This window comes from Cynocephalus volans, chromosome 10 (genome assembly GCF_027409185.1).
Source record: "Cynocephalus volans isolate mCynVol1 chromosome 10, mCynVol1.pri, whole genome shotgun sequence".
NCBI classification, from domain to species: Eukaryota; Metazoa; Chordata; class Mammalia; order Dermoptera; family Cynocephalidae; genus Cynocephalus; species Cynocephalus volans.
Genome location: NC_084469.1, coordinates 7,963,525 through 8,025,392, shown reverse-complemented (window position 1 = coordinate 8,025,392; position 61,868 = coordinate 7,963,525). Strand labels below are relative to the sequence as shown.

At 53.5% G+C, this 61,868-nt stretch overlaps 1 protein-coding gene across 1 annotated transcript; it reads right to left on the bottom strand.

Annotated features, from left to right (window-relative positions):
* Positions 1-17,418: 17,418 nt before the first annotated feature.
* NGFR (nerve growth factor receptor) lies at positions 17,419-36,093 on the bottom strand. Its single transcript, XM_063112162.1, has 6 exons — positions 36,024-36,093; positions 29,650-29,791; positions 25,756-26,115; positions 21,815-22,067; positions 20,466-20,626; positions 17,419-19,845 (listed from the first exon to the last, which is right to left on the bottom strand). The coding sequence occupies exons 1-6, from the start codon at positions 36,087-36,089 to the stop codon at positions 19,544-19,546; spliced, it is 1,284 nt and encodes a 427-aa protein (XP_062968232.1). The 5' UTR covers positions 36,090-36,093; the 3' UTR covers positions 17,419-19,543.
* Between the last annotated feature and the right edge of the window lie 25,775 nt (positions 36,094-61,868).

Genomic DNA, 61,868 nt, shown 5'->3' with positions numbered 1-61,868 from the left:
ATGTCCCCAAACACACCCTGCCCTGCAGTTCCCCACCTCCATGCACAGACCCTCTACTTGCCTGACCTCTTCTTGCCCTCCTGCACCCTGGAAGTCTAAACTTTAAATGAGGGGACCTGCATGGAGCAGGGAGTCTGGCAAAAGGTCTTAATTAACTGTGAGATTTAAAGCTGGAAGAGAGTTTAAAACCCTTTAGTTGTAGGCTTGTGCCCAGGGTGGAGTAACAGGGATTGTATTTTCCCTCCCCCTCAAAATAACCAGAGAATATATGAAGCAACAGTTTCAAGATACTGGACACCAGACAGTGAAGGGCAGTCATCCCTGGGAGCCAGGAAGCAAATGAGCCCAGCCCTAACATGTCCCCAGCTTTCTGCCTAGAGAGAGTTTTCAGGCTTGGCACAGGGAAGACAACTGAGGCAGAGCTTAGGGGACTCCAGAGAGGAGGAGATGGAGGTGAGAGTCCAGGGTCTAGAGTTAGCAGGACAGAGCACTGGTGGGGAGAGACCCACACAGAGGACACACCCCTGCCCCGCAGAAGGGGCCCTTGAGTATTGGGCAGAAGACTGATCAGCACGTGTGTGTGAGGAAGCTACCCCAGGCTTGGCAAACTGATCCAGAAGGATTAAAGAACAACATCCGATGCTCGAGGGCTGGGAATAGTGCTTGTTCCCACAGCCAGACTGGAAAAACTCATAATTTATGTGGCATTGGGTAGAATGCTCAGGAAGTTTTCACTTACTTCAGTAATGGGGAGTAACTAGCCCTGAGCACGGCTCTGGAGCTGCTTTTGAAAAAGAGCAAAGTTGGAGGGCTAACACCACCTGATTCCAAGATGACAAAGTTATAGTCATTGAGAAAATGGTATTGCTATAAAGATAGACAAATAAGTCAACGGAACAGAATAGAGAATCCAGAAAGAGACCCATAGATACATGGGCAAGTGAGTTTTGAAAGGTGCAGAGGCAATTCAGTGGAGAAAGGATAGTCTTTTCCACAAACAGTGCTGGACCAACTGGAGATCCATATGTAAAAAAATAAACTTTGATCCATATATCTCACCATGTACAAAAATTAACTTAGACTTTGTCACAGACTTAAATGTAACACTTAAAATTATAAAATTTCTAGAGGAAAGCATGAGAAAATATTTGTGACCTTGGACTAAGCAAAGATTTCTTAGATATGACACCAAAACCAGGATTCATAAAGAGAAAGTTGGTAAATTAGACTTCATCAAAATAAAATTCTTTTTTTTAGAAGACACTGTTAAGAAAATAAAAAGACAAGCCACAGACTGGGATAAATATTTGCAGAGCACATTTCTTAAAAAGGACTTTTATCCAAAGTATACAAAGAACTTTTAAAACTCAACAATAAGAAAACAAACACACCAATTTAAAAATGGGCAAAAGATCTGAACAGACACCTCCCCAAAGAAGATACACAGATGGCACATAAGCTAAGAAAAAATGCTCAATATCATATGTCATCAGGGAATTGCAAATTAAAACAACAATGAGTTACCACTACACTTCTATCAGAATGTCTAAAATTTTCAAAACTGACAATATCAGTTGCTGGCAAACATGCAAGCAATAGAAACTCATGCATTGCTAGTGGAAATGCAAAATGTATAGCCACTTTACAAGACAGTTTAATAGTTTCATACAAAGCAAAATATATGATCCAGCAATATTACTCTTAAGTATTTACCCAATAGATTTGAGAACTTATATGTCCACTTACATGCAAATGTTTTTAGCAGCTTTATTTATAATTGCTCAAAACTGGAAGCAACTAAGATGTTTCTATAGGTGAATGAATAAACAAACTGTATAAATCCATCCAGTGGAATATTATTCAGTGAAAAAGAAAAGACATGGATGAATCTTAAATGCATATTTCTAAGTGAAAGAAGCCAGTCTGAAAGGGCTACATATTGTATGATTCCAATTATTTGATTCTGTAAAAGGCGAAACTATTGTGATGGTAAAAAGTTCAATAGTTAAAAGGAGTTTGGTGGGGGAAGGAGGAAGGGTTGAGTAGGTCAAGAACAGGGGATTTTTTTTTTTTTAAGAGGGAGAAGGTATTCTGTATAATACTGTAATGGTGAACATATGACACTATGCATTTGTCAAAAACTGTGGAACTTTACAGCATAAAGAGTGAATCATAATGTATGCAAAATCATTTAGGAGGGAGGGGGATCAGGAAAGAATGCAGAATGTGACAATACAATCTAACTATCTCAGCCTCACTAAAGGGGGTGGGGGGAGGTGCCAATCTAAGTAATTTTGGAAATGAGTAGTGTCTGTAAGACTAAAGTCAGGAGAAATTGTACTTAAGCACTGTACTCTAGTTGATCAAGCTACTTCCCGTGGGAGTACAGGTTAATAATTCTGATACTGCTATATATGTATACTGAAATTAAGCAATTAAGTAAATGGATAGTAGAAAGTAGGAGCCAAGTTTCTCCCTGTGTGGTGGGAGGTTACACGAAGACTGGAGGCAAGAATAATAGAGTGATCGATGGATTAGAATTGGAGACATCAGTATAAACTCATGTTTGGCTTAATATAGATAAAGATGGTTACATCTGGAAATATTTATAGAAATATCTATATACATGGGTTAGTATTCATATGCATATTTCCTTGCTTTATCAGCTGAGAAGGCCTAGAAGCAACCCCACCCCGGTAGAAATAAGCATGTTTTGGTTTCTAATAATCATTCCAACAGAAGAAACCAGGACTCCTTGGAGAAATGGCTGATTTTAGGACTTGAGCAGGAAACACACAAGATGAGCCGGGGGCATCTCACAGTGCCAGAGTAAGTGAGTGCTCAGACAGAACAAACAAGCCCACAGAGATGGGGACATGTCAGAGGAACACAGGAACTAGCCGAAAGAGCTCTCAGCGGCCAGAGCTGGAATAATTTGAGCAAAAACTGAATAAAGCAGTATTGGATTATAAGCTAAAGTATAAAATAAATAGCCATAAGCCCATACTCATATAAATAAAATATTGCATAAATAAATAAATGGGGGAAATGAGACAAATCTCCCATGCAGAAGAATTCCAAGTAATGTATGTATAGACTCCACTCCTGACGGAGCATAACATTCAGCCCGTAAGTGTGGGTTCAGTGGAGACACCTGACAAGTACCTCAGTCAGGTGATCAAGGTTAACGTCAGCCTTGATAAGTAATGTTAATAGTATGGACCCTTGGGCCGGCCCGTGGCTCACTCAGGAGAGTGCGGTGCTGATAACACCAAGGCCCTGGGTTCGGATCCCATATACAGATGGCCGGTTCGCTCACTGGCTGAGCGTGGTGCTGACAACACCAAGTCAAGGGTTAAGATCCCCTTACCGGTCATCTTTAAAAAAAAAAAAAAAAAAAAGGTATGGACCCTTGATACGATGGGATAAAAATTGCACTTCCTTCCCCAAACTCATAAGCCCAGTCTAACCGTGAGAAAAACATCAGATAAATTCAAATGGAGAGACAGTCTACAAAATACCTGATAAGTACTCCTCCAAACTGTCAAGGTCATCAAAAACAAGGAAAGTCTGAGAAATTGTTACAGCCAGGAGGAGCCTAAGGAGACACGATGATTAAATATAATGTGGGATCCTGGATGGTACTGAAAAAGAACATTAAGTAAAAACTAAGGAAACCTGAATAAGGTATGGACTTTAATTAATATTGATCTATTGATACTGGTTCATTAATTGTAACACATGTGTCATATTAATTAAAGACATTGCAGTGGATAGAATTATGTCCCCCCAAAACACATTGAAGTTTGAATTGTGTCCCCTGAGTTTTATGTATTAGAAACTCAGCCCCCACTGTGACTGTTAAGAGGGTGGGAGATCCTATTATGGTAAGGTCATGAAGAGGTTGGGCCTTGAAGAGGTGATTAGATTGTAGGACCCTGCCGTAGTGAATGGATTAAAAATGGTGGTCAGGGGCATGGTTTGTAGGGCTTTAAAAGGAGAGTGCATGAGGAGCATACTTTCTCTCTCTCTGCTTCCGCAATTTTTGCAATGTGATATCCTGCCGTCGTTGTTGCCACCACTAAGACCCTCACCAGACGTGACCCTGCACTTTGGACTTCCCAGCCTTCAGAAACTAAGCAAGGGCCGGCCCGTGGCTCACTTGGGTGAGCGTGGTGCTGACAACACCAAGTCAAGGGTTAAGATCCCCTTGCCGGTCATCTTTAAAAATAAAAATAAAATAAAAAGCTTATTTTTAAAAAAGAGATACTACAGACTGGCAGGAAATATTTAAGAAGCACATATCTCATAAAGGACTTGTATCCAGAAATATATAAAGAGCTCTCAAAACTCAACAATAAGAAAACAAACAACCCAGATGTTAATTAGTTTGATTTAGTTATTTCACAATGTATACATATATAAAAACACATAGTTGTACACTGTAAACATACACAATTTTTCTTTTTCTTTTTTTAGGGTTAGCAGAAAAGAACATGACACCGTTATTATAATTTTATTTCACATGTTTAAAAGGTAAAGGCATGAAAGATATAAAAAAGATTCAAACCAAAATTCTAGAGGTAAAAACTACACTGTCTGACATTAGCCAAAAACAAAACCAAAAACAAAAGCCTGAACTGAATTAAGAGGGGATTAGATATTGAAAAAATTAATTAACATAAAGGTATATCAATGAAACCTATCCAAAATGAAGTACAGGTAATAAAAATAATAAAAATTAAAATGAAAAATAAATAAAAGAATCAGAGAGATGTGGGAGAACCTCAAGTCATCTAATATATATGTAATATACAGACACGTGGCGTCTCTATGAGGATGGAGAAAAAACGTATGAGAAAATATGTTTGAAGAAAATGTTCCCAATTTGATAAAAACTGTAAACCCACAGATTTAACATGATCAAGAAACACAAAGAAAACCACACCTAGGCACATTATAATCAAGTTGCTCAAAGCCTATGATAAAGAAAATCTTTTAAATCAGCAAAGAAAGTTGTATTAGACAAAAAGTACAAGATACAGATACAATTATACCATAATAAAGCTAACCAGAGGGAATAAAATTAAAGTTTAAACACAAAAAAATATTTTTTAAGGAAAACAACCCAATTAAAAGTGGGCCAAAGATTTGAATAGACATTTTATTAAGGAAGATCCATGGATGGCAATAAGTACATGGCAAGATGCTTTACTCTCCTAAGTCATAAACACCTTTAGTCATTAGGGAAATGCAAGTAAAAACTACAATGAAATACCACCACACACCTACTAATACTAAAATAAAAAAAAGAAACTGATCACATTGTTGGCCAGGGTATGGAGGAATCGAGATTCTCATGCACTGTTAGGGGGAATGTACAATGTTACAAGAGTTTGCAAAACAGTTTGACAGTTTCTTAAAAGTTAAACATACACCTACCTTATGATCCAGCCAGTCCACCGCTAAGTGTTTATCCAAGAGAAAAGAAAACGTACACATCCATGCAGTGACTATAGCAAAGTGTCATACAATGCCAAGAGTGAACCCTAATGTAAACTACGGACTTCAGGTGACAGTGATGCATCAATGTAGGTTAATCGATTGTAACAAATGCCCCACCGTGGTACAGGATGTTGACAGTGGGGGAGGTTGGGTGCTGGGGCAGGCAGTACATAGGAACGTGCTGTTCTTTTTTCATTTTTCAGTAAACCTAAAAAAAAAAAGTTTATTAGAAAACAGCAACAACAGAGCACTGAGGGAGGAACATTTGTCATTGATTTGATTTTAGAGTGGTGATGCAAATAAAGAATGAATTAATGCATATTGAGCGTGATGAGTATGAGGTGTTGGTAAAAGACACAAAAGGGGCCGGCCCGTGGCTCACTCGGGAGAGTGCAGTGCTGATAACGCCAAGGCCACGGGTTCGGATCCCATATAGGGATGGCCAGTTCGCTCACTGGGTGAGTGTGGTGCTGACAACACCAAGTCAAGGGTTAAGATCCCCTTACCGGTCATCTTTAAAAAAAAATAAAAAAGACACAAAAGGTAGTATCTAACAGGCAACCAGAAAATCAGGTAGAGGAGAGACGTGGCGCCAAGCGATAGGCTTGGGAGCCATACAGAGTGGATGGTCCTGTTAGCCAGGACGGCAGTATGGGCTACAGGGAGTTAAAGGCCAAGAAGGGACCCAGACGCTCTGGCCTCCGGCACTGGGCAGAGGAGCAGGTGGACAGGCTGTGTCCCGGCTGCTGGAGGATGAGGCCCCGCGCCCAGGCCACCGGAGGCTGGGAAGGCGAGGCTTGGGAGCCACAGTGGGTCCCACAAGGAAAGAGGCAGGCTTGGGGTGGGAGAAGACGGGGTTGGAGGGGAGCGGGGTGGTGTCGGTTGCAGGTGGGAGGGACCAGGGGGTGAACCTCTTTTCCCAGAATCTGGAGTTTGGCAGGGAAGGCCGGAGGACGGAAGTCTGAGAGGGTGGCAGGCTCAGAGAAGGTGTTTATAGGATGAGGGAAGTGGGAGAGTGTTTATAGACTGAGGGGACCGAGTCCTCGGAGAGGATCCGGAGCACAGGTGGAAGGAGTAAGAGACTTTTTCATGGGTTGCTTCGATTTATTGCAGAAAAGGTATAACACTAACTCTTAAAAGAGAAAGAAATTGAAAACACCCATCATTCCATCTCTCAGCCTGCTCAACCGTTCAGTTTTCTTCTGATGTCAGGAAGCTTTTCTGGCAGACGGAGGAAGGGGATCGGGGAGGTCGCGTCCGGAGACCTCGGCCTGCCGGGGCGGCGGGGGCCGGGCTCTGAGCACACGTCTGCGGGGGGGGGGGGGGGGGGGGAGGGGGGAGGGTGGGGGAGGGGGGAGGGTGGGGGTGGGGAGGGGGAGTGGGGAGGGTGGGGGTGGGGGGGGGCTCGCGAGCAAATGGTCAGAAATGAGCAGAAAGAGGCAGGCCCTCGCTCCCCGGCTCTTGGTCCCCTCTCCCCCCCCTCCTCCTCCTCCCTTCTCGGGGAGGGGACACCCCTTCTTAGGGACCCACGCCTGACCCCGCGCGTGGAGGGGGCGGGGAGGGCCGCGGTGCAGGAGGCGGAGGCTGGGCAGTAATTGAATCCAGGGGCCTGGAGACAGGCAGAGGCCGATGGCTTTTCCCGGCCTAATTAGAGGGATTTTTTTAAAACCCAGGAAACAAATCCATATGGTCTGCGATGCTTTTCTCAGGCTCTTTACCCTCCTGAAGTCGTAAATGTCGTGGGCTTTTTAGCACCGGGGGATTGGGAAGGAGGAGGGCCCGCAGGCTAAGGTTTCCCTGCTGGAGCCGAGTCCAGGATCTGGGGCCTGCAGCGCCCGGGTCCTGCCCTGCTCCACCCCCACCCCCAGCCCCCTCGGCTCCCTCTGCTAGTCCTGGCAGGCAGCATCCATCCCCCACCCACGCAAGCCTCCCCTTCTCCCCCAGGCCTCTCCTCGGGCCAAAATCTCTCCCCCCAGGCCCTGCCCTTCTTCCCCCACCCACCCTGTCCATTCGTGTCGTCTTCCCCCTGCACTGCCCACCCCCACCCGGTGCCGGCACTGATGCCCTGTGCCCTTTGTCTCTCTCCAGTCCTCCACTTATGACCTGTTTCCAAAGTCAGATTGGGCAGGTGTGTGGTGTGACCTGTCTCCACCACCAGACTGGGAGCTGACCGGAGACAAACATCATGCCTTTCCCATCAATCCGGGGTTCCCAGCAATTTTTCTCTGCTGTGAATAGCAGACGGCAGTGAGGTTAGACCTAAGATGGGCAGAAGGGAGAGTTCAGAGCTCTGTTATTCCTACGGGAATGGCTCAGAGCCTGGAAAGCCTGGAGCCTGAGAGCCAGAGCCCTGAGCGGCTTCCCGACTTTGTCGCTGGCTGGCTGAAGGCCTCCAGGGCCTCAGTTCCTCCTGTGCAGGAGCAGGGCAGCCAAGGAAAGGTGGGAGAGGTAGGGGTTTGCAGTAAAACTGGGAGAGAGAGGCTTCTCTGGTCAGTATCTGAGTTACCCTATTCAGGGCCTTCTAAGCTAGGAGATCACTCTGGGAGACCTGGCAGTGCATGGGTGGGGAGGAAGCAGCCTGCTTTCTGCTCCTGAATCCTCCAGAACTAGCCCAGCTTTGGGAGTTTGCCCCTGAGACCGCCCCCCCTTAAAAGGATTGTGAGAAGAGCTCAGAGTATCTGGTGGCCCAAGGTCTCAAATGGGTTCTACCTCTGCTGTGCATCCGTTGTATGACCTTGGGAGAGTCACTGTGCCTCTTTGGGCCTTGATTTCCTCATCTGTACAATGGGGTGATTGTACTAATAGTTGTCCTTCAGGCATAGCACTCGGGGTGGAGGATTAATTAGTAAAATCAGTCCTTTGTTCTCAAGGAGTTTGCAGTTCAGGTGAAATGAAGGGACTTTACTAAATATCTAGAAGAGGTTGGAGCGGGGTGGACACGGTCAGCAGGCAGACAGGTATCTGACGCCTCAGTTTCCAGCACACAGTGTCAGCTGCAGCCAAACTCAGCAACCGCTGTCCTCCTCCTCCCCCGCCCCACGGTCTTCCTCCAGCTCCTGCCTGGAGACCCAGGCTATGTCTGTCTCACAAATTGGTGCCTGTGAGTGGCTTCTCCTTCTCCACTGTCAGCCAAGAATGGGGGAAGGAGTGAGCTTCCGGCCTGGCTGGAGCCAGAGTGACAACCATGAATGGCTTTTGCCAAACCATGTCAGGCTGGATTAAGTCACAGAGCTGGCCCTCATTAATACACTTCTCTCTCTGCTCTTCTGCTTTCTTTATCTGCCTATCCCAGTACAGCTGGGGTCCGGGTTCTCCTTGACTGGCCATGCGGTGTCCTTGCTGGCTGGCATGGAAGGGATGTGGACTGAACTCGCTCTCTGTGGGAGACGAAGGCAATCAGCCTTGCTGGGCTTTTGAGCACCTACTGTGCACAGCGGGGAGGCAGTTGGGACGGGAAGGTTGCAGAAGTGAATCAGTTTATCATTTACTAAAAAATACAAAGCAAGGATCCAAAGTGGAGTAGAATCCTTTCTGTGCAAAGTGCTGAGGAGGTTCCGGGATAATGTGAGAGGGAGATCCAGAAAGGCTCCCAGGAGGAGCTGGCAAAGGGATGTGGGGAGAGGCCCCCCAGGCAGCAGGCCAGGCAGTAAAGGCCCCACGTGGGAAAGTGTGGGCTGTACTCAGCACAAACGAGCTGCACAGACTGACTGCAGTGAAGGCTTTCAGGAGGGCGGGTTGGGGTTGCTACGGGGGGCTCCAGTGCCAGGGTGGGAGTGACGATGACGTGAGTACCCACTGTGACCCAGGGTTGTGTGGGATCTAACCTCACATATATTGGCTTTGAGTTTCAAGGTAGCTACTATTTAGCTTGATCTTACAGCCGAGGAAGCTAAGGCTCAGAGAGGACAGGTGAGCACCTGTCCAAGATCCCAGAGCCAGTAAGTGGCAGGGCCTCGGTCTGAGCCCAGGACTGTGTGACTCTAAAGCCCAGTTCTTTCCACTTGTGTTCCTTGGGGGATGGAGCCAAAAGAACCAGCAGCAAAGGTGGGAAGAGTGCTCTGGCGGGTGGGCCTGGGAGACTTCATTTCAGGGACCTGGGGAGGGTCCCTGTGGGGCTCCCCTGTGGGATCCAGCACAACCCAATATAGGAGGGCATGGGGTGTTTTGAAAAGGCAGATTTTTCTGAATTTTAAACAGAGGTCTTGGGCCCTGGGGCACCTCCGTGGACAGGCAGAATGGTGGGCGCTTGGGGAAGGGTGGAGGGGCCAGGCAAGGGCACCCCAGGGTAGGAATAGGGTCTGCAGCATGGCCACTCTGGTCTTCTGTCCCTGTCTACCAGGGCTGGCTGTGTGGCTCTGTGCCAGGCTCCCAGTGGCGCCAGCCTCCTGCCGCCTGGGTGGGGGGCTGGGAGCAGAGGGGAGGGGTGCTGGTGGCGGCATCAAGGTTAAGACGCTAGGCTCTGAACTGGGATCCCCTTTCTTCCCCTTGTGGGCTCCAGCTGTCCCTGCCACTCTGCAGGAGTGGGCAGGGGACACTGGAAGGGGAGTAAGCTTTTGGCAAAATTGAAATGGGGTCAGTTTATCTTCAACCTCCCTCTCTGAATCCCAGTCCCTCCCCAGGCCCCCAACCGCCCCCGCAGACCAGCACCCTGCCCCCACCCCCCATCTCCTCCACACCTCACCCCCAGCACAACCACCTCCACCTCCACCCTCAGCCTGTGGGCAGCAGACCCAGCCTAGCATGGGGGAAAGAACAGGAGATGAGGGTGCTCGGGAGGCAGACTTGGCTTGGCTCCCTGGTTGACTCTGGCACTTACTCTCAGGTGGCCTTGGGCAAATCTCTGGGTTTCAGTTGCCTCATCTATAAAGTGGGTCCAATAATGCCTCTCTGGCAGGACTAATGACACCATCACATGAAATTACAGCTTGTGAAAGTGCTTTGTAAACTTTAAAATGCTGGACAAATATCATCTGTTATCATTAAGCAGTGTCTCCAGAGGCCTCAGTTAACAGGCAGCTGTGTCACTCAGTTCAGCCACTTCAGTGGCTCTGGCTAGCTCTCAGTCCCCAGTGATCCCTAGGGTCTCCAGAGCCTCTCTCCTATCTTTAGGCCAGACTCTGGGCCCAGGGTCCAGGGAATCAGGCTACAAATCCCACTGACCCTCTACCTGCTCCTCACTGTAAGCCTAAAGGGCAGGTCCCCCTAGGCTGGGACTGTGGCTACTGCTTTGTCCTCGATGGAGCGTCTTCATTGATGGAGGGCTGCCTGGCATTGGAGCATCAACTCTGAGTTTGAGTCTGCCTGAGACAGCCTGTATGCCAGTCTGCTGAGCAGACTTTCATCCTGCCAAGAGGAGAAGAGCAGGCACTGCCGTGCTCCCAGATAGGGAAGCCAATCCCCTGGCCCTGGTACTGCCAGCCACCATGCTCCGTCCCCCATCCAGTGGCTAGCCAAGCATCTGATGGGGGCCATGGGTGAAACAGTCTGGCATGGATTGCAGCCTTCCCTCCCCAGCACCTCTCTGTCCCTCCGCCCTCCATCCCCAAGTCACTGATCTGGGTTTGCCCAGCTCTAGGGCTTCTGGCAGCCTCCCTGGAGAGCAGAGGCAGGCCCTGGCCTGACAGGCATGTGGCACTCTCTGTGCACGTGCCCAGCCCATGTGTTACCCCCCGCCGGGGGGTGGAGTTGGTACCCAGAGCTGCCAGGGTGGCTTCCACATGAACCTGATGTGCTTCTGGCAGCTTCCTCAGGCTGTCCCAGCTGTCAGCCAGCCATTGCCCTGGAAGGGATGGTGTGAGGATCAAACTTGCAGGACCAAGTGGCTGCTTATTAAAGTCTCAAAGGGGCAGCATTTTATCAGGAGGTCTAGGCTGTGGCTCTCCTGGCAGAATCCAATCCCATTCAGATTTTTAGACATTTTCACTCTTCATTTTAACTGAACTTTGCACTCCTTGAGAGCAAGGCACTGGCACTTCCTAATTGGTCCCCTGCACCAGTGGTGGTGAGATGAATGTCAGAGGACTGGAGAGGGTGGGAGCAGAGGGCAAGATGGTGGGGTGGCAAGAGGGGTGGGATCCCAAGGACACAAGCTGGCCCCCCTACAGCTGGCTTAGACCCTGGAGGCTGTGGAATTGAACACAGAGGAGCTGGACTGGAGGAACTAGGCTGCAGAGTCCAAGGGGAGAAGGGAGGGCTCAAGGTGGCCCAGATTTAAACCCTAGAGCTCCCTGACCATGAAGATCACATCCTCCCCAATCCCAGCAAAGCCCCTCCTTGTCCCAGGGAAAGTCCCATCTCTCTTCTTCCTTTCTCAGCAGCGTCTAGAAGGAGAATTATTCAGGGATGTTTGCACTGTCTCACCGGCCACCCTCTCCTCTGACCACTGCCATCTGTCTCCTGCACCATCTCATAGTCCAATCCAGCAGGTCCTCCCAGCCCTCCCTCCTGAGCCTCCCAGCAGGCTCTGCATTGGGGATCATCTGCTCCTTCCTCCTGGAAACTTGCTCCTTCCTTAGTCTTCCTTGATGCTCTAACATCCAGGTCTCCAACTCACTGCCAGGCCCTTCTTGGTTATCTGCCTCTGCCTTCTCCTCCGGTCGCCTGAGCAGGCCTATCCCAAGGGCTCGGCTTCTTCTCCTCTCTCCCACGAGGACCTCACCCAGTGGCTGTGCGAAGCCTGCTCCTCCCCCAGGGCTCCCCCATCTCTACGAACAGCTCCATCGTCCCCTCAGTTGCCACGGCTGGAGACTGGGCGTCATCTAGACTCCTCTCTGCCTTACTGTTTATTTTCCCATCTGATCCAGTGCCCAGGCCAGCTCGTTCTGCCTTCCTAGTGTTTCCCAAACTGCTTCCCTGTTTTCCTCTCCACTGCTGGTTCCTGGGCCTGAAGCACAAATCTCCCAGCTCGTCTTCCTGCCTCCACTGCCTTCTCCTTCCAGAACACCGTCATGCTCAGACAACCTCAGTAGCTCTCCGCTGAGTCCAAATTTCTCAGCCTGGCATCTGAGTCTCTGCCGGACCTGGCCCCATTTCTCACCATTATTATTTATGCTGCTCAAAGTTAACCCCTCCCTGCTCCCCCTTCTTGTGTCTGCTCAGCTGATCCTCTGCCTGGAATATTCTCCCCAGACCTTTCCCATCCTCACGACCCAAATCCTTTCCATCCTTCAAGGCTCAATTCAAATCCTTCCCTGTAGGACCTTCCCTGGGTCCCTGCAGCTACAAAGACTTCCTCCCTCTTTGGAACCCCAGCACCTCCTGGGCACTTATACCGCAATACCCGCTTTGTTTCATAGTGATTCTTGGCAGAAATATGCCCTGGGGGTGGAGTCTCCCTCAGGTTGCTCGGTGAAGAGGAAGAAGCCCAAGTGTTGATCTAGGATGGAGGCTACAGTGGTTGTATTTCAAGGGCCTGCGTTTGGTGACCATACCTCTGTTTCCCCTGCTCCCAGTCCCCTTGCTTCAGGTGGGACAACATCCCTGCCCTGGTGATGGAGCCCGTGACCTCCACCTTAGCCAATTGGTGGTCACACTCCCCAACCACAGAGATGGGCGAATCAGAACCAAGAACACTGGAGACTTTTTCTGGGATTGCTAAGACGGAGGCGCTCTCTTCCCCATGACCTTGAACCTGGAGCTGTGCAGCCCTCTTGCCTCCACAAGGGAAGAGCCTATCTGAGGAAATGGAGGAAGGAGGTGGAGAGAGAGAAACTGGGTCCTAGGAATGTTGTTTGAACCTCTGACTCCAGCTGTGCCTAGATCCAACCCTGCCTCTGGATTTTCACTTCTGATGGAAGTAAATTTCTCCAAATTGCCCTGGGTTGGGTTTTCTCTCTTGTAACACAAAGAATCATAATGGGTGTACGGGGTGAGGGAGAGGAGCTCCCAGGTGGCTGGCTTCTGGGCTCTGGGCATCATCTTCCAGGAGGTCAGGGTGTGGCCTCCCTTGGCTCCAACACTGATGAATGGAAGCCTGGCTCCCTGTGCCCCGGCCCTGCGCATCCTGCATGGAATGCTGGCATCCCGAGGTCTGTAGTAGAATGAGAACCATCTGGACTTCTGATGCAAGTCTTAGGCCTGGGGTAGGGCTGGGGCCCCACAATGTGGATGCTGAGCCCCAGCCCAAGGACTTCCCAAAGTCTTCAGGATCCCACTGGATGACTCAAGAGGACCCCCAAATTCTATGAGTCACTAGAATATGGGAAGGGGATGGGAACATTCCCAAGCTTTCCCAAAGGGAGTAGTCCCAGCCCAGGGAGGAGAAACAAACCCACCTTTCCCGGGAGCCCTTTGGGAATGTTGCTGGAAACAGCTGGAGCGGGGATTGCTGGGAAGGGGGCACAGAGACTGGGACGCGCCCAGATGCTGCAGGAAGAGGGCAGGGCTGAGTGCCCTGGGGGGGATGTGCGGTAAAGGTTGGAATGTTCCTCAATGTTCTCCCGTGATGGAGTCTTTGGGAAATGCTCTTGGCCTCACCTCTGGGATGGTTGGGAAGCTGGAATTGGTACATGCCCCAGCCAGAGCATCATGGGAAATGGGAATTATTGTGGAAAACCCTAACTTCTAGTTGGGCCTGGGAGGAATCACCCCGCATGTGGGATGATGAGGGCTGCTCAGGGTCTGAATAGGGCCTCGCGCTAGATGTGTACTGGGAATGCCCACCCCCCACTTTGATGGAGCAGGGCAGCCATCAGGAGCCTGGGCGTGGCCAGGGCAGGAGGATTTTGTGGGGAACCCGGTGTAGCTGGGGAGGATCAGTGTGAAGGCAGTTGGGGGGCATGGGGGGCAGGAGGCTGAAGAAGGAGCCCTACTTGCCTCAGCTCTTCTGTATCCAGATGCCTGGGGGCTCAGCCTTGTCCCCTGGCCTTCTGCCCACCAGCTGCCACAAAGCTGGGGAGGAATCTGCTTTGCATTATCAGAGGAGCCGCCTTCTCCAGGCATATGGTCAGCAGACCCCCCCCAGCCCCCCAGCATCATGGGAAATGTCTTCTCTGGACCCCGGTGCTGGCCCAGCCCCTTTTCCCTCTGGAACACTGGGCTACAGGCTCAGGGGTCTTCACCACGCCCCTCCCCCCCTTGTCTTGGCTTCATTGCACCGACGAAAGAGGAGAGGAGACACCAAGGGGAGAGATCAGCCCTCATGGGTCGGCAAAGATGAAGGCTCTGATCCTCTGAACTAGACAATGAAAGGGACAAAAGAGGCTCCTCGGGGGCCTGAGCCAAGAGGAGAGAGGCCTTGGGGTCGTGGTGGGGAGTAGAGGGGAGAATTATAGGCCTCAGGCCCAAGGAGACCGATGACCCAGGAAGCGGCAAGGGTGTCTCCATCAGTCCTCTGAGCCCACCGGGGGCTCAGCATGCGTCCCTGAGCTGAGTTGCCCCAGCTGGTGGCCGCCAGCCCTACGTGGCTACTGAGCACTTGAAGTGTGGCTGGTCCACATTGAGATGTGCTGTCAGAATACAATACACACTGGATTTTGAAAACTTAGTAGGACGAAAACTGTAAAATATTCCATTAATAATTTGAAAATCTTGATTATGTGTTGAAATAATATTTTGGATATATTGGGCTAAATAAAATATATTAGTAAGTTTACCTGCTTTTTTTACTTGTGTAATGAGGCTACTAAAAAATGAAAAATTACATATATGTCACTTATATTTCTGTTGGACAGAACTGCTTCAGAGCATACTCATTTATTTATTCAGCATAATTTTATTGGATGCCAGCTATAAGCCAGGCGAGGTGCTAAGGATTAGAAGGTGAGCAAAACCAGACCCTGTCTCTGGTTTCCTGGAGTTTACAGTAATCGAATAATCACTAGACGGGTGCCTAATTACAAAGAGAGATTAAGTGGTCTAAAGAAAGGGAATGGAACATTTGTTCTCTGAAACCTGATTCAGGCCCTGAGTACACTGAGGGCTTCCCCGAGGAAGCACTGGACTGCGGTAACTTGGGAAAGGAGAGAAAGAGTGTTCCAGACAGAAAGGACAGCCTGTGCAAAGGCCCTGTGGCTAGAGAGAACAGCAGAGCTTGGAGAGTTATAAGAAGGCTGGTTTGGGGGAGCACAGAGAGCAAGGAGGAGGATGGCTAGAGCAAGGTGGTGAGTCCGGGGAGCTGGCAGGGGCCTCACTCAGCCCTCCAGGGCCACATCAAGGATGGGAAGTCCATGAAGCATTCTAGCGCTTGAGGGGGAATTAGAGAGCAAGCGTCCAGAGGAGGAGCAGTGTGGAGGGAATCTCTGGTACAATGTCTTTGAGGCTCGCTGCTGCCCTGCTCCCAGGAGCCCTAGGCCAGTGTCAGTCACTTTCCTACCCCCATCACCTTCCCCTTGCTCTAGGGAACTTTTTAGAAGCCCCTCTTCCCAACACCCCATGCTCCATCCTTTACTTCAAGCCACCACTGACTTCCACCTTCCCCGCTCTCCTGCCCCACCCCCAGCCTCCATTCTGCCACCAGAGCTAGTATTTTCTAAAATGCAAATCTGTCTGTGGCAAACCCCCTGCTTTAAACCCTCAATGGCTCCCTAGTGTTCTCAGAATATAGTCCAGACCCTTTAGCCTGTCTCTCCATAAGCCCTACTGACCTCCCTCCCGCTCCCTCTCTGGGCTCTGAGCACAATAGCTGCCCCAGGCCCTGCATACTCTGTTCTCTCTCCCTGCGAGGCTTTTGCTCTGCTGATTCCTCTGCCAGAAACTCTCCACCCCCGGCTTGTTAACTGCACTCATCCTTCAGTGCTCAGCTTCTGCGTCCCTTCTCTGACAAACCTTCCCTGACCCCTGCTATGGTGGGTCTGGGCTGGCAGCCCCACTCAGCCCTGTTATGACAATGCACTCCCTCCAGAATGTCAGAGGGCTGAAGGCGGGGATTTGTGTTTCCCTTATTTCCACAGGACAGCACCTGGCTCACTCCCACCAGACAAGAGGCTGGCAAAGAGTAGAGAGCCACCCTTTGGGCAAAGATTGTATTTCCCCCATCAGAATGGGGGCTCCCTTAGGACACGAGCTGAGCCTCCCTCATCAGATTAGAAGTCTCAAGTCTGGCCCTGTCTCCTCCATCAAACAGGAGTCTCCCTCAAGACAGAGATTGTCTTCCCCACCACACTGGGGGTTTTCTGAGTACCAGGATCATTTCTCTAACTCTGAATACCTCCCCCCACACCCACTGTCTTCCTCACAACCCTCACAGGCTGGGGGCAGCAGGGGGCGGATGGAAAATGCAGAGCCCCCCCCACCCCACCCCATGTCTAACTCTTGCCTGGGCCTGGCTGGCCCTTTACCCCGGATCCAGAAGTCAGGAAGGTCTGTTTGCTGTTCTTACTGGAAAAAAGCAGGCCTCCCCCAGTCTCCCCTGGCCAGTCCCTCCAGAGGACCTGGCCAAGCAACTGGTAGGGGCTGAGCAGCTTTGCCTACCTGCCTGGCCAGCCTCAGAGAGGGGCACAGGCCTGGGGCCAGGAACACAGGCACCCCAGGAGCTCCCACGCGTGGGCTGGGCATGGCTCAAAGCCAGGCTGGCAGGAGCCTGGGTTAGGACCTGCCCAAGAGGGCTGCGAGGGAGGGGCCTGCCTGCCTAACTCCGGGCCAGGCCAGCCAGCCTCCCTCCAGGCCATCTGGAGCCAGATCCTGTGTGTGTGTGTGCGCGTGTGTATGTGTGTCTCCCAGGCCATGTGGGTGGCTGGGAGCTGTGGGGTTATGACCTGGCCCTCCTAGCAAGCCTCTGGCTCCCCTGTGGTCAGTTTCATTCTTGACATCTGGTCAAGTTCACAGCTGGCCAGCTTCCTGCATGGCCATTTTCACTTTCCCTCTCTAAGATCTGGGGCAAAAGGCTCCCACTCCTTCCCCACTCCACTTAAATTAACTCCATGGTTACACATGTGAACTTTCTAGATTTCTTTAAAAATTCCCCATTTGGTGGTGGTGGGGAAATAGGATAAGAACTCACTGAGTTGGAAATTATACCTGGGTCCCTGCTGCATACATGATCCCAACCAACTCAAACCACGTGTATTTCCAGAAAATCTCTGTGCACTATTTTTCTTTCTTTGCTGTTTAATGTTCATCACTTATGTTTTATGTGTAGGTTTCAGGAGGCCCAAGAAATGATTACACAGGATGCAAGGAGTGGGGGTGACAGGGTTATGGGGGTCTGGAGCTCGCAGCCCCCAGCTGGGGGGCCAAAAGGGTTCCATCTCAGCCCAAAGGGAGGCGGAAGGGCCCCAGAACCAAACACATGCTGAAACATACTTGCAACACCCCAACCCCCTCCCCACCTGCTGGGGAGGAAAATAAATACACTTGACTCTGTCCCACTCCCTAGGTGCCACAGGTGAGGGGCCAGCAGGTGAGTTTCCTCCTCTCATCACAGATTGAGGTCAGAGAAATGTCATCTACATACAATGCTCCTAGTCCCTTATACAGGGTTGGGAGAACCCTGGGTGGGGAGGGGTGGCTGTCAGCACACTCCCTGCCTGGGGCTCATTCATGCTAAATAGCCCCGGGGCGCCACACTCATTCCAACATCAAGCAAAACAAAAAGGCCAGGGAGAGGGTGGAAACGCCACTGAGACTTCATGGCCCCTTTCTGGACAAGCTAAGGAAAAAAGTTTATCGCAGGGGCCTCTAAACTTGGGAGACACCTCCTTCAGGCCACAGTCTAACTCAGTTCCTTCTTGCTGTATTCCCACACTGGCCCACTTTTCTTCATTGGAACCTTCTGGGCCCAGCCAAACCAGTGCTTGCAGGGAGGGGAGGATGGCAGGAGCATTCCTCCACGTGCAAGCCCTTGGAAGACAGACGCCAGCTCAAGCCTCAGCGGTCCTTGGCTGGCCAAACCCGGGGGCGAGGGAAGACAGCCCCAGCAGAGCTCATTTCCCTCCGATGCTTCTCTGGCAGCTGCCCCGGGCAGGATCCAGTCTCAGTCCAAGAGAAGGAACTCGTGAAAAAAAGCAAGATATCTCATCCTGTGTGTGTGCGTGTGCGTGCATGGGTGTATGTGCGTGTGTGTGTGTGCATGCCTGTGTGTGTGTGTTGCAGGGTGGGGGGTCCTTAGGCCCTGACCCCTAGGGCTGATTCTAGGGGCTAGTGTTAGCTTCAGGTCTGTGCTGGGGCGGAGGCACCAACAGTCCAGGGCCATGCGACAGATGCCACACGGACATGCCTGAGGGAGACAGGCAGAGGGGAGCAGCACCCTTTTCCACAAAACCCGAACCTGACTTCATGGTGGATCAATGGACCAGGACTTGGACACGTCTCCCATCTCCACAGGGGTTGGACAGGGGCTGGAGATGGTGGGGGATGCAGTGGACTTGGCCTCAAGACATTTCCCAGGAGGTCACCTGGTCTCCCTCCCCAGCCCTCAAGCAAACCTGAGACCCCTCATTTAGAGAGATGCCAGCCTCCATTAGGCCTCTCCATAGCAGGGTGGCTTTGGGCAAATCACGGCCTCTCTCTGAGCCTCACTGTTCTGTACCTAAAGTGGGGGGTGGACTGGGTTCCAAAACCTCCTTCTGGCTCTGACAGGCCTCTGATCCTTTCCTTCTTAGGCCAGAGGGAAGGGGCGAGGGGTACTGAGGGAGGTTTTAGGCCACTATGATGCTCCCTTGTCCCCCAAGTTCACAGTGTAGAGTCCATGGCTCTGGTTCCTCAGTACCTCCCTCTGAGTCCCTGGGGCCTCGTCACTGGCCCCAATACCATCCCTGGTGTCAGCCCCCCAGATATGACACCTGCTAAGGTGGGAGGGGCTGACCCACCAGCAGTGTGGGAGAAGGGAGCAGAGGCCTGAGATAATGACGGGGCAGGGGCAGGGTGTGGAGGCAGGGAGGACACTTCTCTCGAAGGAGAGGGAGTATGATCAGAAGCAAAGGGGCCACACGAGGTGCAGTGACAGGGCTGTGGTTTGGGGGCCTGGACTCTGAGGCCCTACCCAGAGGAGCTCAGCTGTGACAGGCTGGCCCATGCCAAGGGGAGGGACAGGCCCCATGGGGGTTGGCTGGAGCATCAGTCATCGGAATGTGGGGGTAGGGCAGGGGCTCCCCAGGTTGGCTCACACCGGGGACGTGGCCGTGGACTCGCTGCACAGGCTCTCAACAATGTCAGCTCGTTGGATGCGGCACAGGGCAGCCAGGAGGGCATCGAGCGTTGCGCTGTCCTGGGCAGCCCAGTTGGCAAGCAGGGCACGGACGGGGCAGGCCTCATGGGTGAAGGAGTCTATGTGCTCGGGCTGGTAGCCCAGCTCACCCGCCAGGTTCCGCCAGGTGTCCCCCGCAGAGCCATTGAGCAGCTTCTCCACCTCCTCCCGCTTGGCTGGGGGCAGGCTGCTGTAGAGGCCTCCGTCACCCTTGAGGGCTGCCGAGGACCCAGAAGGGAGTCAGGTCCCACCCTCTGGACCTTTTTCCCCTCAGTGTGCGTGGGGCCTGGGGTAAGACTCAAAAGGGCCAAGGCATTTCTCCTCCCCGCCTGGGGCCTAGAGGCAGAGGGGTGACCAAGATGAGGTCCTGGATGGGGCACATGGATGTGGAGGGGCCTGGGGGATGCTGACTCATGGTCCCGTCCTCACTCACAGCTCCAGCACTACCCTCACCACCTAACCCCTCCTGCTGCCCCCCAGCCAGTAACCAAGGCAGAGGAGGAGACAGGACTTCCCGGATCCAGACAGCTGCAAGTGTCCTGCAGCCGAGCTAGGGGCCACTAATCAGGGTACACACTTAACTTCTTGTTCCCCAGAAGTCCAGGGCAGGAGGCTAATTGCAGCTACTCTGGGCAGTAATTAGCCCCCAGGGGGGACAATTAGCTTGATGAGTCTGGAGGCTCCAACTTTCCCAAGTCATTCCACTGGAAAAGACCTTCCCTCCTCATTCCCCGTACCCAACCTCTCCCCTCCTTCAACAGAGGTGAACCTCTGTGACAGTCCTTCCTACAGTCTAACCTTAATCACTGCTGTTCTCCCTGCCTGCCCTGCTGCTCACCCTGGCCTGAGGCCGTCTGTGTGTGGGGCTGCTGGTCATGCAGGCTCTGGCTGTCCACAGAGATGCCGCTGTCGCTGTGCAGTTTTTCTCCCTCGGGTGGGGGCGTCTGGTTCACCGGCCGGCTGTTGGCTCCTTGCTTGTTCTGCTTGCAGCTGTTCCACCTGGAGTCAGAGGACAGGCCGGGTCCCGGGATGAGGGGCCGTTCCATTCCGGCCGATGCAGCTGAGGCGTCAGTGTGGGGGCCAGAGCATGGGAGGTGCTCACCTACAACCCTGCCACAGTACCTAAGGTTCTTATTTCTTTACATATCTGCCCCGTCCTACACTGAAAGCCCGGTGAGCAGAGAGCAACATCCCGCATGTGCTCAATAAATGTTACTGGAATGAATGTGCATAAATAAATGACTTCCCAGGAATTCCAGTTTTCCAATCTACCCTTCTAAAGTACTCCCACATGTGGGCAACAATATATACAACGATTTCCTCTGCAATTATAAGCAATAACAAAAAAGTGAAAACAAACAAAATGTCCATCAGTAGAGACAGGCTAAATAAATTATGATCCATCCATATTATTGAATGAGTGGTTACAAATGATTCGATAGTCTGTATGTCCTGAAGAAAGCTCTCCTGGGGGAGAGCAAGTGAAAAACGGTTGTAGAATATGTGTAATGTGATCCCATTGATGCTTTAAAAAAAAACCTGCATGTTTACATATAGTTATAATAAGTTTTACATACATATGTTTATAAAAAATGCACAGAAAATAGTTGGGAAGGATCTATTCCAAACAGATTCCAATAAAGAGAGGAGTAGGATTTGAGGAGATAAAAGGGGATTTTTACTTTGTGCCTTAAAAGATATCGGTCTTGTTTGCATTTTCCTAAAGAAGAATGTGTTACTTTGATGATATTTTTAAAAAAGAATGAAGAATGCATTTAAAACTTTTAAATGCTTTTTGGGAGTTCTGGCACATCCTGGATTCTTGGTGTGGGTGCCACAGGATGCCAAGTGTGACATGGGAAGGGGAAGGGACGCATGCACACACAGGTAACTGTGGGGGAGAATGGGGTCTGGGGGCTGAGGACACAGCAATTGGGGGTAGGGGGAGTCAGGGAGGGGAGCAGCATGGGAGTGGGAGGGGCTGGAGCCAGGCCAGGACAGGGACGATCCTCTTCCCTCACCTCCTGCAAACCCACCATGCCCTGGAGTGGGGCAGCTAACGTTGAGCGAGGTTGACTTGTTTTGGGGTTGAGTTTAAAGGGTGTGTGCGTCTTCATGTCAAGGTCAGAGCAAAGCCCTCCTGGAGGGCAATGTCTCACTCTCTGTCCCCACCGAGCCCCCTCTCACCTCTTGAAGGCGATGTAGGCCACGAGGCCCACAACAACAGCGGCCAGGATGGAGCAGTAGACGGGGATGAGGTTGTCGGTGGTGCCTCGGGTCACCACAGGCTGGGAGCTGCCCATCACTGTAGTCACCACATCTGCCACCGTGCTGTATACAAAGTCTTGTTCTGGAGGCACCTCGGGCTCCTGGGTGCTGGGGGCTGTGCTGTCTGAGCCCTCCGGGGGTGTTGACCGTGTAATCCAGCGGCCAGGGATCTCTGGGAGAAAGGACCACAGGAGTGAGGACCCAGTCCCCCCCAGGCCACTCTCCTTATGTTCTGACCCACTCCCGTGCTTCTTCTGAGCCCCCTCCCCTGGCTCTGGTGCTCATGCTTCCAGCTGTTAGGCACAGGGTGGGGGCTGGGATTGTGTGCATGATGTCATGACAGTGAAGGGCTAGGGCTGGTAGTCAGGACACCTGGACCTGCTTCAGTCTGTGGCTGACTTGCTGTGTGACTCTGGAATAGTCCCTTCTTCTCTCAGGACCTCAATTTTCCCTTCTGTAGAATGAGCATATTAAGAGAGATGGTCTCTAATCTCCCTTCCATCTTGGGCTGTGGTCTAGAATTCCATTCTGCCTCCCCTGGGTACCCAAAAGTCCGGTTTGGGGGCAAACACACAAAGAAGACTGAGTCTCAGGGCAGCCTCAAGCTGGAATCACTGTGGGAAATGCCTCTTTGGCCCCAGGCCGTCCCAGATGACTGCAGTCACCCCTGTCCTAAGAAAGGATGAGGGCACTCAGGTCTGGCCAGAGGAGCTTCCCCCACACCGCTCTCCCAAGAGCTGACCTCTAGCCCCCACTTCCTGTCTCTGATGTCCTAGGCTTTAGGCTTGGGCCAAATGGGGGTGTGGGCAGCTGGCTTGCTTCCCTCCAGCCAGTCCTTAAACAGTGGCCAGCCTCTGTTTCCTGCCCTGCCTGGCCCCCACACAGCCTCATCCTGCCACCCAGAGAAGACATGTCAGGTAGCCTGAACACTCTTTGAGCCGGAAGTAGACTGCTGGTGGAGAGAGGGCCCACAAGGCAGGTGCTGCCCACTGCCTCGGGGGGGAGGAGACTGTGCCTTGCCACCCACCGAGGCCCTCTCATGCCAGCTGGGCATTGCCAGCCTCCCTGGAAAGTGACCCCGCACCTCCTGGCACCAGTGGGTGGGATTTTCCGTTCTGCACCCAGCCGGGGGCAGGGCTGGGGCTGTGGGCTCTGGACAGCCGGGGGTACTTGTCTGGGCAAAGTTGCCTTGCTCCATCCATCCTCACTTCCCACGCCCGGGGCAGGGAGGGAAAGCGGAGAGGACATGCCAATGGAGTAAAGGGGAGGGCACCTTGCTCCCCAGCTCTGCCACACTCAGCCCCCAGTTTGCCCACCCAAGTTAGAGTTGAAGCTGCCCATCGGTCTTCTGGGCCTCCTTGGCTCAAAATGCAAATGCTTCAAAAGCCCCCATTTTCAACACCTTCTGAGGGGTAAGGCCCCCAAATGTGAATCTGGAAATAATCTGGCTGGCAGTGTGGGTGGGGCTGCCATCTGCCCACTCATCACCCCCCATCTCGGTTCTGGGAGGGGGTGGAGGGAGTGGGGTGGGAAGGGGAGAAGACAGAGCCCTGTCTTCTGGCAGCCCCACACAGGGCATTGGACTGGGGAGGGTCTTCTCTTGCACTGCCAGGGGACTGGACAAGTTGGGGGACAGCCTGAGCTCAGAGGCTGAAGACACAGCTCAGCTCAGACCCACCCCGACCCAGGGGCTGAAGGTGTGTGTGTGGTAGGGATGCTGGTGAATCAGGCCTTTACAGAGGTTAGAGAGCAGTGGGGACAGGCTGAGAGGGTGGTAAGGGACAGGCCCGACTGAAGATGGCGGCGCTGACTGTCCAGGGCTCCTTCCCGCATCTCTCCAATCCCCTCTGATGGAGGCAGGGGGATGAGATCCAGATGTGGCCATGTCCACTAGCGTTCCAACCTGCTAAGCCCTTGGCAGGTCCTGACAGCCATTTCCGGAATGGGAGCTGTCAGACTTGGGGGTGGAAGGAGGGACCAGGCTACCCCTCCTAAACCTGAATTTCACTGGGGCAAGGGGGGGAGAGCCTTCTGCCCTGAGGGTGGGTGAGTCACCATGTTGACACCTGAAATGTATCTGCAGGAAAATATAGTACACTGGAGGGGAGGGAGGCCACCAAACCAGAATCAAATTCCATTTCCTGAAATGGTCCCTCTGCCCCGGAGCTGACATTTAACCCTTCAGAGGCTAGAACTGAAAGGGGAACAGGGGCAGGGATCAACACACCCCTTGGGGGCATCCTCCCCCTTCAGGGTGGCTGGGAAAGTGGGGTGGTATCTGGGAGGAATCTGTGAACACCCCAAAAGGCAGAGCCCACCCTTCCCCCTGCCACCACTTGTCTTACTCTAACCACGCCCCTAAGTTCCCCCCCCCCCACCCCACTGGCCTGGACTTGCCCACGGAACTGCGCTGCCTGGCGCTTCATGCCACTTGCCTGTCTCCTGGCTCAGGGCAATCGCCACCGGAACCACCACATTCAGCGCCCCAATCCTCCTCCACCCTCCTCTCCAGTGCAGGAAGCTTCCAACACATGTCTGGCTTCAGCCCAGCTGCACAGCCCTCTCCACCCTGATCTCCCTGAGCCAGAGATCAAGAGACTTGGAAGGCAGGCATGGAGGCTCCCCAAGAGCAGGGGATTTATCTCTCCCATCCAACTCAGGGCTGACTGAAGGCAGGGGCTGTGCTGCCTCTACCAAATTGGGAGACCTCCAAAGCTGGGGCTGTCTTCTCCCTCAGCCGGGAACTAGGTGCTGGGACTGTATCTCCCTCGTCAGACTAGGAGAAGGTCATCTCTGTCCCATCAAAGTGCTGCCCCCTGAGGCCTGTGCTGCCTGCTCAGATTGAGGGCAACCTGAGGGTTAGGCCTCAGAGGGGAATAGCTCAGTGGGGGCACAGCCACAGGGTGATAGAAAGTTAAGGCATTGCCAACCTGTCCCTGCAGTGGAAAAGCCCATCTGCATCCCTGAGATGGACGTCACCAACTGGAGACAAAACAATTCTGCCCTGGCTCCCATGGAGTTTCCCTCTCCCTTCCTGGGAAATGCCCCTTCTCCTTGGAGCCCCATGACTGGCTAAGGTGGGTACACCCAGCTCCCTTCAGCCTGAGAGCTGACAGCCCTCTGTGCGTACCCTCAGTCTTCCAAGCTCCAGGCCTGGCCCTCCCCTTCTTCCTCTGCCACAGAATCCCTACTCCCACGACCCACTTGGTGTTCCCTGTGTCCAACCTCATTCTTCACTAAATGGTAACAATGACTAGTGCCCCCTCCCCCAGATCCCACAATTTGAAGTGGGCCAGCCACCTTGCCTAACACACAGCAGCCCTGCTGACCATATGACCAGTGAGGACACTGAGGTCCAGAGACAGAACTCTCCAGCATCACTCAGATAGTGACAGGCCAGATTCCATCCCTGGTCCCAGAGCTGCAAACCACTGTGGACCTAGACCAGGCCCCAGAGCCCAAGGGTCCCAACCCCTGAAGGTCCTCAAGCCACCTTTCCAGTTCAGAAAGCCTGCCTCAAGGATCGACCATGTCCTGCTCTGTGCTCTGGCGGTGGTGGCCGCTTATCTGCTGCCCATCCAATCCTAGCTGGCAGCCACAGATGAATGAAGTCCTAGAAAATGAGTTCCAGCGTCGTAACTGTGCCCTGGGACGATGATAACGCCCGCTTCGAACCACTTAGCCCAAAAGAAGCAATAGTGAAAGGCGTCCGTTGGTGAGATAGGATCGGGAATCACCTCCTCCCTCAGATTATCCAGAACTGGCTCCAGGTCACAGGGAGGCCCGGCAGTCCCGGCGGGGCCCCTCCCGACCCCCAGAGGGCGCCCGTCCTGCCGGCTCCAGCCCCGCGCCGCGCTCACCCTCGCACTCGGCGTCGGCCCAGCGCGAGCACTCGCGCAGCTGACGCTCGGTGTCCTCGCACACGGTGCAGGGCAGGCAGGGGTCCACGTGGTTGGCCTCGTCGGAGTAGGTGCCGTCGGGGCACTCCTCGCACACGGTGTTCTGCTTGTCCTGGCACGAGAACACGAGGCCCGAGCCCGGCTCGCACACGCGGCACGCCTCGCAGCGGCCGGTGTCCTCGTCCTGGTAGTAGCCGTAGGCGCAGCGGCACACGGCGTCGTCGGCCTCCACGCAGGGCGCCGACATGCTCTGCAGGCCCACGCACTCGGTGCACGGCTTGCACGGCTCGGTGGCGCTCACCACGTCGGAGAACGTCACGCCTGAGGGCAGAGGGACGGGCCGGGAAGCAGCGGACGCAGAATTTAGTCGCTTGCGCTTTGGGCACTTGGGACGCAAGGGCTAGCTAGAGTCCTTCCTCCCTCGTGGACCGCCATGGTCCTGACCCCTAGTTCAGCCTTGCCCCCTTCTTGACTCCCACCTTCTTCCTAGGGTCCCTGATCCCAAGCCTGTGAAAACTGGTGGTAGCCGACTGGGAAGGGGGAAAGGGGCCAGGAGCCCCCATCCTCCAGGCCCCAGAAGCGCTGCCCCTGAGGCTTCACGACTTACCAGCTGTTGCCGGTAAATTTCTTGGCAAATTCTCTTAGAGAGCTGCCAGCCCTGCGCCCTTGTTCCAGCATGATTAAGGTATAATCTGAGCGTGGTTCCCACCCAGCCTTCCCCGCCAGACAGGGCTGAGATGTGAACCCAGCCCAGCACGGCCGGCCCTCCACGGGGGAGCCTCGCGCCTCGGCTGCCCTTCCTTCCATTCTTCTCGGGACTGGTGGGGGCTCAGGTGTGGCCTGAATGGGAGAGACTCGGGTTAGACAGCAGCGTTTCCCACCCATGGCGCTACCCTACGCTATGCAAGGGCTTGGCTCTTGAGGGTGGGGACAGGACTCCAGGCAAGAGAGTTCAAGTACAGCAGGAGGGATTGAAGCTAGAAAGCAAGAAGGACTTGCATGTATAGTCCTCTGCCCTTTCAACTGGCATAAAGGGGAGATTGCCAAGCGCACTGTTCACTCTTGACTCATCCTCTCTTAATTGATGGACGTGAGCTCCAGAATAAGGGGAGGGAGGCCGGGGGATGCCAGCATCCTCCCCTTCTTGTGCGGGAAATGGGGGAGGTGGAGAACCCTGTGCCAATCTGAATCCGGGAGGACCTATCCTTGCTCCAAGGGCAGAAAAAGCATGGATTTAGGAACCTGAGAACCAGGGAAGGAGGGATTGTTCAGAATGTGGAAACAGAAGCAGAAAGACTAGAGTGCCATAGAAAGGAAGCTGAGGCCTGCTGTAGGGTCTGGTCTCAACATCCTCTCCTAACATCCTCTAAGGGATCAAGAGACAAGATGGAGCACAGGGTCATTATCTCGGGGGGTGGGGGTGGGGGTGGGGAGGCAAAGAAGGAAAAGCCACAGAGAAATAAAACAGGCAGAGGGCTGGACCGTGGCTCACTTGGGAGAGTGTGGTGCTGATAACACCAAGGCCCTGGGTTCGGATCCCTATATAGGGATGGCCGGTTAGCTCACTGGGTTAGCATGGTGCAGACAACACCAAGTCAAGATCCCTTACTGGTCATCTTTAAAAAAAAAAGAAGAAGAAGAAGAAACAGGCAGAAATGGGGGGCAGGGAAGAGAAGACCATGGCAGAAGGGCTGCAAGAAGACTTTGGTTTCTATTCAGTTCCAACAAAGGAAACCTGTGTTTCTCTTTCTAAGGAACAGGCAGATCTGGATTCAAAACCTGCTTACATCACTTATTAGCTGTGTGACTCTGGGTGTTTTACTTAACCTCTCTGAGCTCTTTCCTTTCTCTGTAAAATAGGGAATAATCTCCACTCACAGGGTCATGGTGAGGAATAAATGAAATTCAGCTGTAAAGCACTTGACACATAGCAGGGGTCCTATAAATGTCGGGTCCTATGGGGTAGGCAGTGATAAGTACAGTGAACTTTGGAGGCAGGGATATATAGTCAGAATCTAGCAGAAAGGACTTCCAAACATAAACAGCGAGGCAGGATGTGTGACCTATACAAACAAGAGGGTCCTATCTGGCTGGCATGTGGCAGTGGGGTGGGTCTAGTCACACTGGAGGGGAAGAGGAGCACCCCACTCATGGGAAAATACAGAAAATTAGCAGAAAACTCCTGGGAGAGGGTTTTAGGTGGTGTGAAAAATGTGGTCTTTTTTGGCAGAGAATGAAGGCAGGAGCTTAATAGGTTTCCTTGTGGAAACATTTTGAGGATACAGGGAAAGTCCGCTGGGGTCTCCATCCTGTAAAGTGGGCTTGTAAAGGCAGCCTATTAACACAGCTGGAGGCAGGGGAGGGGGAGAGAGGGAAGGAGGAGGAGGGAAGGGATGGAAGGGGAGGAAGTGGGAGGGAAGATTCCCCACAGCCACCTCGGAACCCGCCTCTGCTCCTGCCTCCCCTTCCCTTCACAGAGATTCTGAAACTTCCTTCTCCTGCACTACTCCACCCCACCTCCTGCTGAAGATCCTTTGACAGAAGGGAGAGGGGCCCCATCCTAGGAGATTTAGGTCCTGGGAGGAGAGCCCTGGGCTGGAGGCTAGGAAATGAGAGAGGCAGACATTGGAAGTTCCAGGATAGCCAATGGTGGACCAGCCCTGCCCTGGGATGGAAACCCTGCAGGCCAGGGCCAGGGCAGGTGGCCAGATGGCAAAGGCATTGCAGGGTGTCCAGCCTTCCCACCCAGGCCCAGGCACTCCTGTGCTGGGGAATGGGGTTACAGAACCCACAAGCACAGAGATGGGAGAGAAGTGTGTTTGGGGAACACCAAGGAGTTGGGGTTGCCTGAAGGATAGATAGACTGGTTGGGGAGGAGGGTACCAGAAGTAAGACTAGGCCAGCAGGTGGGTCCAAAGTTCCCAGCCCTATACCTTTGTTTCCAGCGGGATCAAAGAATCATCTGAGTGTGGTTCCCACTAGCCCCGCAGGTGGGCATTGAATGCCAGATACAGGCAGGATCTGACTGGCAGTAGCAGGACAAGGACACTGAGCCCACAGCCTGAAGGCAGTCACTGAGGACTGGGGGTATCCAGCAGAGACCAGGACTCCTGACTCAAAAGTGCCCAGAATTCATACTCTGGACAAGAGTGGGCCCAAGGGGCCCAGGCCGGCCATCCCTCTGCCTCCCTCATCCATCAGCCCTGAAAGACAGGTTCCTCTCCCTTCCTGAAGGAAATCTCAGGCTGGAATGGCCACAGCTCCTCCCCTCCCCCATCCAGGTCATCCTATAGTCAGGACGTCCTTACAGTGTTCCAATCCCCCATGCCTGCTGTCTCAGGAAAGCTCTACTTCCTTGGTCAAAGCTGGAGAACAGTTGGCATGGGGGGAGGGGTAGCCACACCCTCCCAGGATCCCCCAAGGTCAGTCTCCAGGGCAGCCAGGATTTGATCCTCCTCCTCCTCCCCCCAAGCACACCCAGGGAAAGTGACAGCCATTGATTTGCAGTGCAGATGATATTTTTAGCTGGTCATAGCATCAGCTACTCCTCCTCGCCTGGCCACACTCTTCTAACAGGCCTCCTCTGCTTGGGGGCTGGGAAGGGGCACCCCCTAGGGATTCCCTATCAGGTCCCTCTCCTCCCTCTGCATACTTCCCTCCTCCATTCTCAGCTTCTCCTCTCTACCTCCTATACTGGGTCAGACCCACTTCTGGTGACCACACAACAGTGGGCACGGACCCTGCCAGGAGTCAGAGCACTTACGTGGCCTCTACTGGGCATGCTCCTCCCCAGCTTCCCTCCCCTCCCATCCCTCTCATTCTTTCCCCCCTCCCTGCCTGCCACCCTATACTCACTGTCCAGGCAGGGCTCACACACGGTCTGATTGTCTCCACAAGGCTGGGCTACACCCTCGCCCAGGTTGCAGGCTTTGCAGCACTCACCACTATGGGTATACAGGCCTGTGGAGCATGCCTCCTTGGTACCTCCGAGGGACACCTGTGTGGGGTAGATCAGAGGATCAGACTGGCAAGAGACAGAGGGGTGTCTTCTGAGGGATCAAACGCCCCCTTCCTAATGCCTTCTATTGGAACCACCTGGGCTGGGATGAGCTCACCAGAGAGGCATTAGGCACATCAAAGCTGGGGTGGGGTGGGGGGCAGTGGGGGACAGTATGGCTCTGCAGGCTGCTGGGGGTGTGAGGACAGAGCCTCAGATGCCGACCTTCTCCAAAGTTCATCCTGGGGTTACAGCACCTCCTGGAATCCTGAGGATACACCACATGGAGAAGGCAGACTGAGGCCCAGCAGAGGGCCTTCTGGCAGGGACATCATGAATGGTTGGACAGGTTGTAGCTTGCACAGGGCTCCCAGCCAAGGGGGCAACTAGAGCTGAAATCTAGCCCAAATTCCACTCACTAAGCTTCACACCTGCAGGGCTGCATCTACCCAGAGGAAGGGACTTCTAACAAAAGCTAGCAGAGCCCTACTTTGGGTCTGTAATAACACATATTAAATATCAAATGGGAAGGAGCTGTGCCCAAGAGCATAAGGGAAAGGGCTGGGGTCTTGGGTTCAAATCCTGACTCTGCACTGAGGGTTCTGGCCTGCCCCACCTTCTCTCTCTGAGTCTTTATCTCCACACAGATAGAGATGGCGACAGCTGGGTGCTGGGGCAAAAGACCAGCCGATTGGCAAGAGTCTGGTGCCAAGGCGGGGAGAAAGGGACGCCTGTTATCAATGATAAGACAGTGGCTGCCCTCACCACCCAGCAGCCCTGCCCCACCAGGCTTTGATTTCCAGCCACCAGTCATCCTCCCTCCCCCATGTAGTCACAGGGAACAGCGCTAGAACCAGAGGAAAGGAGAATCAGATTCCTGCCACTGAAGCATCTTTGCTCATGGATGGAACGATTTAGCACCAGATTCCCTAGAGGGAGGGGCTGCTGGAGGCTCACTTTATATTTCTGTTCCTTAAAAAAAATCTTAATGTCTAATAAAACTCCAAAGCCTGCTTTGCTGGCTCCAGACCCTGTAGCTCCCATTTGATGCTGAGAAGAAGTATGAGCTTTTGAGTCGTGGGGCCAGAAGGGAAAGCTTTACAAGGTTGTGCTGGGCATTCCTCTGCTTCCACATTGGCCAGATCATGGCAAATATGCTCCCTTCCCTCCAGTCTTTTAAAAATATCCTGTGGTCTCACCAGAGTTTGGTGTGGAAGAAAACAGAGGAGGCAGGGGAATGGACAGTTCGGATCAACTTAGGAGGCAGCTTGCGGTCCCCAGGAGACTGGCAGGGAGGTTGCTGGTAGCAGAGGGGACCTTGGGTGTTGCCACCATCTCCTCCCAGGTGGTGGCAGCATGTGGTGCTGGGAACATCTGCAGACCAGGAGCCTTGGGGTCCCAGATGCAGGCTTTCCCCCAGGAGGTAAGATTCCAGAAGAATCTGTTCTGATTTCTTCTCATGCTTAAATGTCACTTCCTTAAGGAAGTATTCCTGTTACCCCCACCCCTCCCAGGTCAGGGGGAGCTGCCTTGTTACACAGCCTCCTGTTCTTCAGTTCTCCTCTGGCCTGGTACTTTATAGACTCCCCCACTAGACTGTCAGCTTCCTGAGGGAGCTGGATTGCCCCAGTGCCTGACACAGTAACCAGCACATGATAGAGACCCAACATATATACTTATGGAATTTAAGAACATGAAAATACCACATGACCTCCATTAACTAGAACTCTGGTCTGGAAGAATGACTCTTCGGGATAGCTGAGTTTCCCAAGAGTCAAGGATTTGCTGCTATAATCACCTGCTGTTTTTCATTTCCCCATTGTGGCTGCACCCTGGAACATAGCTTCACGGTTCTCCCATGACTCAGGGACTCAGTATTTACACCAGTGTTTATTCTGGGCTGCAATGCAGTGAAGCGCTTGTGTTCTTGATCCCAAATTACTCCACTTATTGTCTTTTTAAGTTCTCTGTCAGCTTTTTCATAGTTTTTCTGTCTCTTCCCTTCCTGTCAAGGTATCAGTTGTCACTTCTTGCTGCTACCAGAGTGTGACATAAAGCAGCCCCTCCCTCACCATTCTAAATCATTATGTCTAATTGAACCTTTAGCAACTATGTAACAAGCCTTGGTGTGTAAATAGGATCTGAACAAGGAGGGGCAATTCTCTGAGTAAATGTGTGAGCTACAGTGCCACCCTCCTCAGTGGCCTCCAAGGCTCCGAATCCGGGCTCATCACTTAGCAGCTGAGTGACCTGGGATGGGTTTTGATTTTCCCTGTGCCTCACTTTCCTCACAGGTAGTCATGACAATACCTGTCTCATAGGGTTGCTGTAAATATTAAATGAGTGAGTAAAGTGTTTATACACTTTGAAACCCTCTTTTCTCTTCTCCAAGTCTTTCTTGCTGCCTTTGTGGCTCTTGGCTGTGTTCCAGTTAGTAGAGGTCAGTAGAGACCTGAGCTCCAGATAGCGGAGGGGTCTGTCTTTGGTAGTTGTGAGTGGTAGGCAGCTTTGTGTGAGCCTCTCTGCCAAGAAGGCTGCTCTCCCTGCTGCAGCCCTCTGTTCTCTCTCTCTACTCTCAAGACTTGCTTTGGGAGGCAGGGCCAATAATTAGTAACCATGTGTTTCCTGTACTTGTTTTATGTCTCCTGCATCATAAAATCCTAGATCGGCTTCTTAATAGTATGTTACTTTGGGAAAATTACTTAATCTCTCTATACCTCAGTTTTCCCACCTAAAACATTAGGTTAGTAATATCTACTGCACAGGGTTGCTGTGAAGATTAAGTGAAATAATTTATGCAAATGTGTCTGGTTCATAGCAGGAGTTCAATAAATGTTAATTATCAAAATAAGTACCCTGTCTTAGGGAGAATGAGCTGCTGAGACCAGGCAGGAGGTAGTGGGAGGAGAGAGTTTTAGCCAAGCAGGAAGGGTGACTAGAGTTCAGGCTGATTGCTCCAAAGTGATCAACTTATCCAAATGACAGACACATTTGCCTGAAATGTGTATTTATTATACTTATCCCTTTCAAATGTGATAGAATAATTTCATCCCATTCTCAAGAATGTTTGCAATATTTTATTTTTGCCATTTCAAGTCTTACAAAGAGCTAAGGTGGAAATACCCTCAAGAATGTTAATTTTTTTTAATTGGACAAAATGGAAAACACCAAAATAGTTGAAAGTATTTGAAACTGTGTGAATGTTTCAGTGTGATGAGTCCTGATCATTTACAACAGCTTCAGCAAAGGTTCCTTAGGACAATGGAGCCTTAGTCACCATCATGGGGTTGGAGAGGTTTTCAAATATCTGGAGGGTCTTTTGAGGTCCATGCAAACCCATGGGAGGCACTGGCACGTGCCCCCAGCCCCACCGCTTTGGATAAGGAGTTGAGTTGGGGGTAGGAGACATGAGCTAATTACCTAGGATGGTGTTGCATGGAGACTTGAGAGGGGGGTGGAGGCTCTCCCTGGGGAAAGGGGCTCAATTCTAAATTTGTGGTGACAAAGGCATAGGTCATAGGGACCCGGAGTTCAGGGCCACGCCACCTTCCTTGATCTAGAAGATCGAGGGAGACAGGGAGCCCAGCAAACAGGGGAAAGAGCATCCTGGGCCCCACTTACTAAGTGGGGGAGCCTGGTCTCCTGCCTGAAAGTCAGGAGGTTCTCCTTCCTCAAGTGTAAAATGGGAATAACTAAATTTACCTTGCTGGGACTTTCTACGGATTAAATAACAGGAGAGGATGTATCCAGGGCAGTGCGAGGCACATAGAGTGCATTTATCAAATTTTATTATTCCCGCCTCGCCACCCCGTCCCCTAGAGAAGCAGCGAGGCGCTTGAGCCAAATTGGGCTGGTACAGTGGGGTGGGGGCCCCTTCTCTCCCCGAGTCGCCTCCCCAGCCCCCACCCCCCACCCCAGCCCGGCCGCTCACGTCTGCCCATTTGCTGCCCTCGCTGCATCCGTATTAGGCGCATTAGGCAGCCGGGCGGCTCCGGTTACAGACGTCTGAATGACAAAGTGCCTCCATTACCGGCGCGGCCCGCCAGCCGACCCGCCGGGACGCGCTCTGGTTTCAGCACTCGCGCGCCGCGGCCCAGGAAGAAAGTCGGGGCGCAGAGCCCGCGCACCCCGAGCAGCCCGCGTCGAGGCGGAGGCGAGCGCCGCAGGGGCTGCAGGCGGCACATTCTGCGCGGGGCCCGTCTTCCCCAGCCCCCAGGCCCTCCGCGCCCGGGTCCCCTTGCTCCTCAACTCTTTCTACTCGGGGACACCCTCTCCTGCCCAGATCCCGAGCCCGCGCCCTCGCGCCTCCGGGATCCGGACCACCGGCCGTCCGGCCTCCCCTCCCCGCCCTCCTCGGCCCCGCCCCCACCCGCCCCCTCCGCCTGAGAAGCATCTCTAACCAGCGGCGTCAGTCAGCAAACGTGCGCGCGGTCACTCCCAAGTCCCCGGACCCAGCCACAGGTACTGACAGCTCCGGGGAACCGGGCTGAGCTTCGCGGATGCGGCCAGCACCCGGAGAGGCTCTCTGCCCGCCCCAGCCCCATATTCCACCGCCGGCCTGACCCTGATGGTGCCAACCCTGTCCCCGCCGTGAACGCAGCTCTTATCCCGAGCTGGGACGCCCGGCTGCCCCCTCAAGAGGCGCGGGGAGTGCCGAGCTGGGGATCGGGGGGGGGGGGGGGGGCCTAGCCATGACTCTGGCCCAACTTGCTCGTGGGATCTTGGCCAAGTTGTTCAAACTCTCACAGCCTCAGTCTTCTCATCTGTAAAACGGGGATTTGGGGGCACAATTCTCAGATGCAAAGATGAAGATGGCAGGGAGAGTGACGCCTCCTTCATTGCCAAACCTCCCAGGACATTCAGTCATGCCCACACACCAGGTCACATCTCCTGAAAATCTTGTCAGAACCATCCGAAGGACCCGCCGAGCTTTGCCGAGGCGTCCGAGCGCCGCCGTCTCCTTAGGTGTCCAGCGGCTTCCACCCAAAGCCGGGTGGGATCCCGACCCTCCCAGGCGCTGGAGCCTAAGGAGCGCGGTGGGAGCGGCGCTCAGGTCGCGCAACTTAATGGGGGGCCGCGCGCGGTCCAGGCGCGCACGCAGCTGCGGCTGGCACATCCCTCGCGCCGCAGCGCCCCCTGCGGGCCGCCTCCCGCCTGCGCGGCCGGGAGCTGCGCGCTGCCGGGACAGTCCCCGCCTAGTACGTCCCGGAGCTCTGTACCCGGAGCCGCGGCCGCAGCCAGGCGCGGTCGGGGAACGCCGTCTCCATCCTTCCCGGTCCGCTGAGCTGCTTCAACCCGTGAGAACACGCGCGTCGGAGGAGCCTGCGGGCCGTGGGGGAACCCGGGCAGTGGGCTCGCCCCGGCGAAGTGGGCGCTCCCTTCCCAGCCCCGGGTCCCCCGCCGCAGTTCCCGGACTGGGCGGAGAAAGAGCGCGGGAACAGGCGCGGAAACGTCCGTCCCTCGGCTCTACGCTCTGGCCCACTGTCCCTCGGTCGGCAGGTGGGGCCCCGACCGCTTTCGGGTTCACACCCCCTTCTCCGTCGGTTACCTGTCCTTCCGTCTCCACCTCGCTCGCCGCCCTCCCTCCCCCTTCTCCCTCCCTACCCACTTCCACTCCGCTCTCACCCGCTCTGCAGCTCCCTAAACCGCTCCCTCCGACGCCCCTCCCCCACCATTGTCTGGTCGGTCCCATTGTCCAGGCCCTGTCCCCTCTGCCTCCGGTCCCTCCGATCTCCTCGCGCATTGTTCCATCCCCTAGTCTCCGGTTCCTCGCCCCAGCCCCGCTCACCCCTCACATCTCTAGTCACCGTCCTCCTTCTCTTGCCTCGGTTCCGTCCCACGACTCGCCAGAGACCAAGATGCTGAAGGGCAAAGTCCCCTCGGGACCGGCGTTTAAGTGCTCTCTTCCGAAGAACCCCGGCACCCAAGAGCCCCATGACCTCCTCCTAAGAGACCCCTCGGCTCCCCAACACTGTCCCCCGCGGTACCCGAGGACCAGCATCCGCGCGCCAGTCTTGCCCGCATCTCTGCCTTGGGACTCAGGGTCGCCTCTGCGCTCCGAGAACCCTAGACGTTCCTTCGTGGATCCCGGCATCGGAGCTCCACTCCCACCACCCACCCCCAGCATCTGGCACCCCAACTCTCTGTTCTGTTCCTTGGGTGGCGGCGCCCGGCTCCCCTCGGGGTTCCGATCCCGGGAAAGGGAGCAGGCTCCCCTCCGGCTAGCACTCACCCCGAGGAGCAGCAGCAGCAGCAGGCGCGGCCCGTCCATGGCGCGGCCCGCGGCACCTGCCCCCATCGCCCGCCTCCCGCGGCAGCGCTCGGCTTCCAGCTGAGTCCGCTCTGCGGACGGACGGGGTAGGGCTGCGCTGCGCCCCTGCGCCCCTGCGCCCCTGCGCCCGCCCGCCGAAGCTGGCCGAGGCTCCGCTCGCTCTGGCTGCGGGCGGGAGGCGCTGGTGAAGCCAGTGCGGCGGCCCCGCCTCCTCCCCGCCCTGCCCGCCCACCCCCGGAACCGCGCCCGCCCGCCCCGCCGCCGCCGGGTGGGGAGCCGCGGGGAAGGGAGGGCGTGCGGGAGCCGCGCCCGCGGGCCCCGCTGCCGAATCTCCGCGCCCTGGCCCTCAGAGCCTCTCGCCCACCCCGCCCCGGTACCCAGTACCCGGTCCGCGCGGCTACGCGCCGGTCCCGCATACTGTGCGTCCAGGGGCCAGGGCGCCCCCACTGCGACTCCCGATCCTCTCCGGCTGTGGCGCGCCGCAGGGTTCACTCTCTTACCCATCTTCCTCCGCCTCTGGCTTCGGCTTCTCTCAGGCGCCTTGCTCCCTGCCCAGCCGTTATCAGCAAGAATGCCCGCTGCCCTCCCTGCCCTTCATCTCCTGGTCTATTCCCCACCCCACCCGATCCCCTTATCTTCCCAGTGAGGGGATCTCTGGGCAAAGGCCCAGGGGGAAGGGAGTGTTGCAGGTGGCCTGACAATGTGCAGCAGGGACATTCAAGGCCGAGTTCATTCCGACATCATTTGAATTCTCAAATGATGGGTTTGCAGGTGTCACAGGTGAGCACACAAAACACAGGAATACACACTTTCAATCTCACTTGTATTCGTATATGTGCTCATGCACTCACATACGCCCACACCATCCACATGCACTCGTGCAGACCTGCACCTTCTCCATGTGCACCTCCACCGGCATGCACACATGCACACATGTGATCACGACATTCAAACACACATACCTACACATTCACACGTACACGTAAACACGTACAGCCACCTCTGCACAAGCCCTGACGTGTATATAGTCACGCGAGTGCACACACATTCATGAACACACACCCATACACAAACACATAGATGCTTGACAATATAGACTTCACTAGACCGCAAGTGTTTCCATGAGCCTATGAGTTCCCTGCAGGCAGGGACTGTGGTTTTTTATCTGAATGCCTGCTACAGAGCAGGTGTTCTATAAAATTCTGTAGAAGGGAATAAATTGAAAAATGGTTGAATGGACTCACATTCGTGAACCCATCCTATGGGTATTATGTAGGTGTTCCTAGAACTACACTCGCCATGCCCTAGAAAACTTGGCAGGTCTAAATCATAGGCTCCACCAACCCAGGGAGTGTACCACCAGTCTTTTGTGGGAAGCACCCCCTCACCTTGATGCTCACCCCTGCCTGTCCCCACCCTTTCCTGGTTCCCAGACATCAAGTACCTGGAAGAACTGTGGGGGGCAAGTTTTCAAAGCCCATCCCAGCACCCAGGTCTTGGCCATGTCTGGACCTCAGTTCCTCTTTGAAAAAATGGTATGACCCTCCCAAATTATACGAGCAAGGGGGAGATCTAGAGCACTTGTGAAGAGGGCATGCTAGGAGTTTGCAGGTGATTTACAAGATCAGCCAAAGCTAATTCATTCATTCATGTGGGAAAAAAAATGTATCCTGTGAATTTCTTTTCTGTGTAACCAACAAAGTCCAGGGGACAGCCCCAGAAAGGACAGGTAGACATCATTGTGGCTTTGAGCATTAATGGTGATGAGCCATCATCTCCATGGCTGGGTATAAGAGGCCAGGCAATGAGCACCTCTTTAGAAATCCCTGAGGATTCACTCCTCGGGGACAGAGACTGCTTATGAGATGTCTCCTCCTCCCACTGCTTTTATGAACCTGCTTTCCTCTCGGTTGAATTCATAGAAGGCAGGAAGGGGCAACATTAGTACTAACAGCAGCATTGAGCTGCTTACTACCAAGGGTATCGGCAGTGTGGCGTTAATTTAAATACTTCTGTTATTAATTTATGATCCCAGTTACTATTATTGCCAAGGTTATCCATCTCAACACAATTTAATACGACCCACACTACCGTGGCTGGGCCTGGGTTATTAATAATTTCCATGGTCTTGATCATTTAAGCCTTACTCAAAACAATTCCAAACAGCAATTGTTACTATTATTAGCAGTATTTCTATGATTAAGCCCAAGCACAAGACCACTATGTAATGCTGAGTGCTGGCAGGGAGAGGAGCCACTAAGTGTGTAGGAGAAAGAGCACTGCACTGGGAGTCAGACAAGAGGATGTCTACCTCCCCCTCCTCCATTGCTTACTCCTGTGTGGTCTTGGGCAGGTTACATCATCTCTCTTAACCTCAGTTTTCTCATCTATAAAATGGGAATTTTGAAGAGGTATGAGAGGGCCAAATAAGGTAGCATAGTGTTCATCCTAAGGAGGGACTCAGTCCCCTTTTGTTCATTCAATATGTATTTATTGAGCACCTACTACATGCCACATACTGTTCTAGGCCTTAGAGGTTCAGCAGTGAACAACAGTAGTTGCCCCCCCCAGGAGCTGATGTTCTAGTGACTCATCACCCTATTTGATGGAATGAGTTATCTTATAATATGACACCTTAGCTTGACCATACTATAGGTAGCATAGCTGTGACCAGGAAATTCCTTTGCTGGAGCCACCACTTTCACCATAACCACAACCACCTACACCAAAACCAGCAACACTATGACCATCATCATCATGACCACCACCATGACCATAATCGCAATCAGCATCACAACCACTTACATCAACACCAGCACCACTGTGACCACCATCACCATGCCACCACCATCAGCATCACTACCAGAACCACCAAAACTATCACCACTGTGACTACCTCAACCCCAGCCATCACCATCACTACCATGACTGCCACGTTATCATCACTACCATCACCATAATCACCACCACGACTGCCGTGGCCTTGGCCACCACCACCTATCGTCCTACATCTGCACCATCACAAACAAGCAGCAGGGATTCCTATTCCTAATGATAGCTGGATGCTTGGTCTATTCCTTTTCCTGGGAACAATACTGGAGGACCCTCGGAGCCACTGCCTGCCTGAGCCTAACTCCCTAGTAGTCGTGACTCCTAGCCCCAAACATGAGTGATCTTCAAAAATTTCTCCCTGACCTGACAAGCCACACTCTTTCCCCAGTCCCTTTTCCCCTAACCCTCAGCACTGCAGCCACAGCTATGGGATGGGTCATGGCGAGAGGGCTCAGGAATGACCAACAAGTGGGATCTGACGGGGAGCACCAAGAGGGCAGCAGTTTTCCTGGAGAGTCCCCCAGAACCATCTCCCATAATAGAGCTGCACAAAGAGAGGACCCCTGTCCACCCCACCCCCACCAGGCTTCCTGGACCTGTAGTGATTCTAAGACAAAAGGGTGGAGAATATCAGTGCAATTCTGCATGGAGCCAGCAGTGGTCGTGGTAGGTCAAACTGCATTTCAGGAAGCACATGGAAGGGGCAAGCTGTTCCCTCATCATCTCACCATCCCACTGTCACCCTACCCCTCCAGGAGGGCAAGCTCCCTTACACACACTCTCCATCCTCTCATTCCATCTCAGCCCCCTGACCACAGCCCACAGCTCCCTGCACCCAGTGTTCCCAGCAGTCACTGGGGAAGCAGACGGCAGCTGGTTCCAAGCAGAAATGGGAGAGCAGACAACGAGACCTTGTTGAGACCGCCTATGGGCCAGGAGATCCATATGAGTCTGTCTCTCAGTCCCCACCGCAATTCCATGAAGGAAGTACGGGGATCACCATTTTATAGGTGAAGAGACTGGGACTTGAGGTTAATCCACTTGCCTAAGGCCCCCCTGAAGAAAGCTGGGGTACCGTAAGTGGCCACTGTTCCTCACACATTCCCCCCAGTCACATTTCTCGCATTAACCCCCTACTCCCAGGTGTCTCCTCCCACCTGTCTCTACCCCTCCAGCCTTCACCCCAACTAGACAAGCAGCCACCCCGTGGGTTGGGGAGATACAACCTCCTTCTCAGAGGGGCTGACCTCTGCCCTCCATGCTACCACTCAGATGTTCCCTCCTGATGTGCACTTCCAGAACCTGGGCTTAGGGACCAGGGTAGGATGGGTGAGGCAGGGGAGGCATCTTCCAGCTCTCACTTTTCCTGCTTTGGGGGAATCACTTCCCTAACTCCCAATTCCAATGTCCAACCAGAGAAGGGGTGAAGGGAGGTGGGCAAGGAGACCATGACTTCAGAGGGAGAGAGAGGAAGGGAGGGAAGGAGGAGGTGCCGGGCCTCCCCCAGCTGCATCCCATCTGCCCTGGGCAGGCGGCCAGGCAAGGTAAGTGAAACCCGCTGCCCCCCATTAGGAACTGGCTCGGTGGCTTTGAAGCGTGATGCAGTGATTACCTCTGAGCTGACTCCTTCTGGGCCGCAAGGGGGGCCTGTCCAATGAGGGGATAGGGTGGGGCCTGGGGACTGGCTTGGGGTCAGTGCAGTTTGATTCTGGAGCTGAATTAACAGTGAGAGGGGTGGGAGGATTTAGCAATTTTGGAGTCGAGCTAGATTAACTCAAGCATCAAAGTGGGCCAGTGTGCAGAGCCCGCCCCCACCGTCTGCTCCATCCTGTCCTGCGAAGAGCTACATCTCACCTGCATTCATCAGCTTCTCCCACCTCCAAGCTCTTGCGTGGCTTAAGCCCCCATGAGAATCGTCTTCTGTCGACGTTTGATATAGCAGTAGGTCTGGCTGAAGCTTCCATCTTCTCATCTGCAGCCTTTTCCTTCACAGGCCCTCCTTACTCCCACCCCTACCCATGCTGCACACAGCCCTGCTATCAAGGAGTCACAAGATCTGATCAGTTCATTCAGACATAAGTGGTAGGGACTTAGTTTCCCCCAGGCTTTGTGTCTTGGTGAAGGGGTGCCCTGAGTGGGCAGTGCTAAGCTCAAGGGTGTGTATGGGGAGCTCCAGGCCTTGTGGTAGGCTACAGGGAGAGATGCAGGGTAGCCCTGCCTCAGGGCGGCCACTTCTCTTGCTGACTATAGGAGCCACACATGCCCCCACCTGTGGGTCCAGCCTCCCCCTCATCTCTGCAGCACACTTTCCTCCTCCAGTGGCCTTCCTCTAGGAAGTTCTCCCAACTCTCAACTTTGATCCATCCCAGCTCTGAAGGATTGCAGAACTTCCCTGCAATTCTGAAGGATTCAGTCATCTTTCTTACTTTTTATCCTGCATCCAAGGACAGGCAAGATGTTTTGAAGAAAAGCTAAGTAGGGCTACGCCATAGCTGGAGCAGTGTGAAGTCAGCAAGTGGGAAGATAAAAGGATGAGACACCAGAAGACCCGGGCACCAGCCTACCATTTATTTGCTGCACGGCCATGTTTCTCTGAGCCTCAGTTTCCTTATCTGTAAGGTGGGCATAAGATACCAGTCTCATAAAATTCCACTCTCACTTTGAGGAGTCCAGGAAGAAATAAGTGTGAATGTGCTTTGGAAGTCAGGGAGCAGGAGAGATGTCAATTAGTCTTGTTCTATTTGATGCTGTTGCTGATGGTGGCTTCTGGCCTGCAGGCTGGAGAATGGATGAGGGGTAAGATGACATTTCAGCACTGGAGACCAAGCCCAGGGTCCTTCCTGCTGCAGATAAGAACCAGAGCTGTGACAGGCTTCGAGCTCCAGCAAAATTCCCACGGGAATTGCTGGGGGAGGCAATGTCCCAGGCCCAAGCTTATCTTCTCTCCGGCGCGTCTGGGAAGTGGGGTCAAGTGCAATTGTCTGGGTTGGTTTCCAGCAGGGGAGGGTAAAGGGCATGGATGCACAGTCTGGACCAAGTCACACCGCCCCCCCCCATCAAAAGAAGATCCCTTTGAAGGCTCAGGAAGGGGGAGGAACTGAAGAAGGAGGATCCCTTCCCAGTACCCGCCATCGCAAGACTGGGTCTGCTTGCGGGGAGGGGAGGGCGTGGGGACCCCTGTGACAGGGTTGGAAGTTTGAGAACAGAAGGCCCAAGTCACCAGTACACTTCCTGCACCAGCTCTCTGTCCCACCACCTCCACTTGCCAACTGAATGCCTTCCTTGGAGGAGGGAGAAGATACAGCCCTGCCCTGGGGGAAACTCGGGTCTGAGAGGGGAGATGGAGCCCTTGCCCTGGAAGTCTCCCTACTCTGAGTGGGGAGACACACTCCCTAGGCCCTCAGGAGCACAGAGGTGGGTCTGGAAAATGGAGAGGAACCTCAATGCAACCATCCTCTCCTACACTTTGGTGGTGGTGGGATGGGGGGCAGGACACAGCCCATGGCCTTGCAGGTATCCTAGTCCAAGGGGTTCCCCAATCAAACAGGAGTGTTTCACACCTGGGACAGGAACACAAGCATTCCCAGTCATACATTCTAGCCTGGGAGCTGGATTTCAGAAGTGGAAGGTAGCCCAGATAGCATCTATGGTTGGGGAAACTGAGGCTCAGAGGCAAGCAGTACATGTTCTAAGTCACTCCATGGGGCATTTGCAGAGAAGGGGATTATAGAGCCCATCAGCAGTTTCAGCACCTCATAGTGAAGAAGGCTCTGGGTGGGAGGCAGGCAATCCGGGGTCTTCCCTCAGCATTGCCCCAACTCTCTGTGTAACGGGGACCACTCACTGTGCCTGCCTGCGACATGAGGGAAACTGTCCTTCCCACACGGCCCCCACTCCTGCACCCTGGGGAGTCTGCGGCCAGGTTCTCGTCCAGCCCCAGCCCAGGAGGGAGGGAGGGAGGTGGGGGTAGGGGCACCTCCTGGAGGAGCCAGCGAGGCCGGAGGAAGTGCTGAGTCGGCACTCAGAGCCCCAGCCACCTCCGCTCCTGTTCCATTATTCATCCCAGCGAGAGGCTCTCCCTCCCTCTTCCCGACCCAGGCCCAGTCTCGAGAAAAGCCTTTGCCTCTCCTCCTGAACCCCCCCACACTCAGCTGGAAACTCTTAAGCAAAAAGGTCGTCAAGATGATTAAATGCGAACAGATTTTCAGCTCTTTTCCACTTTAATTAAAAATGTGCTCTCCGTTCAGAGGAAGCTGGAGACGGAATAGCAGTTCCCCGAAGGCTCTTGGGCTGAAAAGTGAGGGAAAAACACTCAGAGGTGTCTGAGGGTTGGCACGTGGTAGCCCAGGGTCAGGGACCTGGCCTGCAGCTGCCACGTGCCACAGGCCCTGTCCGGAGAGGGCAACAGGGTCCTGGAGGCCACGGGACATTGCAGACAGAGCAGGGACACAGGTGAGTGGGTGGCCAGGGGTGGGGTGGGGAACAGAAGGAGCTCAATTTCCATAGACGATCCTCACTACTGGAGAGTTTCCAGTCACTGTCCTCAAGGAGGACTGGGGTCTGACACAGAGAATTCAGGATCGAAAATGGATAAGAAACTCCCAAAACAATGTAGAGCAAACACAGGGGTGGCCTGTGTGCCTATGTGCAGAGCCTGGAGGCGGAAGTAATTATGGTGCGTGTGGGAAGGTGGGGTGAGCCTCAGCGGGCTTCCCCGGGAGGACTGTAGACCAAGAGGCCAAGCGCCCGGGAGGGCAGCCCCATCAGGGCAGCGGTGGGAAGGTGAGGGGCAAGGGAGTGATCTGCGGACACAGCACACCTTGTTGAAAAGATGGGAAGATTAGGAGCTGGCAGAAACCACCAGCAGAAGGACTTGACTCTTCTTCTTCCTCTCCCTCCTTCTCTCAGGGATCAGGAGTTGTTGAGACACCTGAGAACATCCGAAGGGGGAGAAGGGGAGGGCAGGGGAGCTGGCACAGGCTGCAGGAACAACAGGAGCCCACGGTGCTTGCTCACAGATCCCATTTCCGGTCTGGCTCTGGCCCTTGGCAGGCCCTGGAGTAGAGCTTCCCTCCAAGAGCGTAAGACAGGACAGTTGCATTTGAAGTTCTTCTCCATGTTCCGGGCCCGCCTCTGCACTCCAGCGGGACAGGAGACTGCAGAAGCATCACCTGGGCCCAGAGAGAAAGGCCTCCCACCACTTCCTGTACCTGCGCTGCGGTGGTCCCACCTGCTCTCCACTCGGGGTGGAAATTAATCCTTTTCCCAGGAAGAAAAGTGGTCTCTGCCTGGTGAACCTCTCTGGTGTCAGGGGGCAGCCCACAGCCCAACCCGCTGCCCAGCTCCTAGGCGAGAAAGCAGTTCCCCATCCCCTCCAGGGAAGTGGTCAAACTCTACAGTGGGGCATTCAGGACGCTTCAGAGTCCAGCCCCCTTGTCTTTCTAGTTCTGTCTTTACCTCCAGCTCCCCCTGCCACCACCAAGAATTCCACCAAAGTCAGGGGCTCACTAGGTGAGGGAAGGCCACCCACTCGGCAAGGTCGGGGCAGAGCCTCCCGGGGTCTGAGCAGAGGGGACTGTTGGAGCGTGAGTGCAGGAGCATGAACCGGCGGCGCGGGTGCAATGCTGAGCGCTCGGTTTCGGCCAGTGCAGGGAATGGGGGCAGCAAAGGGACTGAGATGGAGCTGGCCAGACACACTGGGGGCAAACCTCTCCTTGTTTGTGAAGGATCGCTCCCTCTCCTTGAAATGCCTTTCCTGCCCGTGAGAAGTCCAGGCTCCAAGTCAAAAATTGCCCTGTTTCTCCAAGAATCTCTCCGCCGTCCACCTCCTCTCTTCTTCCAAACCTGGCGGCTGTCTGTCTGTCTCCGGTTCCTGTCACCTGGCGGGCCTGGTCTCTCTGTCTCTGGCTGCTTTGGCAGGTCGGGCGTCTATGCCCAGACCTCGGGTGCAGCCTCTCCCACTCTCCGGCTCTCCCAGTCCGGGGGCTGCGCTGAGCCCGGCACCTGCTTCTGCAGGAAGGACGTTTGGCCAGGAGAGGAGGGAGACACTAAGCTGATAATACTAGATGGATGAGTCGCCCCTCCTCGGAAGCAGCTCCTCACCCAGGCGGGCCCTGTCCTTTGGCCTGCCTTCGTTCTATTTTCAGAAAACTAGGGACTCCGCGGCAGAGAGTAGCCTAATTTGTCAGAGTCCAAATGGGGCAGCGCGGGGAGGCGTAGCCGGCGGGGCGGACGCGCGTCTCTGCTGGCGGCCCCGCATTGCCCGGAACTCGCTATTCCTTCCCAGTGTTAATTATCAAAATTAACCGAACACTATAAATAACCCAAGTCGGAGACTTGAAGAGCCTCACTTCTAATTAATTCATTTCCAATCAAGACGCTTCTACGCCCCCTACCCTAGAATCTGAGGGCTGGGAACCTCATGGTGCAGCTTTTCAAATATCGAATCCCACTGTCCCCCTGGCTCCTGAGCTGCGAAAGCTCGAAGAGGAGAGAGAGGGGAGGAAAAAACACTCTGCTTTCTTGGAAGGGGGTAGCCTATAAATAACCCCATATTGGTGCATTTGATGGACGACATTCGTGTCTAGATTGGCTTTTCTTGGGTGGGGGTGGGGTGGTGGAGACTTCCATCTGCCGCCTCGTTTACTGGGCAATAAATTTTAAAGCAAGACTGTGAGCACCGTCCAAGGCCTCCGTGTTGGCCAGAGCTGGGGAGACTGATCGATGGAGGAGGAGGAGGAGGAACGGGGAAGGGGGGCAGAAAGAGGAAGTGAAAGGGAGAAAATGCAAGCTCTGGGATAAGTGCAGGGAGGGGAGAGGGTGAGAAGGGGAGAGGAGGAGAGGAGGGGGAGGAGGAGCACTTTCGTGCCCACCTTGCCCCTTGCTCAGAGACCCAGTGAGCTGCTCAGGGTCTGTCCTACTGGCATCCAGCTGCCTCCTGTCCAGATCCTCCCGTCTCCTCTCCCGGAGCTATTGGAAGTCAAGTGGCCCGTGTGCTCCACCCAAGTGCTGTGGCAGCCGCCCGCAGGCAAGCTCTGGTTCCTGGCTCCCAGCCTTGACCCAGGCCAAGAGCGTGCAGCCCTCCCACGGGGTCTGCGCATCAGCTTCCTGGACCAGGTGACCTGCCCAAAGTGGGCTTGGGGGAGGGGAGTAGGGGAGAGAGACCGAATTAGAGAAGAGAGGAGGGAGGGACAGAAAAGGAGAACGAAGGGGAGATGGGACACAGAAGCAGAGAGAAAGAGAGATGGAGAAAGGGGGGCTGAGACAGAGAAGAAGAAAGGAAGGAGAGAGACAGACTGAGAGGCGGACACACAGAAAGACAGGGAGAAAAGAGGGGAGAGAGATGACTCTGGTCCCTCTATGTCCAGATCACAGGACCAGCTGCAACTGAGGCCTGGGAGGCCAGTGCTCAGTGGGCTCCCTCCAGTGCTATGACCCTGGCAAGTGACTTCCTCTCTCTGAGCTCTGGCTTATTCTGCAAAATGGTGGTAATGTCAGCCCTTTCCTCCTCTGAAAGTGGTTGTAAAGATTACATGAGGTTAAATGAGTACAAAACTCTTAACCAGGGCTCTGGCACACAATGAGAGCTCAAGTCAAGATCGCTGTTGTTACTACTAGCAGTACCAGCAGTTGAAGTGCTGGTCCTGGTACTAGTTTTGTCATCATTATCTCACCCCCAGTTGTGAGTGCTTCTGGGTGGACAGCATCGTCCTCTCTCCCAGCCAGGTGGAGCTTTGCATAAGCCACCTCACCAGACTATGGCTCCCCGAGGGCAGGGCTTTGTCCCCTACCGCAGGCTGGGGGCTTCCTGAACTGTGTCCCTTCCATCAGGTGGGGGAATCCCCTAGGGGTGCAGCCCAGGTGTTTGTCCTGTGAGTGCCCCACTCCTGCCCTTCATGGATGGGTCCTCGGATGGGGCAGGTTGTTGACCAATGTGGCCATCTGTGGGACCCAAGGAGGCTGACTAACCAGCTCCTACATTCTCTCCCCACCTCCAGCCATTTCCTGCTGGATACGGTCCACCTGGTCCTCCTCCTCCAGCGTCAACTCCCTCACCTCCAGCTGAGATTAAGGGATGGACCAGGTGGGGAGAGTGGCCCTTTCCCATCCACATCCCATCCCCAGAACTCCTGTTCAGCATGCTGGGGAGGGGGCTGCTGGGAGCCGGCCCCTGGGCAATCTGATCTCCATTAGCCCCTTCTCTGGTTCTCATTACTGCAGCCCAGGCGGCTTCGGAAACGTGTAATTTCCCAAGTGGCTTTTCTCTCCTTTCTTCGCCTTTTGAGGTCCCTCTCCTACCCCGGTCCTCCTCGGAGACCCCTCCTCCAGAGGGCCAGCAATGGGGTTGGCCAGGCTTTACAGGGAGGCCTGTGGTGTGACCCTCAATCTCAGCCCAACTCAGGATCTCAGAGGACAGAATGCTGCCTTTTCCCCTTTCCCCCCCCCATTTCCAGCATGCACCCCTAGAGTCTGAGAGAGAGAGCTGCTGGCTGCTCCACAGTGCCCAGCCTTGTACCTGGCACCGAGAGAGGCAGGTTGGAATGAATGAACTGCATGAATGGTCAAACAAATGAATGGCAGCAGGTGAGGGAAAAGAATTCAGCTAAAGGAGAAACTCTGAGCCAATGATGCTCATCACGCCTGTCTACTTCTCCAGCCTCACCACCTCACCATGTCCCCCTTTGGGACTGCCTCACTCCCTCCTACTCATCCTTCACAACCCGGCACAGGCATCACCTCCTCCAGGAAGCCCTCTATTTTGCTCCAGCCTGGGTGACTGATGTGGACCTAGGCACTCTGCTCTTACCTGCCTGTCACCAGCACACTGTGGCATGGCAAGTGCTTTCCTTCCCTCTCCATCTGGGTGCTGAGCCCCTTGGGGAGGGGAGTGCTTGTGCCTGTTATCTGGGTGTCCTCCTTGCCTAGTTCAGGCCTGCATTGCAGGTACTCAATCACCGCGGGTGAATGAATGCATGGATAAAGGAAGGAAGGAACAGATGAGCCAACAGCAAGCTTAAACAACAGCCAGTGGAGGCTCAGGGATGTAAAAGAAGGCGTGCCCCTCTGTGCACTTTATGTAGCCATTGAAGACTGTAACTAGGAAGCAAGGTGCAGCGTGGGAGAGTAACAAGTAGAAATAGGCACAGTTTCAACTCTGTCTAAACTCATTTTGCCATGCACTCAGGGACCAGAAGGTAGCAATTGTATGTGCTTTCTGCTTTTAAAAAACACTCCTTTAATGTTGGATTATTATGTTTACAATTCACAAGTACTTTTAAAGGACTTTCAGATGCCAACAAGGGCAGGAGACATCCCCAGATGAACAGGACTGACTGTGGGCAGGGACATCCCTGTCATCCCTTCTCTGGCTCCCTACTGCTTCCAACCCTTTCCCCGGGACTGGACCATGGCCTGGCCTAGCACAGATCTGCTGTGGGAGGGAGAGAGCACCCTGCTTGCAGGAAAGGGTGGCTGCAGAGCCCAAACAGTCTTCATTAAGTGTCTAAATGGACAGGCCTGGGCAGCGCCCAGATGAAGTGTGGCAGACATTGTCCGTGCCCTCTGGGGCTTCCAGGATGATCCAGACACAGAGATGGGGACAAACATGGATAAGCAGCCAGGGATGAGAATGAAACAGAATGTGAAACCAGACTGTGTGTGTACGCATGCATATAAGGTGGCTCTCTCTTCTCTCTACCTGGTGAACTCCTATTCACTCTTCAAGGCCCAATTCATGTGTTCATTTGTCATGGACATCTGTTGCCCAGCACCGCTTCGCTGTTTTTTGCTTATGGGAAACTTCCTCTTCCCAATTCTTTTATGAGGATAAGCTTACTTTCACTCCACCTTCACCCCCCTGCACACTCGGGGTGGGGGGGTCATGTGACCAAAGCCTGGTTAATTAGAGTATACAATACCCCTGGCCATCTTGCCCATCTGATTGGTTTGGGGGTGAGCACATCACTAAATCTACACAATGAGAGTCATCCCTGGGCTATCTTTGGGACTTCAGGGAAAAAAGTAATTTCTTTGTGCTGCGAATGCCAAGCTAGAATACTGTAAACCCTCTTACCACCCCCTGGGGAGATTCCTGGTTGACAATAAAGCCAACACCAAAAGAAAACAGAGCCAAGAGATGTTCAATGGTAACATTTATCACCTGCACCTAGCTTTACCTGGGCTTTGACCTTAACTCTCCTTCAGGAAATCTATGTTGAACCATAAATTCTCTTTTTTTTTGCTTAACTTTGTTTGAGATGGCTGTCACTGGCAACCCAACATCTCCCAACTAACACATCATTCATTTATCAAACACTGTACCCTGTGCCAGGCACCGTGCTGGGGGTAGAGTCCAAGAATGACTCGGGCACAGCCCCTGCCTTCAAGGAGCTCAGAGTGCCCTGAACCTTGTTCAAATGCTGCTCTTCTGTGACTATGTGGCTAGCTCCCACAGACAGTGAGCCCTCTCCCCTCTGCTCCCCAGCAGTGTGTTCATACTATTCATTCAAGGAACACTCCACTACATTGAATACCTACTTCATGGCAGGCTTGGAAGTTCTTCCTATTGTCCTAGACAATGTGATGTCTGCCTCTGCCTCTTAGACTGTGAGCTCTTTGGGGATGGGTGCCATACTGGTGAGTCCCTAGTGCCTAGGATGGTAACTGACATGTGCTAATTACTTGTGTTTGTTGAATGAATGAAGGAGTGTGTGTCTCTGTGTGTTTATGTGTCCAATAAACACACAGAGAGTGAGGGGAAAGCCAAGGAGAAAGACCATATGATGTAGAGCTCATAGTATAGGAGAGGGTCCTGGAAGGTTCTAGAGCCAGTTAGGGCTCACCCAGAAAAGCCAGTCCACTGCTCTGATCAATCCAATCAGCCTTCCTGCAGAAGCATTCCACACATTTGCACCTCAGGCGTCCCTGTCTTTGCAACAGTCCTGGAAAGTTCTGGGAATTCTGGAAGTTCTGCCCTTCCCCAAGTTCCACCCACAGGGTCCCACCTGGCCATTACCTGGACTCGTGTGAGGGGTCAACATAGCCCCTCCCTCTCAGGCTAATGGACCTATTCTTCACACAGCACTCTCTCACCAAGAAGGAGATGGGGCCTCCTCAGGGCTATGGAGGATGGGGAATCCACGGACTGAGAGCCAGGCATCAGGTGAGCAAAAATTCCCCGCCGTTCTTCTGGCTCTTTCTGCCACTTTAGAAATAGGCATCAAAATCGTTTGATAATTTTGTCTCCAATGGTGTTGCAGAAAGAGCTCTTGACTGGGAGTAAGATGACCCGAGTTCTGATCCCATCCCTGCCACCGTCCATAGATGACCTTGGAAACACCACTTTCCCCTCCCTGAGCCTTGGGTTCCCATCTGAAAACTGAGGGGCAGCACCAGCTGAGCTCATGTTCCAGCTCCCAGCTAGACAATTCTGCTCCAAATCCTACACTATTCCTGGGCGATATGAGGGCAAAGCGATCCTCCCCCGTATTACAGATGGAGGCCGGGAAAGATGGAGGCACAGAGTCTGCAGCTGCCCAAACGCCTTCTGAGGAAGCCTCAGCCTTTCTGATGTGGGGATGCCACCTTGGAGGAGGGTGATCCATAGTTAAGCATCCAGCACTCTGGCCTTGAGAGGACTCTCCTCTCTCCCTCTGGCAACAGTCCCCTAGACTAATTCAGCCAATAATCCCGCTCTGAGCATGGCTGGGTGCTGGTGGCCTGGGTCTCCTCTCCTGGCCGAGGCCATCCTCTCTGGGCAGCGAGGCCCTATCCCTGTCTGCAGGGTTTCCTCCCTCCCTGCCTGCCTTCCCCTGGCTTCTCATGGCTCCCGGTCTCTGCCTTTCCCTTCCCTTCTTTCTTTCTTCCTCTTTGAGGCCCTCTTGCTTTGCATGTCCTCTTGACTCTGCCTTCGGTCTACCATCAGTGGTTTCCTTCTCATTCCATCCTCTCCTTTTCTCTGACTCCCTCTGCAGGCACCTTCCTCCTTCATTCTGCTCGTTTCATGCCTCTTTGTCCCTTTTCTCTTCCCATCCCTCCCTCTTCCTCCATTCCTCTCCCATCTCATCTATTTCTCCAGCTCTCTCATCTTCCCACGGGGTCAGTCCTCCTAGTCCATGTCTGCAGCTGGGTAAATTTCTATAAACAATTAAGTTTGTAATAAATTCAATTGTGTTACATCCTTATTAGAAGCTGATAGCATTTGGGAAGAGGGACTTGGGCGGCTAAGAGGCTGATATCCTCTCTGACGCTGAGGGCCTGGAAGTGGAGTGCTCCCATTTTCAAATTAACTTGAGCTCCACATATCATTATCTCCCCAATTTCCCCATGTCAAATGATCCCGAGCATTGTTCTTTCCTTCCTCTCTGCCTGAGAGTTTCTCCTCCTCTACCTTCCTGTTAGTGCAGGAAGGATGCTGTTTATACAGCAAAAAGGACTTCCCAGATGATGGGGCATTAAGAGAATCCTTGGATAGAAGGAGGAGAACAGGGTGGGGAGGTGAGAGCATCTTCATCAGCAGAGAACTGTGGTCATGGGTGGGAGGAGGGGAGGCCAGCCTCCTCTACCCCAGCCTGGGGATCTGAGACCCACAGAGCAGCTGTCATGGGTCTCCAAGCCCAAGACTCTGGATTGGGGAGTGGGAGAAAACAGCTGCACACATCTGGAAGAGGCTTGCCCAGCTCCATTAGTCCAGGCACCAGTGGGGTCTCATTTGATGTTTGATCTTGCCCTCGGCCCAGGGAGGAAGCCAATGAGATGTCAGGGACTCCTCATGGAGACACCCCTTGCCACCAGCCGGGCTCCCCTACCCAGATCCTCTGACAGCCCAAGTCAACTTCCAAGGCATAAATGAAATGCCAGAAAACCAAACACTGACCCCCACGCCACCCCATCCCCACAACAGTGGAGCCAAAGCCAATTCCCTGTGGGAGGGGGTGGGGTGCTGGAGCCCCCTGCCTGCCTGCACCCCTCCACATGCCTTTCTTGTTTGTCCCAGGCCCTAGGAGAGAGGCTGAGCGCCAGACCACAGTCATGCCTCATTTGTGGTTCCTTTTGCAAAGGGCAGGTAATTGATCTAGATTGTTTTGTGGGGAGGGGAGTGAATCCTGAAGACCCATTTGAAAGAGGAAGTGTTTGTGGATAGCAAGGAGAAGCAGCAAACTACTATTTAGTAGGACTGGAATGTACAGCAGGAGAAGCAAAGCTAACATGCATTTATTGAGTGCCTGATACATGCATACATAGAGAAGTCAAGACAGTCCACTGGGGGAGGTAAATATATAAGCAGACATGAGTAGGGCGACAAGGACAGTAAAGCCACCATGCTGAAGATGGAAGGCATTAATTCTGCCAGGAGCAGAAGCAGAGGGCTTCATGGAGGCAGTGACTCTTGAGCTGGGCTGAGAAGGACAAATAGGAGCAAGCCAGACAGAGAAGAAGGAAGAGCATTTCAGGCAGGGAAGCAGCTTGAACAAAGACTTGGGGTGTTTACAGGAGTGCTAATGTAATCTCTGAACTGCAGCAAAGGGCATGAGAGTGTGTATGTGGTGGGGTGGGGGGAAGCAGTGTTGGGAAAAGCTCATATCTACAAACCTTCACATTTATAGAGCACTTTACAGTTTGTAAGGTGTTTCTCAAAGTTATGGTCTCATCAAATTCTCACCACGAGCCACGGGAGGCAGGCTTTGAATGCCCATTGCAGCAATGAGGAAACTGAGACTCAGAGAAATCAAGTGATTGACCCTAAATCACACAGCTCCTGCTAGGGCTGCATGTGAACTGAGAAACCCCTGGTCGGAGTCTCTGGACCTTGTGGAGCCTTTAGATGGAAGCAGGTGGGGTGGGGTGGGGCATCCAGACAGATGTACCTGGGGCCCCAGCCTAGCCCCAGGGACAGAGAAGCAGGGGTGAGAATTTAGGGGGCAGCCCAGGCAGGCTTCCTGGCAGAGGGAGCCATACAGTTTGGCTGGGATGCAGAGGAGGAGTGGAGGTGGGGAAGAGCTGGTGTGTTAGCGATGGGGGTGTTTGGGAGGCAGGGAGAGCTTGCTTGGCACAAGTGAGATGCCAGAACTGTGTATTGGATCAAATTGGATCCAAGTAGGAGGAGCTGCGGATGACAGTGAGAGAAGGATCTGAAGGCAGTCCCCAGAGGCACACCAGACAGTGGACAGTGGCAGATTCATATGGAGGTAGCGTGGGGAAGTGGTTAAGAGTGGACTTTGGGGCCGGCCAGTTAGCTCAGTTAGTTAGAGTATGGTGCTGACAACACCAGGGCTCCAATTCCCATACTGGTCAGCCACCAAAAAAAAAGAAGAAGAAGAAGAAGAAGAAGAAGAAGAAGAAGAAGAGGAGGAGGAGGAGGGGGGAGGGGGAGGGGGAGGGGGAGGTGGAGGGGGTGGAGGGGGAGGGGGGGAGGGGGGAGGGGGGAGGGGGAGGGGGAGGGGGAGGGGGAGGAGGAGGAGGAGGAGGAGGAGGAGGAGGAGGAGGAGAAGGAGAAGGAGAAGGAGAAGAAGAAGAAGAAGAAGAAGAAGAAGAAGAAGAATGGGTTTTGGAGTGGGAAGGAGCTGGTTTCAAGTCCTGGCTTCAAAGCTTTCTAGCACTCACCAGCTCAGAGGAGCAGTGAGAATAAACAGGCTAATGCTTAGCACTGTCCCTGGTATGTGGCATGCATGGTTTATTAAGTCGTATTTCATGAGAAGATAAGGTGGAAACAGAGCTTTAAAAAAAAGTGAACATTTATTGAATAACTACTATGTGCTAGGAGCTGTGTAAGAAGCTTCTATATAGGTTAGAGTTTTCCAGAGTTGCTGGATCATAAGATTCACTGGGATGACTCAGACCCTCTAGGGAAACTACGTATTTTTAACAAGGGTCCCAGGTGATTGTTAAGCTGTAGGGTGAAAAAAGCTGAGGAAGGCTGGTTCTAGCATTGAGGCAGTGGCGTAAATGGGATAGAGGGACCCAAGGCCTGTAGACAAGAGGGGCAGCTGTTGGTGTGGTCCACACCAGGATTAGGAACTGTTGGGGTATATTAGTTACCTGTTGCTGCATAATAAATTACCCCCAAATTTAGAGGCCTAAAACAATCCAGCCATTTATTACAGGCTGAGTGTCTCTTATCTGAAACGCTTGGGACCAGAAGCGTTTCAGATTTTCAGTTTTGGGATATTTGTAGAGTACATACTGGTTGGGCATCCTTAAGCCAAAAATCCTAAATCCAAAATGCTCCAATGGGCATTTCCTTTTGAGTGATACGTTGGCGCTCAAAAAGGTTCAGATTGTGGAGCATTTTGGATTTGGGATTTTTGGATTAGGAATGCTCAACCTGTAACTCACATCGTTTCTGCAGGTTAGGGATCTGTTAGCAGCTTAGCTGGGCAGTTCTGGCTAGAGGTGTCTCAAGAGGTTGCAGTCAGATATCACCTGGGGCTGCGGTCATCTGAGGCTTGACTGGGGTGAGGATTTACTTCCAAGATGGCTTATTACCTGACTGGCTAGTTGATACTGGCTGTTGGCTGGAGGCCTCTGTTCCTCAGCACATGGGTCTTTCCATAGGGCTGCTTGGGTATTCTTACAACATGGCAGCTGGTTTCCCTTGCAGCAAGTAATTTCGGACAGAACAAGTAGGAAGCCACATGTCTTTTACGACCTGGCCTCAGAAGTCACACGCCCCTGTTTCTGCGATATTCTATTGGTTACACACATTAGCCCTATATGATGTGGAAGGGGATGCAGAACATGGACAGCAGGAGGCAAGGTTCACTGGGGACCATGTTGGAGGCCAGCTACCACAGGAGGAGATCTGGTCACCTCCATTTTACAGGTGGGGAAAATTGAGGCTCATTTATTTACTCCAGCTCACCCAAAGCAGAGGCTGGGACCCTGATCTTCCCCCCTTCTGAGCCCAGCCACTCTCTACCACCCTCAAGCTCCCGGGAGAAGAAACTGCTGGTGGTGAAGCCCTAATCTGTGTGTTCCCAGCTGGGAGGGGGTGACAATCAGACTTCCCAGGCCTGAGAAATAAGTATAATCACATGTTTGCCTTTGCAGAAAGCAAGCTCCCAGGCGGTGGGGCGGGGGGACTCTCTTCATCTAAACATGCTTCTGCTCCGATGGCTTGTGTTTTCCATTTAAAACCACACTTGGGATGGCTGAGAAAATAGGCTTGATCCTGGTGCATTTTTGGGAAATTGAACCTGTTAGGTTTCTTGCCCCTTTTTGGTAGCCCTGAAAATGGGCTCACTTACAGGGTGGTCTCAGACCTTGGTCTCACCCTTTCTGAGCCCCCAGGAGCTGGGGTGACTGCTAAGTCTCTCCTGGTGTTGGTGAAATCAGTCTTCATGTGTTGATATCAGAAGACTTATATCTTGGTGTCAGAAGACTTTGGGGAAGAGTGACCTTAGGCCCGGGAGACCTCTGCTTTCAAAAGGGCCTGAGGGCAGGGGCTTTGCCTCTCCCATTACACTGGGGCTCCCTAAGGGACAAGGCCTGTGTCTCCCAGCAAGTGGCAGCTCCAGAGTGAGTTCACGCCTCCTTCCTCAGCTGACAGTGGTGGGGGGGGGAGATGGTCAGTGGGTGACAGCTAGAGCAGGATGGGAGGGGACTGGGGGTCCTCCCATTCCTCTGCTCCTTTCTTCTGTAGCCCCTTCCCCAGTTTTCCTTCTCCTAGTCAACAGAGCCAGGCATGGGGAAAAAGAGGACCAGTAAAGAAATAAAATGAGGAAGACCTCATTTGGCCAAGGTGATAGATGTCACACTGGTGCTACAGTCCCCGCTGCAGCACTGCACTCCTGCCATACTCCCACTCCCCTTGGTGGATACTCCCCAGCCCTTGAAGGTTAACACTCCCTCTTCCATGCTCCCAGTGAATGGACTTCATGAAACAGAAAGCTGCAGAGCTGGAAGGGACTTGTGAGCTCACTGTGCAAACAGAGAAACTGAGGCTCAGAGAAGGGACAAAACTTGCCTCAGGGTGTCCACTGAGTCTGCTACAGAGGCCAGCAGCCTCCCGCAGGTGTGGGTATCAGGCAGAGCCAGCAGTAGCCACCAGCAGGGTCAAAGGTCACCTTACTCCTTCCAGAAGCCCAGCCCTCCTGAGGGGGAAGAGGAGAAGAGAAAGGAAGAGGCATGGGGAGCCATGGGTGTTGGAGGGGGGATGTACGGGGTGGAAGATTGAGGTAGTTGGAACCCTCTGAGGGAGGGGAAAAGCGGGAGTGGCAAGAGGAACCTGGTCCCCAGGTTGCTTTTGTCAGTTGGAACCACCCCTCCGGGCCTCAGTTTCTCCTTCCAGAAAATGGGATTTGTTCCTCCAGTCTGACCCCATTGCTGATGGTAGGTCAGAGCCTGTTCCTGTGGGCCCTGGCCTCTAAGCACACGAGGACATGAACTTGGCCTCATGTCTCCTGACTCCTGACCCCCAGCTTCCTCTGTGGTGGGGTGGGAGGAAGAGAAATAAATCCTGTGGGAGGATTAGGGTCACTCAGGTCACTTGAGAGCTCAAATTGCAGCGGACTGGATGGATGCTAGGTTAGGGGGACTTCCTGACCTAGCAGGCAGTGGCCCTGCAGGGAGTGGCCACCCACAGCCAGGAGGGAGTCCTCTGTCCTGAGGTAGGCTCCTCTCCCTCCTCCTCCCTGGGGGCAGGGATGGGTGTGGTAGTGTGGACAGTGCTGGACTCCTGGATGTGCTGGGATGCCCTCTCTCCCCCCTGGCTTCATGAGCCCACAGACCACCTGTCCCATTAGGAAGCCACAGAGACCCTGAGCAGGGAGGGACCATCTTCCAGTGACCATCCTCCTACCAGAGCTCTAGCCCTAGGCTTCCTGCCTGGGGGAGGCAGTGGGGTGACCGGAGTAAGAGGGTGGGCTAGCCCTGGGATAGGGCCCGCTGTCCAACTGGAGGGGAAGGGCATGGAGAAGCTTTCCAAAGAAAAGAATATGCCATTAGGAAAAGCTGTGACAAGGCCTGCCCTTGGAGTCCTTCACTCCAACCCTCAATGCCAAAAGGGACCCAGACACTCCTGAAAAGCAGCAGCCAATACAGGGAAGGCTCAAGAGACATTGAAACAAATAAATTTATTTGTTTGAAACAAATAAACAAAATTTACTTAAACAAATAAATGAAAATTTATCAGGTAGTTTTAAGATTTTGGAGACAACGAAACAAGCTGGTATAATAGTGCCCGGGGGCTATGACAGATGGTGTAATCAGGGAGGGTCTCTCTGAGGAGGTGACATTTCAGGTGACACCTGAAGGCCAAGAAGGAGCCAACCAGGTGCAGAACTGGTTGTGGGGAAGCACTCTGGGCAGAAGAAACAGCAGTTGCAAAGGCCCTGAAATGAGAAATGACCCTGAAATCCCTGAATGGGAATGGGCTTGGTAGATTTAGAGCCAGGGCAAGAAGGTGAGCGTGAGTGAGATGAGACTGGCTGGAGATGGGGGTCAGAGAGGGAGCCAGGGGCTAAATCACATAGGTAAAGCAAGGAGGTTGAATTTTCTGCTAAATGTGATGGACAGTTACAAGAGGGTTTTTAGTAGGGGGAGTGACAAGATCTGATTTATGTCTTCAAAAGATCCTTCTGGCTGCTGTGCGGAGAATGAATTGTAGGTGCCAGCATGAAGGCCAGGAAGGGAGAGCAAACCTGAGCTGTTGCAGTGTCTAGCCCAGAGCCGCTGGTGGCAGTGGACACAGAGAAAAGAACTTGATTCTGGCTTTGGTTCGGAATTAGAGCCAGCAGGCCCTGCTGACAACTGGATGTGGCTCAGGGTCAGAGGGAGGAGTGGAGATGACGTCTGGGCTTCTGGCTGGAGCCGCCAAGAGGCTGGTGGTGGCTCTCTGGTCTGTATTCTCCATTCATCTCCCTCTGCGGAGGCTGCAGGACAGTTGTTCATTCATGGATTCCAGCAGGAGGTAATTCTTGAGCTCCAGCCAGGCGCCTTCCAACCCCTGGCCCTGTCCTGCTCAGCCTCTGCTCTGTTTCTGCCTTATTTCTGACAGCTGAGGTAGACAGCACCCTGCCCCTCCAGCCCGGTAGGGGTGGCCTTGTGTACTGCCTCAGCCCAGATGTGGGGTAGAGACACTAGGGACCATGGAGAGCTTGACAATCTCTCTATGTGGTGAGATACTCTGGAGAAGAATGGGTGGGTGGGGGGTCCTATTCAGGGAGTGGGGTCCCCAGCCATCCCTGTACCCAGGAGGGCAGGCACCGGGGACACTGTTTGTCACTGTGGAGTGTGATGAATGACAGACAATACAGGAGGTGTTGGGTGCCTGGACGCTGCCAAAGGTTCTCAAGAGTGCCTATGCCTGGAGGTCCTGAAACACGGAGGCTCAGACTAGGTAAGTGACTTACCAAGGGTCACACAGCAAATTCTCACACAAAGCCTCAAGTCTTTTGTTCTGGGCAGTTTAAGAGGAAGCTTCAGAGCACTATGCCACAGATTTCTGCTCCCTGAGCCACTGCCCTCATCTCTCACAATTCTCTGTTCCCTGCGAGCCCCACCCTCTCTTGTTTCCAAGGCTTTGCCCAACACTTTTCTCCTGCCCCCGATGTTCTTCCCATTTTCCAACTGCATCCCATCTCCCCCTCCTCTAGGAAACCACCGCTCACCACGCACACCTGACTGGATATCCCCTGTGTTGCTCCCTAGGACCCGGCCCAGGCCTCGGCTGCCCTCAGATGCCCTCGGCTGCCCCTCCGTGGCTGGGGTGCCAGTGGGGTCGGAAGCATCTGATGGCAGCTGCTTATTGGCGTCCCCACCCCCATCCCGGAGCCCCAGTCTGTCAGCTGTGATGGATGCCGGGCAGCGGTCCCTTGGAACGGATCCTGGATCTAAAAGCCTCACGCAGCCATTCTGGGCGGGAGGCGGGAGGGACACGGGGGGTCCCCCAGAGCCCGGCTCCCTGCCATGAATCAGTCGGCAGGCAGAGCCAATTAGCGCAGACAAGAGCGCAGCGATGAATCATGAGCCCATTAGTCGGGCAGGTTCGCCCCTCCCCCTACCAAAGTGGGGTCCTGGCCCTAGTGTGGGGGGGTGCTGCTTCTCCCCGGACGTCCTCCTCCTCCCCAGAGCCCCTCCCTCTCACATCTGCTGAGAAGACCCTCACGCGGCCGAAGGTGCAGAGGGCAGGGCCGCACTCGGGTTAATTGCATGTCATTTGCACGGCTCGAGGGCAGTGGACGCTCCCTGACCCGGACCCGCCCACCTTGCCGACTGGTTCAACATGAGAAAAGACCTGGCCGGTGACCCCTTAGCGCAGCCAGGCTGTAGAGTGGCCGGCCGGCCGGCCGGTAGGGCGGCCTGCCCATCTCCTCCGTCCTCCAGAGGTGGGGGGCTGGGCCTGGGTTGTCAGGCCATATGAAATGTGAGCACTGGACCAGGCTCCAGGGGTCACCCTAGCCAGCCCCTATCATCCAAACCTGCCCGGTCCTTCAGCAAAGGAGGGAGTTAAGCCCACAGAAGATAAGGGGTTTATCAGTGATCTAGCTCAGCCAGGTAGTGGACAACCACACGCGGTCAGCCTAGCCAGTGCCCCAAGCCATTGAGGATCTCTGCACTGATGTCATTCGCAGTGGGCTGAAGCCCCAAAGCTTGACTCCAGTGGCTGGCCGCCAATGGTGGGCATCAAGCCTGTGTTGGGCAGTAGAAGGGTGGGAAGGAAGTGTCCTCTGTCTGGACTCTCTAAAGTAGGGTCAGAGTTGCAGAACTAGAGGTTGCACTGAGGGAGAAGGTGGAGGGAGAAAGCCAGAGCTTCAGATGCTATGTGCCAAGTGCTGGCCAATGACTTTGTCTCATTTGGTCCTCACCATTACTTTCCGCATTTTATAGATGAGATTACTGAGGCTTGAAGAGGTTAAGGGACTTGTCCGAGGTCCCACTGCAAGAACATAGGAGCTAGATTTGAACCCAGGTCTGTCTGACTTCAGCTCTTGAGCAGATAACCTCTGAGTCGCACAACTCTAATTCTATCCTGAACTGAGCCTTATTTGTCCAACTGCCTACCTGACATCGCCAACCAGCTGTCCCACAGGGGCCTCTAACTGAACATGTTGAAATCTGAGCTCATTATTCCTCCCCAAACAGCCCACTCCTCTCTCCTCTGCGAAAGGTACCTTCAGCCATTGGCTACCCAAGCAAGCAACATGAGGATATTTCTCTCTCCTCTTTTTCCTCCTTCACAACCTTCCAAGCACATAGTTGTGGGATCTGGTCAGTTTCGTCATGAAATGGGCCCTTTGTTGGGCCCTTACTCCCAAGCTGCGTGGCAGTGGTATGGCTCAGGCCCTGGGCCTCTCTCACCTGCTCTCCCAGTGGGCCTCTGGACACCTATCATTCAATTCCTTCTGCCATATTGGTGCCAGCTTGCACTTCCTTGAATACAATCTAATCCTTCCCTTCCTACCTTAAAAATGTTGGCTCCCCATTACTTTCATGATAAAGTGTTGAAGGGCCTTCACAGGTGGGCCTAGCATACCTTTCTAAACCCACCTCTGGCAACTTCCCTCTCAATATCCAGTAAGATCCTGGACATGTGGGATTGCTCACCTTGCCCAGAATGTACCAAGGATTTCACCCCTCCTAGCCTTTGCTCCTGCTGCCACCTCTGCTAGGAATGCATTTTTCCCCATTTCCACCTAGCAAACTTGTACTCTCCTTCCACGATCAGTCAAATGTCATCTCTTCACGGAAGCATCCCCTGCCCTGCCCAAGCAAGACGAATTGCTCCCTCCTCTGTGTTCCTACAAGCACTTAGCTTAAATTGCTAGCCTAGCACTTCCACACATAGTGGTGCAGTTAGCAGGTATCTGGCCCCCTCCCTTGCCTGAGAGGGCGAGGGCCGTGGCTTGCTCAACTCTGCTTCTGTGATAGGGTCTGGCACGTTACAGATGTTCGATACAGGTTTGATGAACGAGTGAACTGCCCTCTCTCTCCTCATTCTGTATTCTTCAGCTTCCTGTTCTCCTGGCCTCTTTCCCAAATTGAAACTATCCAGTTAAAGGGGTCTTGCTAGAAGGAAGTCTTGGGAGTTGGCCATGGTCTATGTGACCCCTGCACCCACAAGTCCTTCATCTGGGCAGCCACATGGACCTGCCACGTGGAAAAGAGATTGGAGTCAGGAAATCCAGATTCTGAACCAAAGTGGGAGACTGAAAAGTCACTTCTCTTCTGTGGGCCTCAGTTTCCTTATCTGTTTTATGAGGTAGAGGGCAAATAACACTTGTAAAGTTTTTTCCAGGTCTGGTGTTTTACAAATGTAATGCTTTATGATTCCATGGCCCGTGGAGGGCCCTGGACAGTTGGCTCAGTATGTGAAGCAAGAGCTGTATCTTAGAGGTGGGCTGTCTAGGGCAGACAAGCAGCTCTCCCAGGAGGTGGCTTCTGAGAGAATGAAGGACCAGCTGGAGAGGAGATCAGGGCAGGCACCCACTGAGAAGATGGCTCTAACTCTTGTGAGTCAGTTAATTGTGAAAATCAATGGTGTGGCTGGAGGCAGGAGACAGGGAAATGCTTGGGGGATGGCAACTCCCCGGGAACGAATGGGGTGGGGCATCCTTTCTGCATCCTCTCCCAGGGCTGGTCCAGGGGTTACTACAGAGTAAGGTCCGGGAGGGTTGGAATTCAGGGAAGGAGCAATGTAAGGGGGAAAGCCTGGTATTAGAATCTTGGGGAGGGCTGGCTGTTTAGCTCAGTTGGTTAGAGTGTGGTGCCGAGAACACCAAGGTCCAGGGTTCCATCCCCACACCAACTAGCTGCCAAAAAAAAAAAAAAAAAAAAGAATCTTGGGGAGACGGAAAAGGAGAATTTGGATGCAATGAAAATGTACATCATAGGCAAATCTAAAAGAACTCCATTGTCATACATTTAGATGAACACATGGCACTAAAGACAAGCCCCCAACCCCCAATCCCAAATATAGACTTGGAGTCTAGCCCTGGCTCTGCCACTGACTCGTGGTTGTGTGGCTTTGAGCAAGTC

Excerpts from the sequence above, each read along its gene's own strand:
- NGFR (XM_063112162.1), bottom strand. The coding sequence starts at position 36,089 with ATGGGGGCAGGTGCCGCGGGCCGCGCCATGGACGGGCCGCGCCTGCTG. Across the intron at positions 22,068-25,755 it reads GGCCGACGCCGAGTGCGAGG|AGATCCCTGGCCGCTGGATT; the intron begins GTGAGCGCGGCG and ends CCTTTCTCCCAG. Across the intron at positions 20,627-21,814 it reads GCCTACATCGCCTTCAAGAG|GTGGAACAGCTGCAAGCAGA; the intron begins GTGAGAGGGGGC and ends CTCTGACTCCAG.